The following is a 72,089-nucleotide window of genomic DNA, read 5'->3' as shown; positions in this document are numbered from 1 at the left end:
GAGTTATAGTATAGTTATAGTAGATTATTTTTATTGTAGATTTTCATTTTCCGTTTTTATAGTAGTTTTATTTATAGCAGATTTTTTTTTTTTTATACATGGATTTTTTTTATAGCAGTTCTTTTATAACATATATATTTTTTTTAACAGCAAATTGATAGTTGGTTAAAACCGAAAAACCGGACAAGAACTTGTAAAATCAAAAGTATCAATTTAGGAGGGTAATTGGCGCAATATCAATTCTTGAAAATATAAAACCAGTATATACTAATTTGGTCCCAAAACTTATCCAAAACTTAATCAAATTAGATCGGTTACATCCCTATAAGTAACTCATCTTTCATTCCTTTCATTCAAGATAGAAATATAAAAGAATTTTATAAAATTAAATTTACAAATAAATATATCTTGTTAAACTAAATCAATTTATAAATTTTTTTATAAAATTTCTTTTCAGGCCAAGTATTTCTTATATAAAAAATAAAAATAATAACAGACAATTATTTTATAATATTTATACAGCTCTTGTATAATATCTATTTCTTTTAGCTTATTTGAGTTTTATTCCAGCTTAAAGTTAAAAATTAATAATAATTTATTAAAAAAATAGTGCAAAAATTATTCAACTGGTTATTTCTTTTACAAGTGAACGGTTTAGTACACGTTTGAAAGATCATTTTATTAGAGATGAAATTATCCGTTCTTAAATATCCCGTTTGGGCGTAACTTTTCTAGTTCGAATGGTAAAGAACTTTCGTCAATGTTTAAAGACGAAATTTTAAAAATTATTTTTTGAGATAATTTTTATTTATTTATTTATTGTGTAGTCTTTAAAATGGTTTTGTCATATTATTTAGTAGTGCACGGGAAGATAGGACAAAAGAAAAATAAAGAAAATGATTTTAAAAAATTGAGAAAAGATATGTCCACTAACGTCAAAGTCAGAATTAAAAACCTTCCGGCTAGTAGACATATACTGTCCAAGAAGGCAAGAAACGACACATGCAAAGCGTCTTTTCAGGAAAAAGGACGTCTTTTTCTATAGGGCTAGTGCAGGTCAGGCTGTATTAAATTTGTGGAGTAATGATAGAGCCGTTGTACACATATTTTGTATCCATTTTTTTAAATTTTTTAATTTTTTTAATTAATGATTAAGGAATTATTTTTTATAAATTTATAATTATTTTTTTATTTTTAAAGATGTTTAAAAAAATTTAAAAAATAGTTGGAAAAAAATAATCTACAGTACTAAATTTCTGATCAGTGGCTGCTCTAAAGGTTTAACTTAATACAAATGGTATAAATTTAAGTATTTATAATATATATTTAGCAAATTTTAAATTTTTTTACGGACGCTGGACCAAGCTTTGGGCAAGCACTACAATGGAGGAAAAAAGAAAGCTGTGGCTTAGAGAGGGCGAAGACGTCATGATCCAGTTGCTGATCTACGACCAAAAGTAATTTACTTTTTAGTGTCCGTTTGAATTCAAAGACGAATTGTGATAATTTTAGATAAAAGATAAAAATTAAAAAAAATATTATTAAAATATTATTTTTTAATATTATTATTATTTTAAGATTTGAAATTTTGATTTAAGATTTAAAAAAATTAAATTAAGATTTAAAATATATGAAATATGTTTATATAAATTTATCTACCTCATGAGAATTTGAAAAAGTAATTTTATCAATAATTAATTTAAAATAAATGGAGAGTTTTGAATTTTTTTTTTTCAGAACTCAAGTGTCGTGTACTGTTGAAGTACCCCTCATGATGAACTCGGTTAAGGAGCAAATTCCTTACTCTCTAGAGATACAAAAGGCAAACACCTTGCAACCCTGGTACTTGACTCCATGGTCCTTAGCAACGACAGTGCGTGGAAAACTGCCTATTAAGGACTGTCCGACAAGGCCTTTTAACAACATTCAAGGTCTGAATTACCAGTGGGAGATACTATCTCAGGATATATATATATATATATATATCCTGCAACCCTGGTACTTGACTCCATGGTCCTTAGCAACGACAGTGCGTGGAAAACTGCCTATTAAGGGCTGTCCGACAAGGCCTTTTAACAACATTCAAGGTCTGAATTACCCTGGAAGTCATTTTCATCAGTGGGAGATACTATCTCAGGCTATATATATATATATATATATATATCCTTGCAACCCTGGTACTTGACTCCATGGTCCTTAGCAACGACAGTGCGTGGAAAACGGCCTATTAAGGGCTGTCCGACAAGGCCTTTTAACAACATTCAAGGTCTGAATTACCCTGGAAGTCATATTCATCAGTGGGAGATACTATCTCAGGCTATATATATATATATATATATATATATATATATATATATATATATATATATATATATTATATCCAAAGAAGAAAGGTAAGTAGAACTGAAATTTTGTGTTATATCCATGGAATTCCAGGGCGTTAATTATGCGATACACTTGTTCATGTATACACGGCTAATTTTCCCGGCCGCCTGCTCCTAGCTAGAGAAAAGAAAAAAAAAAACGAGGAAGAAGAAAAGGGATCGATCAAAGGTCATATATTCATCAAAGATCAAATTCAGAACCAGATGATCACAGGTTTTCATGCAAATGTACAAGTTAAACAACGAATGCAAATGAAAAGCATTGACATGAGTGTGAAAATTCAAAGACAAAAAAGGCCAGGATATATAGTAAGTAATTACCACCCGTGCATGCACCTTTGCTCATTTCACATTACCTCTTAAAATTACATATATAAGTACGTACGTGAGATCACTTCTTGAGCGTGAACGGTTTCCTATGCAGGATAAATGACGCCGGCCCCCTAACCCCAATTCCAAAAGGATATATATAGATTTGGGTGACGGCGCCATCTCTCCTGCGTAGCGAACCTTTCAACGCTAGCTAGCTAGCTGCTGTTTGTGATGGCCGGGCCGGATATTGGAACCTTGGAGGAGCAATGCTTGGACTCTTTTACAATAGGGGGGAGAGTGAGAGAGATCAGAGATATCAGCAAAGTTTTGTCTATCTTCTTGGTTTCCATCTTTTAGAACATACATCGGCCTTTAGTATATTTATGTATCTACGTACGCTGATGGGCCAAATGGGCACTAATTAACTCGCTATATGGTTGTGCTTAACTTTGCAGTACTCCTCAAGGGCTCCTTTGTTTGAGCTGCCAACGTGGGTGGGTGTGGTTTTATTGCTTTGTGTTTTTATTTATTTATTTATTTATGTGGTTGTGATTTAAAAGCTCTAGAGAGTATCTGAGGTCATCCGCTGTGCGTCATTGGCTGGTACGTACAACATGATTGACAATATGCAGCTAGCTAGCTATGCATTTTGGCATTGTAGGCGCATATCACTTTCACCAAAGGGTACGTGTACATATATACACGTGCTTGGCCTCACGCATGCAATCCTTATTGGTCACCGCACGGCCAGCTGATGAGGGGCCATGCAATGTGTGCCCCGAAAACTTCAGAAAACTTTCTCACGGTAATATTCCACCGACTCGATCGATCCCCTAAGAAAGAAAAATGATAGAAAAACCATCTTCGGCTCCCTCCAAAATCTCCCTCCCTTTGGTCCTTGTAAGAAGTTGTCAATGGCAGAAGTGGAGGTCGGCCGGGGTGCAAATGACAGCTCTAATTAATAATATATGTATTCGATTCTGAGTCCTGGTTTAATGGAATTTCCATAACATAACACTTCATATATGATCATTAGGATGTATCCCTTATACATATGACTTTTTTGGTGCATTTATTTGGATCCATATATACCCTATATCTTAAAAGTCGCTATAAGGAAATGAATAGTAATTAGTATTTGACAATTTTTTTATTATTTTTTTTAATTTTTTCTATTTATGCCCTTGTCTTATTTGATTTTATTACGTTTTTGTCTCTTTTGAAAAATCTGGTTTTTTCTTCATTTTTTTTGTTTTGCTGGTTTGTGTCAGTGCCTTGTTTGTTTTCATAACTATTCTCATTTCATTTCATCTCATCTCATTATTTAATTATTACAATTTTTTCAAATTCTCACACAAAATAAAATAAAAAATTTAACTTTTTCAAATTTCAAAACAAAAATAATATTAAAAAAATATATTTTAACAATATTTTATTCAATTTTCAAATTTTATCTCAACTCATGTGAAAATAAACGAGGCAATTGGTCATCTGTGTTTTTGTTCATCCGTGTGGGTAGTTCATGTTTTGTATGTTATCTTGTTTTTACCCTTGTGTTATGTTCTTTGTGTCCATTTACATGAGTTTATTTATCTTTTCGTGTAAATGGGTCAGATGTCGCAAAAACATTTTAAGTACATATATATTGCTTAAAATGATGGTAGTCCTGAAATTCCATATATATATATATATATATATATATATATATATATCTTTTCACCAACAATATTATATCACGACTCTAGATATAATATTGATATCCTTGCTTCAATATTATATATATATATATATATATAAGAGATATAATATTAGCTTTTACGGCTATTGTCGGGTTATTTTTCTACTTCGATGCATAAACTACTCATTAATCGGTTTTAAGTAAAAAAGAATATTATTTTTGTCTTTTGTAAACAATACAAATTTTTAAAAAGAATTTCTCTCAACTAGATCACAAACGTCGTTATTCCACTGATAATGTGTGTATATATATATACTAGCAGTTGGGCAATGTGCAAGGCACATTTGCCCGGTTGAATGAAAAAAAGTTGTTTTGTAAAATATAAACATGCTTAGCGTTAAAAAAAAAAAAAAAAAACCATAAGCAAAATAAGTGGTATATGGAGAATCTTTTATGAACTCAGTTTCTACACCTAACAAGTGAAAAGAGATGCGGAGAATCTATGTGATGATGACAGTACTTCACCGCATAAATCGAAGCAATCCAACCGAAGAAAATAAAAAAAAGAGAAGTGGTAAAATGAAATTTAAAATTAACAAAACCAAAGCATGGTCTTGGTCACAGAATAGAAAATTCTGAATCAATTTTATTGGAATGCAAAAGAATATGTATCAATAGAGAAAAAAACATTATAGTTAGGAAACGAAAAAAAACCCAATTGTAAAATTCTGAGTCAATTCCTCCAAAGTTGCAGTCAATATGTAAAGCCACAAAAACTCCTACGAAAAGTGTAAAAATAAATGTTACAGTAATATGAGTAATATAAAAATTAAAAGATTTTAGATATTCTAGTAATAGTTTTCTTAACAAAATATATGACTTGTAGAATTCAACCATACTACTCAATGACCTAGGAAGTACTAAAAAAATACAGAATCTTTTATTTCTATATTGTTCTCACATTTTTTCATCATTAAAGTAAGTCTCTTCTATTTTGGAAACTCTACAAATATTATAATGATAGAAAATCATTTATTTAAATGATTTTAGTTAATTAAGAATATTATGAGATTTAAATTATATTAAAAATTCTAATTATTTATATGATTTTACTCTTTTAAAAATATTTAATAGAACGCTATCATTTATTTAATAATAAAATATTAGTATTTTATAAATTAAAGTTGAATTTATATTTTAATTATCTATTTTAAGTTAGTTTATTTTTAATGTTTTAATTTCCACCTACTGTTGGATCAATTCTGAAGATTCAAAATGAAGAGTTGAGATTTAAATCTCAAACCCTAACTTTTTCTTTCATTTTTTCCTATTCCCTCTCTCTCCTCCCTCCGTCCAGTCGCACGCCCCTCTCCCTCTCGATCTCTTCTCCTCGGCTCCGCCCAGCGCAACCGGCCGTCGCTACCGTGCCACCACCAAGCCCAGTCACCGGCAACCTTTCCCACGCCGATCTCGTGCCCACAGACCTCTCTCTCTCCCCCTCAACAGGCCAAAGCCAGTAGCCCTCTCTCTTCCTCTACACACATGGGTTTCTCCTCGTAGCGCTGCAGTTAGCCACCCCTACGGCACCGCATCACCACCAGCAGCCCACTGAGCTCGTCCCCACAAACCTCTCTCTCTCTCTCTCTCTCTCTCTCTCTCTCTCTCTCTCCACAACAGGCCGAAGCCCGTAGCCCTCTCTCTTCCTCTACACGCAAGGGTTTCTCCCTGTAGCGCCGCTGTTAGCCACTCCTACGGCACCGCACCACCACCACCAGCCATCCGAGCTCGTCCCAACAGACCTCTCTCTCTCTCCTGCAGCAACAGGCTGAAGCCTGTAGTCCTCTATCTTCCTCTACACGCATGGGTTTCACCCCGTGTGTTGATTTGTGATTTGTATGGAAACTTGTGTGTTGATTTGATGATTTGTGTGGTATTTTTTGATTTTGTGGTGATTTTGTGATTCTGTGGTGATTTGGTTTCTCCCCGTGTACTAATTTGTGATTTTTGTGAAAATTTGTGTGTTGATTTGGTGATTTATATTGTGATTGTGTGGTGCTTTGTTGTAAGATTTTGTGATATTGTGTAGTGATTTTACCGTGGGTTTCCTATGAGGTTAGAGAGGGACGCGGATGCAGAGAGGGATGTAATGTGGAGGATAGTGTTCATTATTGTTTATTACTATTTATATCACTGTTCATTATTATTTACGTTATAGTGACTTTTAAATATAAGGGGATAAGGGGATATATAAACAAAGTTGGCCATTACCGGGCTTTGTAGGGAAAGGGGCACAATAATTGGACTTATATATATCAGCCCCACTTGAGATGTATGCAGGATCGATGAAGCCATTGGTGAAAGTGATACATATGCGCCTACAATGCATCTGCATGCCCTCACGCATGCAATCCATATTAAATGCTGTACTATAAAATTTATCTTTTTCTCAAACTCTTAAAAAATCCAGCTTATAATTAATTCGGCGGCTACTTTGATCAGTACTAATCTCATATCATAGCGATGATATATATATACAAATCGCGAAAAAAATGACATCTGTGATTTTTTTTAAGATAAAAGAAATTATTTACCATGAAAATAGATTTATTTTGATTAAAAATAATTAATTTATAAAAAATAACTGAATGTAAATAAATAATTTTATTATAATAGGCAGAAATCAACTTTTGGGACCATCCCTCCAAGTTTATCTTAAAAGCAGCAGCAGCAGTACTCTTACTATTCCACCATTGACCATCGACGTAAGAAATGAATGCTACCGCTCTGTCATTGGCCACCTAGTACTGCTCAGCCGGTGGATGATTGAGAGAGATGGGCCAGCCATCCGATCACAATAATTTAGTATATCCCGTCCCCAAGATTTGAATATGAACAATGATAGTTTTACAATTTAACTACATTTTATTTATAATTTATTAATAAAATAATATATTTTTTTAAATTTCAAACACATCAAATTAAAATCAAAATTAAAATAAATATATCAAAAAATATTATTTTATTAAAATATTGTATAAAAATGGTAAAGGAGTTGTTGTTTTATCATTTCTCTTTGGATAATAAATATATGGATAGGAACCGTACGTATATCATGCATGCATGCATCTGACAGATAATGCATGCACCGAATCTTCTGCATCCAAAATATATATGCATACATGCAGGGCATCATGATCTATATTTAAGCGTTCAATGCAAACAAATAGCCACCGTACGTTTAGGAGTTTATATACATATATATATATATATATATATATATATATATATATACATATAGTCTATCTCACCAATCAGCCTACCCATTATATTGAAGCTGGGAATTAATTAGTATGCCAATCAATATATATATATATGGTAGCCTTTCAAAACCAAAGTAACTCACCTTTCTATAATGCGACTTCATTTCTGCTTAAAGGATAAGTTTGGGCAGATTTGCATTAATATGTAAGCAGTAATGTGTGTATATATATATATATATATATATATATATATATATATATATAAAAGGTTATTTTGAGAAATAATTTTTTTTTGTTTATTTGAGAATCTTGTCCTTCTCAGGATCTCTGAAAATAGTTCCCGAGATTTTAAAAGGTGAAACAGATATTCCAACCCCTTTACGAGTGATGAGGACAGTCTCCAAAGGCGGATGGCTAGACTGAACTACCATTTTACCTTCTTTCTTGACAAAATCAGTTTTAACAACATTCAAAGTATTGTTAGAAAAATAAATATTTTCGATAAAATCAAAGAAAAGAATATGCTTTTGTTGCTAATTCATTTTTTCTTTCCATTTCTGTTTAGCACGTTGTTTTTCTTTTTCAGAATACTTTGCATGGTAGGCTTTTCGCCTAGCACTGTTTTTTAAAAGTTTGTATTATTCAAAAAGATGAACAAGATTAAACGCAAATGGTTTATTCAACACGGTTAAACTGTGATGAACTTGTGGTGCAACAAGAGCTACCATATCTAAAGCTGTAGGTGATAAAGATGAGTCATCTTCTTTATCGGCTTCATTATGAATAGGCTGGTCTTTAGAAGATCCAGCATCCTGTGCAGAATAAAAAGCAGAAGTAACTTGAGAGGACGTAGAGAGTCCTTTCAGTTTTAAAATAGGATTAACAGATTGGGCTGTTTTAATAGAATCTTCCAGAAATTGTTTGAGATTTTGGTCTCTTCTTACTGGAATTTCTGACCCTTCAAAAGAAGAACTAGATCCAGCAAAAGAATTTCTTCTTAGCCCTAGAGATCTAGTCTGAGCAAAACTAATTTTAATGGTTCCATCCAAATACTATTGAATGTTACTTGAGTAACTGTAATACCATATTTTTCAGTCAAAAAAAGATATAAAGCATAAATAAATGGAATGCCTAAAATCACTTTATCAGACATGTTTTTAACTAAAACAGAAGGGATTTTAAAACAAACATTATTTTGACAAACATGAGCATTGTTAAGCTCATATGTAATCTTCATTTGAGATCCATTTGCAGAAAATAATCTTTCAGATGATTTTTCAAAATATTTGCTAGGAATGAGTCCTTCCTGAATGCAATTAAGGTCTAATCCAGAATCAATTATAGCAACAATAGAAAATTGAAAATCATGGACAACCACAATAGTAACTCTTGAAAACCATTTTAGAAGAATGGTATGATGGATCAAACAAATCTGGTTATCAGCAGCTAACTCATATTGGCTTGAATCAGAATCATTTGTTTGCTCATTGTCAGAAGGAATATCCTGATCAAGTTGTTTATTGATTTTAAACACTAAAAATTCTTGTTTTAAAATCTCATTTTCAGACTTAAGGTTGTTTACCTCAGATCTGAGTTCAACGATTTCTTTTTTAACAAGATTTATTTCGTATTGTAAATCATTTGTAGAAATTTCCTTGAATTTTTTCTTTTGAAATATCTCTAAGGTTTCTTGAAAATTAATCCTTTGCTTAGAGGGTTCTGGTTCTTGGCGAGTCATAACCTTTCTTAATTTAAGAAGATATTCTTCCTTAAGCTTAGGATTTGTTATTTGAGAAATCAAGGTTAGCAATAGATTTTCTTGCTCTTCAGATTTAGACAAGACATGGATTGTCTTACCCTTTGTCTGGCAACAAGTATCATTACAATTGCAACCTAGCTTAGGACCAGTAGAATCTGGAGATTCAGTTTCTGAGTGATATTCTGAATCACTAGAACTGAACTCAAATATATCAAAAATAGTTCTTCTATTAGTTCTAGGAGTCGAAATAGTTCTTCTTTATCATTGTTATCAATATTCAACTGATTAACCTTCTTTTTCAATTTTTTTTATCTTTTTTGACTTTCTGGGGGCATTTATCAGCGAAATGTCCTGGATTGTCACAAATAAAACATTTTTCTTGAAAAAAATTCTTAGGTTTCTTTTTCTTAGAAAATAGCTTAGAAAATGGTTTTTTATAAGTTTTTTTATAAAATTCATCACGGGATTTTCTCCTGATGCCACCATGAGATTTAGAAAACTTGTGCTTCCTTTTAGAGGGAGTTATAGCAGAAAGTCCAAATTGTTCACAAAATGTTCTCATTTCATATTTGACTTTCTTGCTATTTCTCATCTGCTCTCGAAGCATTCTTTGGTCATTACACATACTAATACCAAGTTTCTTGATGATTACTGCACAAATATCACCATAGGTGTATGCGTCATAATTAAGAGACCCAACAATATTAAGTTCATCCTTCATTTTGTAAGCAAACAAGCGAGGTAAACCATCAATAAATTTTTCCTTCCAGTAAGGCTTCTGACTTTCATCACAAAGCATTACTTTGGAAATGAAAACATCTTGGACCCAAACCAATGAGTCTGACGAAAAACTGGTATTCCAGGCCTACTCCTCCTGATTTACAGTTTGAAGAAAAATTTTTTCAAAGCCAATCTTCTTACTCTGCTGACAAGGTTTACGAATGGAATATTGATGGTTTCTCTAAACAAGAGATCATGAATACTATGAGTAAAATATCCCTTGTAGCAAATGCTTATGTGAATAACAATATCAGACAACCTGATATTGTTAAGATTTTAACACAAGGATTTTTCGATATTTTAAGAAACTGGTGGGATAAATACCTAACCAGAGATGCCAAAAAAACCATTCAGAACGCTGTTAAGTGTAATGATGAAGGGTTACCTATTTTTGATAAATCCATTAGATCTGTCCAATCTGATGGAGTTAATACTATGATTTATACAATTGTAAAGCATTTTATTGGCACACCATCGGATATAACTAGCCGCATCAACGACCAGTTAAATAATCTTAGATGTCATCAGATGTCTGATTATAGATGGTACCAAAATGTTTTCATTTTCAAAGTAATGCTTCGTGATGATAGTCAGAAGCCTTACTGGAAGGAAAAATTTATTGATGGTTTACCTCGCTTGTTTGCTTACAAAGTGAAGGATAAACTTACTATTGCTGGGTCTCTTAATTATGACGCATACACCTATGGTGATATTTGTGTAGTAATCAAGAAACTTGGTATTAGTATGTGTAATGATCAAAGAATGCTTCGAGAGCAGATGAGAAATAGCAAGAAAGGCAAATACGAAATGGGAACATTTTGTGAACAATTTAGACTTCCTGCTATAGCTCCCTCTAAAAGTAAGCACAAGTTTTCTAAATCTCATGGTGGCATCAGGAGAAAACCCCGTGATGAATTTTATAAGAAAACTTATAAAAAACTATTTTCTAAGTCATTTTCTAAGAAAAAGAAACCTAATGATTTTTTTCAAGGAAAATGTTTTATTTGTGACAATCCAGGACATTCACTGATAAATGCCCCCAGAAAGTCAAAAAAGATAAAAAATTAAAAAAGAAGCTTAATTAGTTGAATATTGATAACAATGATAAAGAAGAACTATTTCGACTTCTAGAAATAGCTTCGTCTTCATCATCTGATATCCTTGAGTTCAGTTCTAGTGATTCAGAATATCACTCAGAAACTGAATCTCTAGATTCTACTGGTCCTAAGCTAGGTTGCAATTGAAATGATACTTGTTGCCAGACAAAGGGTAAGACAATCCATGTCTTGTCTAAATATGAAGAGCAAGAAAATCTATTTCTAACCTTGATTTCTCAAATAACAAATCCTGAACTTAAGGAAGAATATCTTCTTAAATTAAGAAAGGTTATGTCTCGTCAAGAACCAGAACCCTCTAAGCAAATGAATAGTTTTCAAGAAACCTTAGAAAGATTTCAAAAGAAAAAACCCAAGGAAATTTCTGCAAATGATTTACAACACGAAATAAATCTTGTTAAAAAAGAAATCGTTGATCTGAGGTAAACAACCTTAAGTCTGAAAATAAAATTTTAAAACAAGAATTTTTAGTTTTTAAAATCGATAAACTACTTGATCAGGATATTCCTTCTGACAATGAGCAAACAAATGATTCCGGTTCAACCCAACATGAGTTAGCTGCTGATAACCGGATTTGTTTGATCCATCATACCATTCCTCCAAAATGGTTTTCAAGGATTACCATTGTGGTTGCCCACGATTTTCAATTTTCTATTGTTGCTATGATTGATTCTGGATCAGACCTGAATTGCATTCAGGAAGGACTCATTCCTAGTAAATATTTTGAAAAATCAGCTGAAATATTATTTTCTGCAAATGGATCTCAGATGAAAATCACATATGAGCTTAACAACGCTCATGTTTGTCAAAATAATGTTTGCTTTAAAATCCCTTCTGTTTTAGTTAAAAACATGTCTGATAAAGTGATTTTAGGCATTCAATTTATTTCTGCTTTATATCATTTTTTAACTGAAAAAGATGGTATTACTACAGACCATTTTGGTCAAAAGGTCAAATTCAAATTTGCATCTCGACAAGAGATTGATCAAGATAAAGGTTTGAAATCTTTACTTTTTGCAAAACAAAAACATCTGAATTTCCTTCAGCAGGAAAGCAGGTACAAAAAGATTTCTGAACAATTATCTTCGCCAATTTTAATTTCAAAAATTGATAATTTTAACAAGCGTCTTGTTTTTTATGTTTGTTCTCATTTACCAAATGCTTTTTGGTATAGGAAGAAACATATCATTTCTCTTCCCTATATCAAAAATTTTGATTAAAACACGATCCCCACTAAAGCCAGACCAATTCAGATGAATAGTCAGACTTTAGAATTCTGCAAAAAGGAAATTTCAGATCTTTTGAAAAAATGCATAATTAGAGATAGTAAGTCCCCTTGGTCTTGTCCAGCCTTTTATGTCCGGAAAAATGCTGAACTAGAAAGAGGCACCCCCTCGTCTAGTCATTAATTACAAACCTTTGAACAAAGTCTTACAGTGGATTAGGTACCCTATTCCCAACAAAAATGACTTAATTCATAGGTTGAGTGATGCTGTAGTCTTTTCCAAATTTGACCTCAATTCTGGATTTTGGCAAATCCAGATAGCCGAGTCAGACCGGTACAAGACAACCTTTGTAACCCCCTTCGGTCATTTCGAATGGAATGTAATGTCATTCGGTCTCAAAAATGCCCCTAGTGAATTCCAACATATCATGAACGACGTCTTCAACTCGTTCTCTGCTTTTACCATCGTCTATATAGATTATGTCATTGTCTTTTCGAAATCTATTGATGAACACTGGAAACATTTGAATTCATTTCTAGACATCATTAGACTCAATGGTCTTGTAGTTTTTGCGAAAAAGGTCAAACTATTCCAAACCAAGATCAGATTCCTTGGTTATGATATTTCTGAAGGGAAAATCAGGCCTATCCAAAGAGCCATTGATTTTGCCGAAAAATTTCCTGATGTCATTTTTTACAAAAATCAATTACAGAGATTCTTAAAATCTCTTAATTATATTGCTGATTTCTACAAGGATATAAGGAAACAATGTCGTCCATTATTCAAACGACTTCTTTCTAATCCTCTCCCTTGGACAGAAATCCATACTAAAATCGTGAGGAAAATCAAAGCACATGTCAAGACTCTTCCGTGCCTTGGTATCCCCACTTCCGATTCATTTAAAATTGTAGAAACAGATGCCTCAAACATTGGTTATGGTGGCATTCTGAAACAATCTGTTTCACCAAGTTCTTCTGAACAAATTGTTCGTTTCCATTCTGGAACCTGGAATCCTGCACAAGAAAAATATAGTCATATTAAATAAGAAATTTTATCTATAGTACTATGTATTTCTAAATTTCAATCTGATTTGTTAAACAAGAAGTTTTTACTTCGTATTGATTGCATGAATGCTAAATTTGTTTTAGAAAAAGATGTTGAAAACATTGCATCAAAACATATTTTTGCACGGTGGCAAGGTATTTTAAATGTTTTTGATTTTGATATTGAATACATCAAAGGTACTGATAATTCTATCGCTGATTTTCTTACCAGAGAGTTCTTGCAGACACCCAACCATGAGCGTAAGTAAGAAGAAAGGAAAAGAGAAACAGAGAGTGAACCTCCCACCTCCAATACCCAGTATGAAACTCATCAAGAATGAATCTGGATCTTCCATTGTGCCTAGTGCCTCCTCAACAGCACTGGATATTGCCAATAGGTTCATACCTCTTGGTAAAATTGTGCAACCGGCGACCTTCGCGTCTACGGTTTCTACACCTTTTGATCCATATGCGAAAGCAATTGCATCAAAAGATCCTACTTTGATCACTCCTCAGTTTTTCCTCCTAGAAGGAAAATCCGATTATCTGAAGAAGCCATTTATTACTCATCTGTTTCATATAGAACCTAACCGTTCTTATTTAACAGATCCATTCAAAATAGCCTTTTCCTATTTCCCCCCTAATTTTCACTGGATACCTGAAGATTCTTTCAAAAATCTCCAGTACTATTCCAGTATCTTGATTCTCACCAACTCTCTTGTCATAAAACCCATTTATGATAAGAATGATTCCACTAAATTAATTTACCACAGTGCTTATATCCTCCGAGTCATGACAGAAGACCAATGGGGAACAAACCCATGGACTCTCAAAAGACTCTCAGACTCTGCACTGAGTTATAATTATTTTGATTACATAACTGCCTGGAGACGTTTCATGTTCTTTCAGGTACCTGATATGAACCATTCATGGTTCATCAATTTTGATACAAGATTCAAGGGAACTTTCCCCTTCTCCAATGATAGGACCAATTCATATTAATTCCACAGAATCTTTCTGAGCAGCTCGCCAGAGCTTTTACATTTTATCAACAAGTTGCTGGTACAAAACTGAACCGGCATTCACAGATGTTTTCTTATGAGCTCCATTTTTGCAAGAACTACAAACTACCGTGGATCTTTAAATGGACTTATGAGAAAAATGCTGATATAATTGACCGAGCTTATTTCACAAAATGGTGGGATAAGTTTGGATATACTGAAAAAGTGATCAACCAGATGATAAAAGATTTTCCTCAAGTCGCTCCTGATTTGCAAGACAAGAAGGAATTCCCAGCAATCAAATCTGGTTCACCAGTTCCCGAATATCCCCTAATAATTCTGGCTCCTAATTCACCAACTGCTTTATCAAGAGGAAAAGCCACCAGCTCATCCTCAAAGAAATCTTCTAAGTCTGCTAAAGATAATATCCTCAACAGACTTGGCAAAAAAGATTTAATAAAATTGTTGGAGCAACAACTGTCTAAGTCTACGAGTGATAATTCTAAAACCGAAAATTCAGAAGCATCCTTAGAGGCTTCATACAGTAATATATTTGGTCATGATTCAGAAGGCATTCCAAAGCTGGAAGATGATTGACTACTACTTGAGTTCAAAGAAGACCGACCATAATCTTTTTTGAGATAATTGTCACTTTGTGCCAAAAGAAGCCGCCCACAGAGATAGCTGGAAGACACAGAGAAGACCGAATGCTATTTTGTCATCTTGCGCCCAAAAGCAGCCGCCCACGAGGACAGTTGGAGAGACACAATGATGATACCCTGAGTCCCGTGCCCAAACAGTTCTCACTGTTCACTCACGGATTGATTTACTGTTTTACTTTAATAATTGTAAACAGAAACTCTTTATGCTATAAAATGAGAACCTTATTCTGAGCTGAGGGAACTCAAACCAAAACTCACTCGAGTGAAACATTTCTGATCCTCTCTACCCTGTTCTTGAGTCTCCTTATTTACCTTGATTTCTGTAAGTGCAAATCTGCACTACCTTGCACCTGTAATTACTCTAAGCTTGTTAATTTAAATAAAACTTATATGTTTTTGTAATTAATTATGCATATTCATACATGCATATGGCTGGCTTAACCGCCTATTTATTTTGTGCTTGCATAATTTAATTATTGTACAATTTATTCTTCTTCCATTCCCTTCCTTTGCTTCTTCTTCAGTCAGCTTCGGATTTTCCTTCTTTCCGCTATTTTGTATATATATATATATATATATACACACACACTAGCATGGGGGCTACGTGCAAGGTAAGTATCTTGCACTTATGCCCCTTGTACGTATATAGCGTCTGGTTAGAGGAAAAAAAGTCCTAAAATCTCTTGAAGCATATAATAGTAACAACTCATTAAATAAAAGCTCTTTAAAATCAGATTCTGAACAACACCTAATTAAAAACACCATTATTTACATAAATAGACCAACATGCAAAATCACCATTCAATTGACAAGCTCGTGAGAGTTGTATACAAAAATCACCAAGTTTATAGACACAAATTTTTATGTAAATTTGGTTTCACTTACGCTGTCTCAATGCGTCAGTGTAAGGATCTCTAAGATCTCAGTTGTTTCTGTTTATTAAATCGTCTCATCACCATTTTTTTTTATTTAAACAGATATTATATAATTCTTGTTTCATTCGATTTGGTGTTTGTTAATAGTTAAATCGTCTCATCGCCAATTTTTTTTAGATCTAAACATATATTATATAGTATTTATTTTGTATAATTTGATGACTAGTTTTATCCAAGTTGATGCATGTCTATTGATCACATTATTTCGAAGGAAGGTGCTGGATTATACATGTGAGTTTTCTACACAGCTTCTAAAAATCCAAAGAGCTTCAATTCAGAAGAGAGACGAAAAAAAACTCATACCCACGTAATGGCGAGATTCACAGGCAAGAATAGAAATTCCAACGTTGATAAAATTGGGAGTAAAAGACATTGGAAACGTGAGAAAGTAAAAGAAAAGAGATTTCGACCAACGTTTGGATAAGAAGAAAGTTGTAAAGAGACAAATGAAACACCGTAAAAATACACTTTACATAGTCGGTGAGGGAAAGAAAAACATAAAATGATGGGAATTTGAGAAAACAGAGGGCAAAATTGGACAAAAAAAAAACTATTCATCGTGTACAAAGCATTCAGGGGTATAACTGTAATAACAATCAGTTACACAAGGGCATAAGTAGATTATAAAGTGTTAAACAAAAATACTATTCATTCCTATTCATATGTCACGCTTTTAATATATAAGATATATATATATATATATATATATATTATATTTAGCACACGATCAGCTATTTTGTCATTTTTGTTATCTTTTGAGGACAAAGAATTAAACAAGCTGGCTTGGAAAATGCCACCATTAGAAATAATTAGGTGATATCATTTTGCTGTAAATTAAATTACGTACTTTACCGTTGGTTGGATTTTTTTATCTTGTAGACAAAAATATTTGGCATTATTATGTTTGTGATGATTTTGTTTTCTCATCATGTGTTTGCTTTTGTATGTATGGTTTGAGCTATATATATTTGCTTTTTGTTTAACCTTGCGATCGATTATAAGTTACTGCTTATGTATATAGAAATATTCTTACATGATTAATATTGATTTTAATTATTGAAAACAAGAGTTTTTTTTTTCTTAATTTGAAATTCGGCACCACCGCCAATTGATGATGACTGACTACTCCCTTGACAATCCTATCACTTGGCTAACTATGTATATAGCTATGTTATGTCCTTCTTTACTTTTTATGATAGAGTAATGCTAGAGAGAAGTTATTGTAGCAGTGCACACATTGCATTCACTGCATGGCTGCTTCTAGTTGATTGTTCACAACACTCACTTGGAGAGATGTGTGGTCTAGATAATGCCACGTCATGTGTACAAAATGAATGCTCCCAATAGTGACTTCTATCTATATTTATTCTTTATGATAATATCTCGTAGCAAAAAATCAATCATTTCAAAAGTGTTTTTCAACTATAAAAAATTCTTCTTACTTTTTATGAGAATATCTCGAAACAATAAATCAATCATTCTAAAAGTGTCTTCAACTACATAAAATTCCTCCCAAACAAGAAATAATATTATAATTTGTCTCACGAAGGGTTACAACGAAGGTAAGCTTCCTATCATTCACCTTGGTGCTCCCTAGCTATCTCGTAGTAAGCTTTCCATTTATCCTTTCATTCCATCTTGAACAAATTAAAAAAAAAAGGCTGGATGGAAAGGTTGTCTTTTATCCACGGGTGGTAAGCTTACTCTGATTAAATATGTCCTTATCTCCATCCCTGTCCATATACTCTCCGTGCTCAATCCTCCAAAAAACTCATTGATTCCATTCATAAATCTTTTGCCACTTTTTTCTCGAGTGAGGCCAATGGTCACAATAGGAAAAACCGGATATCCTAGCGTCTTTTTGCCATCCCACCCTTGAGGGAGGCTTGGGTATTAGAAATTTGCATGACGTCCCGCAGGCCCTTCACTGGAAGTTAGCTTGATGTTTTCTCACTTCTACTTCTCTCTGGGCTACATTTCTCAATAAAAAAAGGCATGAGGAACGCTCTCTCCCTTGATACTGTTGCAACAAAAAATTATCATTTTAGCTGTTGGAACATTAAGGAGGGCGTCCTTAATTTCTGATATAATAATTGGGCTGGAAATAGTTCTTAGCTCATATGGGCTTCCATATCACCAATCATCATCTTCATCTAAAAGAGGTTTGTACATCCATGGTTGGAACATGTCAATGGTCTCTTCTTTGTATGATACCGCTCTGGTTCAAGAGGTTACTCAACATCGTATCATGCTTAAACCAGGTTGCAATGTTACTGGAAATAGTCTCCTGATGGCAAGTTCTCTTATAAACCAAGTAGAAATTTTCTTAGGGTCATCTCCCTCAGACCAATGCCTTGAGTTTTGTTTGGAATCAAACCTTTCTCATCAAGACTTCTGCTTTTGTTTGGAAGTTTTTGCATTATGGTATCTCCCTTGATGACTAGATACAACAATGTGATATCCCTATGGCCTCAAAGTGCTCTTCTTGATTGGAAGGATCTTATGAAATTGCAAATCACGTCTTCTTGCAAAGAACATTTGGGACTACTTCTTTCCGGCTTTTGGTCATACCCTTTTAGACAATAGTTGTTGGAAGGATATAACTATCCATTGATGGTCCTCATTTAAGGGTATTGATCAATCCGGTCTTTTTGCTCAATCATCTTCTAAAACTCAAAACTCACACTCGTAAGAAAAACACAGAGGTTCTCAACTTTTTACACATCTTCGATTAATTGTCTGAGCCAAATGGCCTATTTTAGTCAAATGAATTCCACTTCCTTTAGGTACTTTAAAGTTGAACATTGACAGTGTTTCAAAAAGGTAACTCTGGGAATGCTGGTTATGGTGGTATTTTACGTTCTCATAAATGCTTTATCATTGTAGGTTTTTCTTATTTTTTGGGTACAAGCACAAACACTTTTGCTAAATTGTCAGTTTTGAGAATTGGTTTAAATTTATGGTATGAACTAAGTACTTTTGACTTGATTATTGAGACCGATTCTCTTATTGTTGTTAATTGGCTTAATTAAGAATTTTTCTCCCTTGGAATTGCACCAATATATGGGACGATATTGTATATTTCAAGAACTTTTTTCCTTTTAATGCATGTTTGGATAATGAGATCAGATGAGAATTCTATTATTAGTAGTGAAATGATTTGAGTTAAGATGTTTTAATGGATTTTGAAAAAAGAGAGAGAAGTTGAACAAAAATATTATAAAGTTAAAAAATTGTTTGAATATTATTTTGTTTTGAAATTTGAAAAAATTGTATTATTTTTTGTGTTTTGTTTAGACGTTTGAAAAAGTTATAATGATTAGGTAATGATCAAATGAAAAAGTTGAAAATTTAAAATTGAAAGATGTTTTGTGTTTGAGTGATGTTTGTTTAGAAAATTATGAGAAGTATTGAGATGAAACTCATCTCACTTCCCAAACATGGCATATCAATCATGTATACAGATAAGGTAATGCTCTTGCTGAAAACCTAATCAATTACGATGCAAAAGGATACATACACGGTAAGTATATTTTTGTCTTCTTCAACTCCCTAAACATATGATTATTTTTTTCTCTCTGGATCGTGCAAGTCTTTTGTCTATTCCACACTAATTGCCAAGATTATTACTTAATTTTGTTATACTTTTCCTTTATGTTTCTCTTTCCCAACTTTTAGAAACTTGGTTTTGAGCTTTATCTTTTCTATTCTTATAACCTCCAAGTTTTTCATTTTTGTAAAAATTATTCATCTGCCATAAGTAAGGATAATCAATACAATTGAGGTACCGTCCTCTTTCCTAAAAAAAGAATCTATGTCTTCATTTTCTTCCTTAATTATATTAAAAAAAGAACGCGACTGTGGAGATTATAACTAATCGTGAAACATCCCCTTGTAGTAATAAAAAAGAGAGAATATTATATTTAAAAAATAAGTTATTAATATGTACACAAATGCTTAAGATTTTGATGGATGATGATTTAAATTTTGAAAAAAAAAAAAGCTAAATCTACAGAGGGATATTGTAAAAGTAGATTCAAATATTGATGTAACATGATGTGATACGTCAAGTTTACTTTACAATAAAATGAGCTTCACAATCTGATATACGATATGAAGTCACGTCAGTTTGTAATTTTAACTTTGTAAAATCTCTTTATGGATGAAACATTTCTCTTAAAATCTCTTTATTACTGGTTGGATTTCATTATTTGTGTGGATCACCAAAATTCTTCCCGTGATAGGTAAAAATAATATCTGTAGACATTTTTTATAGGATTTACATCCAAAAAGTAGCTTACAAGGGGGCATTATTTCCATCTCTCTTAAATTAAGGTCGTTGTGTTTCACAAAGCATTGATATTTGGAGTTTATTTTGGAAATACTGATGATTGAAAGGTTTGTGTGAATGTTTGGATGTTTTTGTTGCATAATAGGGCTGAAATCATGGCCCAGGTCCAGGACTAAGGATCCGAAATGGATTTATCAAAAAGCCCACTGGTCAAGCCAGTGAGTAAAATCTCAATTGCTTATGTTAGCAAAGGGGTTTATATTTTCCTAAGTGGTACCCATCATCTTGAGAGCGTAAGGCAAGAGTTTCTTTTCTTCGTAGTCGATTACTGCAAATAAATTGGTTGCAAATGTCTGTAATTTGGTTTAGATTATTATCTAAAACATTTAAGAATAGGATAAAAGAGAAGAAAATCCATTTTTCTATCATCCAACCAACATGCACTGAAAATTTTGATCATTTCTTAAGATTGAAATTTAGAAAATGAGGAGGAATTTTTGAAAAGGCTGCGCTTAGTTTCCAAGCTCAGCTGAGTTCAGTCTAACTTTAAGTTGAATTTAAGTAAGTGTTATATTGGAATTTGTGAAACTGAATAGATAGAATTAAGAAAATTTTTCTAATATAGTTTTTAAAGAGTATTCTTATTTTTGAATTTGTAAAAGTTATATTATTTTTGTGTTGAAAAATTCTATTTTATGAGTATGTGTGGATAACATATCTAATAAAGTGCTTTCATGATATAATTTGATTTGAAAGATAAATATTAAAATTTGAATCTTACAAATTAAATATTACTATTTAAATGATGCGCATTGTGTTTAGATAATTATTGGGTAATAATTGAATAAAAAATCTTAAAAATATTTTTAAACCAAACATGACCTTAGATTTCAATAATGGTGAGGTAATCATTTCGGGAGCCTGTATTTAGAAGACTTGGTATTTTGTATACAACTCGAACTTATGTTCCTTTTTTCCCTCTAGAATCATTGGTAGGTAGGGTGTAAAAATTAATCAGAAAACCGGTCCGGACAAATCTGAACTGGTGGAACCGGTCTGGTTCGGGATTGGTTCCCTTAGTTCCAAAACTGGCCGGTACCGGTCCGGTTCCCATTCCATACTTCTTAGGACCATACCAATTCACTATACAATATATTTTAAATTAATTTGTTTAATATTATAAATCTTTTTATATTATATATAATTTTTATATATAATAATATAAATTATAATTATATATAAGATAATGTTATTATAATTTATAACATAAAATTTTAATTTTAAACATGAAAATTTATTTGATCATATGCTTTAAACATAAAATATATATATTAATAACATTTTATGGCCTAATAAATTCTCAACATATTCATTTTAATAAATACATAATACATTAGTAATACTAATATATATTGGTATATTAATTACATTTTATACCCTAATACTAATATTATTAGAATCGAAAAACTGAACCGAATTGGACCGGAACCGGTAAAACCAAAGGTATCAATTTAGGAGGGTAACGGGTGTTAAATCGATTTTCTAAAATGCAAAACCAGTATATATCAGTTTGGTCTTAAATTTTATTAGAATCGAAAAACTGAACCAAACTAGACTGGAACCGGTAAAATCGGAGGTATCAGTTTAGGAGGATAACGGGTGTTAAATCGATTTTCTAAAATGCAAAACCAGTATATCGGTTTGGTCTTAAATTTTGTTCAAAACCGGATCACCGGTTACACCTCTATTGGCAAAGGTGTAATTAATTTGGTTTGGTCCAATCCGGTTTTAGACATACTGATGAATTGAAATGGTCTAAGAGCATTGGCAATGGACTAGCCATTTGCCATTGCATGTCTAAATTGAAAGTAAATATGAAAAAAAACATCCACATTGGCCTAGCTAAACATCCAAAGTTTAACATTTATGCTACAGTAAATCTTCACCCCTCGCCAGACTTGGCAAGCTACTGCACACGCATCAAATTTTTATTTTATCATTTCTTGCTTCCCGCTAAATTCTTTCCCTAGGTTTTTCTGTGTCTTCTTCCCGAAACTTCCATTTTTTTTTTCTCTCGCGAAACTCATTCTCTTCCTTTCTTTTTCGACCTTCTGTCTTTTTCTCGAAACCCATTTCTTCTTTATTTTTTTTTTCTCCCAAAACCCATTCTCTTCCTTTCTTCTTCGACCTTCTGTCTTCTTCCCGAAACCCATTTCTTCTTTATTTTTTTCTTTCTCTCGAAACCCCTTCTCTTCCTTTCTTCGTTGCGCTTCTCTTTCTTTCTCCCGAACCTTCTCTCCCGAAACTCCCTTATCTTCTTCTCTTCCGTCCTTTTCTTTCTCTCCTCTTCTTCTCTTCTTCTCTTCTTCGCTCTTTTCTTTGTTTCTCCGAAACTCCCTTCTCCTCTTCTCTTTTTCGCCCTTTTCCGCCTTCTCCCGAAACTCCCAAAACATAGCAGGTCTTCTCCTCACTGGAAGTGTCAGCTGGTGGTAAGTTTTCTCACTCACTCTCTGTCTTACTCACGGGGTCTCACATCCCCTATTGTTTAAACGCACACACACTCAGATTTCTTTGCTTTCACATGATGAAATTTTTGGGTTTTACAATACCAGAGTTGGAGGCGATTTTCACTAGACCGTGTGGCACGCTCGTGAAAGCAGTCGATCCCACGTCCAGGTTTAGGTATGGATGATCTGTTTTGCAGAGTGTGTGCAATTTATACAATATATATTTGGGGGATGTATATATAGTCCTGATTTGTGGAGATTTTTGAGGGTTTTATTAATTGGATTCAAAGTTTGTGCAATGTTGTTGGTTATTGAAATGCGTTGATTGGTATTCTGTGAGTGGAATTCCTGTGATTGGTATTCTGTTATTGCAAATATGTGATTGTGATTAGTCTTATCCCACTTTGTGATCAACCTATTCCTGCTCTTCAAATATTTGGTATTTTGCCAAATGAAAAACAAGATTGTTCATATAACTTCAAAACACAAAAATTAACCACCATATAGTCCAAGACCTCACTTGTGGTGCTATCAAATGTAAGGGCTGAGTAACAGAGAAATGAATGAGAATGTGCTGAAGTTAATCAGAAGATATTATTGCCATGTATGGTCTATACATATGAACTCAAACGTGTATTCAACTTTGTAATAGGAACATCATACATGCCTACAATGGGTTTCGTGATTGCAACTTGTTTTCAAAGCCTATAAGGGTCTAATGAGCCTACCTAAAGCCCCTATATATGTATCATTTGAAATGTGTGAAAACTATTAAGTATTGAAATGTGGAGCCTCAAGGATATTCAACTCCTTTTAAGATTTGGACCACATCATATCCACTAATGTCCACTGCTTTTGTTTTATGAATCATACAGCATATATATATATATATATATATATATATTGACAAAAGACTTGGGAATATTAATTAGTCAGCCCAAGACTTGGGAATATTGATTTCTGAGTAGTGTTGAGACATGTTGAGTTTTTGTGCTTATTTTTTTCATTTCTTTTCAAACTACCTAGAAATTATTATTGGTATTTGTTAAGATAATCTTGTGATTGATTTCTGAGTAGTGTTCAACCATGTTGAGTTTTTGTGCTTATTTTTTCCATTTCTTTTCAAACTACCCAGAAATTATTGGTATTTGTATTTGTTCACATTCTTCTCTCCCTCTTCTATGTGCATTCTCTAAAAATAGATACCCCACTAAATGGATGTTTGTTGTTTATGGACAATATATAATATCATATATGTTATGGAATGGATGTTTGTTGTTATAAAATTTTCATATTACAAAATAACATTTGTACCTCTTATTCCTTTGGTTTTCATTATTCAATTTCCTTTGTTTATGCAATATGATGCTGAGATATTTCATGATGCTAAGATACTGCAATATTCTATGATGAAATAGTATATAATACAACAATATGATGCTGAGAATTTAATATTCGACTTGAATATTGGCCAACTTCTCTGACTCCTTGAAAATTTAATATTTTTCAAGTATGGACACACATTTTGATGATGACCCATTCTTCACTACTCTATTGCAAAGTGGAGGAGGGTGTTGTAATAGCGCCCCAACGCAACATGGTAATGTTGTTGTCCAAGCAACCCCTAACGACGGTGAACAGAGGCATCCTTCAAAAAAAGTTCATAGAGGTGCATCTTTCACTGTTGAAGAGGATAACCTCCTCGTCTTCGCTTGGCTCAACATTAGCATCGATGCGATAAAGAGTACTGATCAAAAGTCCAGTCAAATATGGGAAAGAATTACCACATTTTATCATGAATATAAAAAATCAAACATTGCCAACCGTTCTGAGGGTTCTTTGATGAATTTGTGGTCTACGATTAAAAAATGGACAAATAAATTTTATGCATTTCTAGCACAAGTAGAGTCATTGCACCCGACTGGTGCAACGAATCAAGACAAGGTATGTATCATCACGGAGCAAGACAAGGTATGTATCATCTTCCACCATTCATGCAATTTGTGATAGACTTGCTTATGAACTAACAAATATTTTTTCACCTTTGTAGATTGAGAAGGCAAAGATGTTGTACAAAGAGATGGTAGGCTCTAATTTCACAATAGAACACTGTTGGTGTCTTCTAAGACACCAACCAAAATGGCAGCAACACATCTCTACTGTTGGTAAGAAGAGAAGGCCAGTAGAAAAAGTGTTTGGTGAAGTAGCTGTTGACATAGCTGAGGAGGACGTGGAGGTTCTTGCTGAGAGACCTCCAGGCAAAAAAGCTAAAAAAGAAAGAGAGAAGAAACGAAAGTCGATGGAAGGCAACAATAGTGAGATCAAGATTGCCTTAGCTAAAATGACCGAGGATAGAACGACATCCATGCAAGAGCGTATAAATTCTGTGTTGAAGGCAGACCTAGAAAAATCAATAACATTTGAACAAAAGAAGATGAAGTTCGAGGCAAAGATGATTCTGCTAGATCTAAGTGGTATGAATGCCATGTAGCAACAATATTTTGGCCATATTCAACTCAAAATTTTTGAGGAATGGAGATCCCGTTCCGGAGGTACATCTACTACTTCTCCTTCGACACCTTATGGAAGTGTCTAACAAATAATATTGTTAGTGAAGACTTTTTTAGAAATTTTAGTGGCTGCCCAGCCACATGTGAGCTGCATAAACATGTGGCTGGGTAGCAACTAAATTAATGGACTGTGGTATGGACTGCTTTGCTAATTAGTATATTGTTTTTGTAATTAGTGGACTGTTTTGATGGGTTAGTGGACTATTTTGTTGGATTAGTGGACTATTTTGATGGATTAGTGAACTGTTTTTGTAACTATTGCAATATGCTTTGCTAATTAGTAGACTATTTTTGTAATTAGTAGATTGTTTTGTAATTAGTGGACTGTTTTGATGGATTAGTGGACTATTTTGTATATATGATTGTTGGGTGAATGGTTGGCAAAATATATTTATTGAATAATTAGGTTGAGTGAAAAAATAATTGAAAAATAATAATTTTATTTTTTAATAAAGTTATTAATTAAATTTGTAAAATATTAAAAAATATATATTATTAAAATATATAATATTTTATTATTATTTAAACTTTAAGATAGCTAATCCAATGTGGACTAATCTAGTTACAAATTCATGTTATAGCCAAAATACAACATTCTAACTAAATTTTAACCATTGCCAATGCTCTAAGTCAGTTTTAAGATTTTGAGAACAGGAACGAATCAGATCACGTAGGGAACCAGAATTTTTTATTTTTTATTGTTCGGTTTGGTTTTATAGGAGCAACTTGGTTTTAGGATTTTTTTTGTTAGACTAGTTTTTTGAAACCAAATGAATAATTTTTTTTAGCCGAAATATGAGTTTTAGAGCCAACATTATTTTAGATCAAAATATCATGCATATAATCTAATTATTAAGTGCTGTATAATATACTAATATGTCTTATACACTACATATGATAGGTTTGATAATTAACACACACACACACACACATATATATATATATATATATATATATATATATATATATATGTAAGTTAAATAATAACATGTAGATAACTTAATAGTAATTTGGTTCCAAAATCATGAGAACCGAGAACTATCTGATTTTAAAAAAAAATTTAGATGAGAGAGCCAAAATCGACCGAACCATTAAACCGAATTGACCAGACCAATTCAGTCCAATTGGATCGATTTCTCAATCTTTTCTTGCACCCCTAATCATTGGGTCAAAACTTAAGAAAAGAGTTGTTTAGGAGACCAATAAGTAATCATGAAGATACTTCATACAAAATAATAACTTTTGGGTACATGAAAACTTAAGAAAAATGATAAATATAAATTACTATTCACAACATATTATACAAATATATTTTAAAATAAAAGGTAATTTAGTAAAACACTTTATAAAAGTAACATCACTTTATAAAAATACCCTCATTTTAAAATATGTATTATAAAATATGTTGTCAAATGTATTGTCTGAGTATCATTACTCAAAACTTAATTCCTGTAAGAGTTTTAAACTATATAAAATACTAACTCCCATGGAAAATTTTTGGATCCATTGTTTTGTCTCTTGTATTTGCTCCATTTGGATTTAGAGTTGATCTCAACTCATCTTATTTTATCTTATCTAATCATTACAATTTTCTCACGTTCTCATACAAATTAATAATACAACTTTTTCAAATCACAGAACAATAATAATATTAAAAAATAATATTCTAACAATATTTTATTTAATTTTTAACTTTATCTCAACTCATCTCATCTCATCTCAATTTACTATCTAAATATATTTAAAAAAATTACACTCACCATCCTCTTAATTATCATTTCCTCACCATCATCTTGTTTAGCATTTAATAATTACATGATAAGTAATAAATAATAAATAATTTTATAATTATTTAATATCATGTTAGAGGATGATGCCAAATAGTATTGTGTTTAACATTTCTCAATACATAATATTCTAGTTGAATTCTGCAAAGCATGGTACATCAAGGATCAAAGTCGACTCAATATAGGGGCCCCAATATTATATAAATAATAAATATTGTTATCTTACGTGTCTATCTATTTTTCTCATCTATAATTTGTAAGGTCTATAACGCTTGAATTAATTTTTTTTTTTTTTTTTTTTTTGTAATATGAGGTAGCACATTAATTAATTTTAGAATATGAAGTGGCACATTAAAAATTTGGGGTGATACCCGCATGGTGCGGTGCGGGGGAGGGTACCCCCCGCCCCGCACCCTGCCCCGCACCATGCGGGGGTTTGGGGTTTTTCCCCCGCCTTGGTGCCAGGGGGCAGGGGAAAAAATCCCATCCGCCCTGCCCCCGCTTAGGCCACCCCATTGCGTTTAAAAAAAAAAATTTGGTCTAAAAATATTTTTTAGACTCAAATTATAATATAATTTAAATAATAAATTAAAATTTATAAATATAAAAAAACCTTAAACTCATTAGACTTAGATTTTAAATTGATTTGGCCTCCTAGGCCAACCTTTATAATAGTAAGTCCCACATTATTTAAGAATGATTATTGTATTACCTTGGTCTCCTATATAAAGATTGGCCTAGAAGACCAAATCAATCCAATAACTTGAATATAATTTTAAGTCTTTAATAAATTGTATATATCTATATACAATATATTTATTTTTATATATTAATATATATAAATAAAAAATATATATATGTGGAGAGGAGCGGGGCTGGGGGGGGGTCGGACCCCAACCCCCAGCATGGGCGGAGCGGGATAGCCCACCCGCCCATGTGGGGGAGCTGCCCACCCGTATTAAAAATATGTCAATTTTTGAATTTATTTACTGAGAATCTTCTATATAAATGAATATTTTTCTTTTGCAGCACCATTAAATTCAAAATAATTATATTTAAAAAATTTTATATCATTAAAATATAATTTAATTTAAAAAATAAATTTTAATATACCATAATAAAAACTAAAAATAAATAGAGTTTCTTTTTTTTTGTTAAAAGTAATATTTTGTGCAAAAATTTAAATAGTGAGATGAAATTTTTTTATTTTAGATAAAAATTTAAAATATTATTTTTTAATATTAATATTTTTTTAAAATTTAAAAAAATTAAATTAAATTTTTAAAAAAATTAAATTAAATTTTTAAAAAAATTAAATTATTTATTATATTTTATATAAAAATTTAAAAAATTTATAATAACGAGATATATGACTTCTCTGATGGTCAAATTACACCTTCCAAGGATGTAACTGCTCTTTAATGTCAGGAGGGAGACACTGCAGCACAGATGGATAGAGATCATACCAACACATCCCCCACATAACATAAATCCCCGAAACTTTACACAGTTAAAACCAAAACCCTATAACATTTCTTCTTCTTCATATAGCCCCAGTTCCTCAAATTCGCTACCCGATTCAAGATGCAGTCCATGTCGAATCTCCATGGCTCCTATGGCCTTCCTCTTTGTGTTTCAGGGATTGCTCATCCCCTCTCTTTCTCTATGGAGTATGTTTTTTTTTTTTCCTGTCCGCCTCTCTCTCTCTCTCTCTCAGAATACAATGATTTACATCTTTCTTTTTTCTTTACTTTCGGTGTAGAATGGCAGATCATGATCGCAGAAGGGAGGCCATAAAGAGGCAGAGGTCACAGTCCTTGGCGGAGCCTCATGCAAATCAAGAAATGGGTACTCAAAGATTCCTTGAGAGAGTGCTTGCAGAGATCAAAGAAGGTGAGGTTGAGGTTGATGGAGATCTGGCTGGTCTTCTGCATGATCTGACCCACATTTATTTGGCTTGTACAGCTAAAGCTGCTTAAACTTTACTCTTGTTACTACCATGTTTGGACAAGCTGTCGCTAGTTGATATTTATGTTGCTTTGCTTTTCTGAATCCCTCTCTTCGGCTCTTCTCCTTGTTTTCTCTGGGATTTTGATTTGATCTGCTTGTTCTTTGTTTCTCTCTTTTGGTATCAAAGTTTTGAGGTAAGAAACCTTTAATTTAGCCTCAAAGTCTTTAGGAAAGGAATAAAGATTTACAGTATTTTTTATTTTTTTAGTTTCAAAAAAATTAAATAAAAAATTATTAAAAAATAATTTTTTAATTTTTAATTTTAATTTTATTTTAAAATTTTAAAAAATTATAATAATTATATGAGAGGAAAGCGGTGGCAGATCCTCTAAAATCACTACGAAAAAAGTTTGATCCTGAAACCCTACATTTATTATTTTTTTAATATAAAATTTATTTTGAGATCTCTGATACAATTGTGGGAAGTATTAATATTGTAGTAAATAAATAAATAAATTCATGTACCTGCCTATTAACGTCCGGAATTAACTTTTTTTTTTTTCTATGGTTATTTGTGCTGTACGGAGGAATTAATTTTCTAGTTTCTTTAGGGAAATTATGATAAATGCACCTTGTGTTATTTGGTTTTGGAATTTAAAATCTGGATTTTTATTTTGTCAAATTTAAGATGCGAGTTCTGCAACATTTGAAATTCAAAGAACTTGTAATATTTCTCATCAATTTCACGACAAAAATTATTGAGCTATAACCATTTTAGCTTTTTTTTTTTTTAATGTTTAAAGGGAAAATTACACTTTAATTCCTCAAATGAGCACTCTTTTACAATTTTACTTTACCCGTCGTCTCAAATTATCATTTTTTTTTTCTAAGTAAGCAAATATTTCATTAAAAAAGGGAAAATGAGATACATGAGAAGGGGGTGAGGTGAGGCTTTCCAACAAACATCTTATTACAACAATCACAACGTAAAAGTGAAAAAGAAATCAGGTTTTAAGTCTAAAAATTTGGTCTTCATCCATATCCTACAAAGAGGGCGTCTTTATAGTTCGCACAAATGTGCAAACTATGATACCACTGCTGAAGATGGTGGATGCTGAAGGTGCATCGTAGTTTATTATTGTGAAATGTTTTTTTGAAAAGATTTGTATTTTTTTTTTCAAAATCATCAGTTGGGTGAAGCAGAAACTAAGTAGGAACACCGACATTGAATGGGGTGGATTGCGGCAGACCAATTTTCTTCACGCTCGCCTATGGTGGTGCTTTGTTTCCATGCACCAGTGATTGTGAGATGGGGTGGGTCAGATCTGGAAGAGCTTGAAGTGGTGAATCTATTGGTACGATGTGTGTAGCCGTAAGATGCATTTTGGCGCGTCGAGATTTTTTCTACGGTTCCAGTTCGTCCAGATAGATTGGTAATTGGGGGTTAGGAGGTGGGGCGCGTGTAGACAGTCAGTCACCGGAGTGTGAAAGATCTAACCAAAGTTGAGCCCAGTAGAGAGGAGGGAATAAAAATACTAGTAAAAAAATTTATACACAGGCATGTACTAAAAAAGGAACAGAGAGAAGGATGGAAGCACTGATCGAAAAAAATTAGTAACTTTTCAAGAGAGAAGCAGGAGTTTCTCTTTCTAAGTGGGAAGATGTTTATAAATAAAGAGATGGTTTTCGTTCGTTGCCTCAAATTTATTCCCTCCCATTAGTACTCATCCGTTGAAGACCGTACCGTAACGCATATTTTCTAATTATCTTAATCATCAAATATCAATGAAGAATAAATACATTTTGATAGTTTGGTAAATACATTTATTATAAAGAAGTAGCGGTAGTTTAGGCAGATAAATTGTGATTTTTCTAAGTTTAAAAAGTACAAAGTGGGGCGCCTTGGTGCATATGCTCCATCGTATGATGTAGTGTCTATGTTCTCACCTATGAACGAATGACTAACAACTTCGTAACTGGTTTGGTAATCACGTGACAGCTAATGAAAACTTTGACATATGTTAAAAACTTGACACGTCATGTTAAGATTTTGAATGTTAAGGACATCGCTCCTCGATAATGGGTGGAAGGAAACTTCCTCCACCCGACTTAATTGGAGAATAGAGTGAGAATTGAGAAGGCTTCTGCCACTCGATCATTGAGACTCTTTAAGGGAGGAATACCCTATCTACAACGAGAGGTCTACACAAATGCCCTCCCCCTCTCCACTCTTCAAATAGAGGCTTTAGGTGAAGTGCTCCCAACTTCAGCCGCGTGGTTGAATTTTAGTTGATGAAGAAGACAAGTGGTAGGTGATAAAGTTATAGCATCGATGACAGATTATAAGATAAATCATTGCAGAAGGAAGTAGGATCATGCCACGAGTCTTAGGATATATTTGAGGGAGGTAATGCTCAACGTACATGCCTTCCATGAATTGATTGATCAATCAAAATCTCAAACATAGTGAAAACATCTTCCCTTTTTTTCATCTCTCTCTCTCTGTCTCTCTCTCTCTCTAGAAATCCAAAATCTTTCAACCTTTCTTTCTTTCTTTTTTTTTTTTAAAGAAATGTTAAAGAAAGAAAATAGTTCTAATTATTTGAATAATTTTCTAACATTAATATAAGTTACCTCAGAAAGATCAAAGAACTTCTTTAGGACAAAAGAAAGTAGGTTTAGTTCTCGTGGTCTTGCTGCAAAAGAAGAAGGGAAATTAAATTTTACCCCATACTTACACTTCTTTTGCCGGTTGACCATTATCTTATCAAAATTACCATTTTACCCCTAATTCCAAACACAAATTACATTTTTTTTTCTCCCTTTAAATTAATCCCAATTGTTCATGTCATATCACCTATTAATTTTCAATAATCTAATTACCTAATCTATGACTGAGTAAATTGCAAGGTAACTAATAGTTTAGAGAATAAAATTTGATGGTTTTGTGGTCTCATTGCAGAAGATGTAGTTGGAGATGGTAAAATGTACTTTTTCAGAAAGCAAATCACTTAACTATCCTCCATTGGCAATACCTTCATAATTTCATTGGTCCTAAACAAGCGAGGATCACTCTGCACCATCACATCTATCTGTTATTCTCTACTTCATTTAACAAAGAACTTTACTTAGGAAGGAAATAAATTAAAATGATTAAGTCTCGTTTGTTTTCACAGATAAGATGAGATGAATTTAAACAAAAGTAAAAAGTTAAATAAAATATTGTTAGAATATATTTTTTTAATATTATTTTTATTTTAGGATTTGAAAAAATTGATTTGTTTATTTTATTTTATATAGTAATTTGAAAAAGTTATAATAATTAGATGAAATGAGTTGAGATGAGTTATGAAAACAATCGAGACCACTAATGTCAATTATACAACTTGCCAATAAGAAACAGCAGCTATTATATAAAGGATAAACAAACTTTACACTATTTTTCACATTTTTGTTATATGTTACCTAATAATTTGGCACGTTGCACTCTCCAATTACAAAAATAAAATAAAATAAAATAAAATTGCAATGTATACTTTTCATCATGCCTTGATCTCTAAAATTGTGTTATATCACTTAGCTATTTTATCATCTTAATAGCTCATTGAACCTAAACCCTTCGACCTAGAAGACGTGTGGTGCAAGAAGTGTGATTAAGTAAGCTATCAACAAGTTTTAATTTAGTCCCTCCATTAAAATATTATACCAATGACCCATACCTCAACAGAAAGGAACCATCTCATCTCAAGTACTCTGAACTCTAGCAAACCAAGTGTGTCTATATTGCCTAGCTTTTTTGGGATAGAGTCGATACCTAGTAATAGTATAGTTGATGAAAAGGAATAATTGTGGGGACTACACACATGCATAATGGTTGCAATGTGGGGGCAAGGATACTGAAAAAAGTGAGGATAATGTACATGTTTGGTAGTACTCTAATCAATGCAGGAGTCAGCCCTTTGCTGATGATAACTCTCCAATCCAATTATGCGATAATTAAAGACAAATATCTACATAACAAATAGCACAAACCTTCTCCGACGCAAAGAATTACGAATTGGATAGTTTTTATCGAGAGAAATATTTTAACTATAAAGAGATCACATAATAATAAATTTATAAATTGACGTGATTTAATGTAGTACATTAAATTGTAAAACTATTTTTATTATAAAATAAATCTAATGTCTCATATCAAATCATATCTAATTGTGAGTTTACTTTCGTAAGAGTGTAGCACTTCTCTTTTATTTATTTATTTGAGAAAAAAGGGTTGCAGTTTTAAGATGATGAAATGGTACCTATAAAGAAATTGTTGCTATTTTTTAGATGTGAAAATTAATGATGCTGGAAAGGAGATTTATCGTACTCAGCTAGGATGGGCCTTGACCCATCGCACCAAGGCCCACGACCCTTAACGAAGGTAGGCCCAAGTGAACCCAAGGGCCCAACCAAGGGTAAAAGGAGCCGATGGTTCCTCCAATCACCATGCATTAATGGGGAATAGACAGGCTGAGATCTTGCACGCTTTAGGATTGGCTGAATTGAATGTAACTCAGGGCGATCAGCCCTGAGGTCGGTCCCTTGTAGCTGACAAGAATGGCCACATTAAATGCAACGTCATGCCTTCCAAGACAAAGGCGATCATTATGGCGACTGAAGAACCACACACGAAATTGGCTATAAATGGAAGAAGATTGACAATGAGAGGGGGGGTTACACACTTGGTATATCTTTCTAACTTTTTGTATCTACTTGCTTAGCTTTCCTGGACCATGAAGAAGAGATCTAACATTGGCATCGAAGGTGACACGGCAACCCCCCTCCCTCCCAGCCACCCTTTCTTCCACCCTCGCAAGTGCGGGAGTATCGTTGTTGCTTGAAGGCTACAAAACACATTAATAGTTTGCGACGTCTGTAGGATCTGATATTATTTCGACCTAACAGTGTTAACGTGCCTTTTGCATGCCGGCCACAATGCGCTCCTGTGCGACCCTCGAGTAAGAGTTTACTTCGGCAAGCATGGAAGGAAGGTTCACGAAAATGGAGAAGCTTGCGAAATGTTTGACCTCAGATGCGGAAGCCCTTTGGCGAGAGAACGAGGTGCTAAAGTGAAGGAATGATGAGCTAGATGGAGTCACTGGACCGAGTAAGACCCAATGGAAGGAAGGGGACTCACAGAACACTAGTAGGCCGCCACCTAAAGGTGAAGAGCACTAGCATATGGACGACGGATTGCACAGTCTCATGGGCAAGTATGAGGAGATGGCGAAGAAGATAGGGGTCATCCATCATGGACCAGCTACTTAGTGGCAGAGAACTACCCTACAACGCCAAAATGATGGCAATCCCGCTTCCTAGAAAATTCAGGGCCCTAAAGATGGAGATGTAGGATTGGTCGAAGGACCCAGTTGAGCACCTAGAGATGTTCAAAACTCACATGATGTTGCACGACTTCCTGAGGGAGATAGTGTGCTGAGCTTTTCCCTTGACGGTGAAAGGTTCCACCTAAGCATCGTTTGACATCCTTCGACCTGGCACCATCCACAACTTCGAGGAGCTAGATCACCAGTTTTTTCTTGACTTAGTTCATGGCTAGTAAAAAAAGAAGACGATCGGTCGCTTACCTCTTCAGAATCAAGGAGAGGGAGGAAGAGAGCTTAAAGGCATACATGTACCGCTTCAATAAGGAGCGGATGACTACGAATTACCAGGATGAGAAGATCACCCTAGCGACGTTGCTGGGTGGCATTTGGCACCTGAGCCCCTTGATGGAAAAAATCGCATGGAAGACCACGGCGACCTTGCGGGACTTCATGGATTGGCTTGACGACTTCATCAATGTTGAGGACACCTTTTGGGCTTTGACCACCCCAAGGTACATGGGCGCAAGTGTCCCAAATGGAGTGCCTGTACTAAAACCCACGAGAAGAAGACTGGTGCAAGAAAAGGGCCAGGCGAGAAGAGGAGTGATAGCCAAGGAGTGCTACGTGCAAGAACTGCGGGGTAAGGAACCTGGCAAACCCAAGTCCGCATAACTGGGTAGAGAAACCGACCATGCTGAGTCCCGCCAACCAGTGGTCCAAAGTGTCCTAGCACATGCGATAGCCCTTTCTTTCCTTTCCTTTTCTTCTTTTGCACCCAATGACTTTCAATGTAAAGAATTGTTGATGACAGTAAGAAAAAAAATGATGTTTTTGTATGTAAACGTGCACATGTGGATTGAATGGCTCGATAACCGTCCTCGACGTGCAAACACCACTACCAAGTGTCCCAGTCCCCCCTCACCACCCAGTGCGTGGTTACTTGGGCTGATACAACGCACTCGCACCTCGACGTCTAGGCTTTACCCAGTATAGTCGATTTCAGATCCCGCCTGGGCTAGGGTTGCCTTGACTTCCGTTCAGCGTGGTCGACTCTTGACCCAGCCCCATGACCCGGCTCGGCACACCATGACAGGGCAGACCTCGATAAATCGAAGTCAATAACAAACCAAGAAGGCATAAACTCACAATCGCAAGGGAAAAAGAGCGTTGAAAGTCTGATTCATTAACTAAACTTATGTTTACAAGGACTCGAGCTAAAAAAAAAAATGAAACAAAGCACAAGGCAAAGCAAGAAAAAGTTTGCCCGAGCAACCATGGTTGGGAAGCAGGATCACGAAAGACATCGAGCATCAGGTCCTACCCTAGGGAGTTAAGGGGTTTGCAGTCCTCTCGAGAAGGAACGGAGCGAGCCAAGTCCAGAGTCCCAGGGAAGTCGTGAGGGTTCATTACCAGGTGTCCTCAAACCCTTCCAAGGAGTATCCATAGCTCTAGGCCTGTTGCAGAAACGTTTAGCCGCCTTGAGCTTGGAAGTGATCCGGGCGGGCTTCTCGTTTGGGCAGGATGCTCGCCCTCCAACCTCTTAGTCCTCTCCTCGTGGGACCTTGACTCCTCCTTGAGCTGCAAATGGGACTCCAACAGCTTCACGCATAGGTCTTCGACCTTCTTTTTATCCCTTTGAATCGCTGTGTTCTATATCACGAATGCATCCCTTCCAGACTAGTGTTCATTAAGGTGAGCATTCAAGTTGTGGTGGACGTCCACGGTTTCAAAAAGCGTGGCGATATAACCCTAACAATGCCGCTCGGCTTCCCTCGTCTCCTTATCCATGCAGAGAATCCGCGCCTCCTCTAAACTTCGCTCTTCTACAGTGGCCTTCGCAGCAACCTTGAGACAGGACACCTCCTGCCTCAACGCTTGCTCAGAGATTGGACCCCTCTTTGTAAAGGTCCATGATGATCCGCCGTAGGCACCCATTCTTTACTTTACCCTCCTAAAGGGCCATCTCGGTGCGCTCCAAGGCGACTCAGAGCTTAAACATTTGGCAGTAGGCCCGACCACCAAACTTACGCAAGATCTTGACCTTTCTTTCTAGCTCGACCCATCCATCCACGACCTAGGCCGCCAAAACTTGAACCCCTGTTAGTCAAAGAGGAAATAGTTAGACCACCATAATCCGAAAATAGACCGAATAAACAAGAGAAGAGTCTTATCGGGGAAAGAAGGTTGATGAGTTGGTCAGTCATTCCTCGTATCGCCTTCGCCCTAGCCCCGTTAGCCCCCTTTTAGAAGGGCGAGATGACGAGGCACCATCCTTGCTCCGCGGTCTTGACCCACCGAGAAGCTCGAGGGGCTCTTCTGTCTTGGGGCTGCGAGTTGCCCCCTTCCCGACTGCATGGAAGGATTGCCACCCACAAAGCCAGTTGACTAAGCCGAGACATTCTCGGAGTCGGTAGTTGAGGAAGAGTTTCGTTTGACCGTAATTCACTTCCAAATCTATCAATTCTCCTATGTATCCTTTCTCCTACAGCTAGTGCGTGAAGGTGTGGTTCAGTTTGTTAGTCTATAATATATAAATAGATCGTTATACTTCGATGAGCATCAGTTGATGATGACAAAGGCGGCGAAGATGAGGACCCATCTTGACTCAACAAGACCGAGTTCTCATGGGAGAGATCCTAAGGAACGGTGACGTGTATGTGGGAACCACGCTCGAGCTAGCGTTGGAAGGATGCAAGACATCGTCGCCACCATCCTGGGAAGTCCCCTCCCACTGATAAGAAGTATCTTTCAGGCCTGACATAGCTTTTCAGTCACCAGCCCCCCCAAAGTGTATATGTATGCTTCCGAACGCTCGATGACAATGGCTACCCGAGAGACACCCAAACCTGATTGATGCAAGGCCTCAAGGAAGGCAGCCTCCAATTCTGTCATCGTGATCGCAACCTGGCTCCCCACCTTGGTCGCCTGGTGGGTAGTCCGAACATCATGGGAGAATGGCGGGGTAGAAGATGCATCAAGAAGGGTGGATCCAAACCACCTTGAGCCACTCGTTGGTTTCTTCAATTCTTAGGGGACCATCCTGCCCTCTGAGCGGAACCTCTTTGGTGCGCTGCCCGATGAGCTTTCTAATGGCTGTTTGGCCCCTCGTGGCATCAAGCCCTACTTGGAAATCATGACCCACCATTTGGGATTAGTCGAGGGCGACGAAGAACCAAAAGACTTTCTCTTCAGTTAGGAGGATGTCAGTACTGACCTCCTCCTCATGTTCTCGGACCCATGAGTACACTAGCTGTTTTTCGTTAGGATTGACCTCCCCCAGTCCGGTCGGGCTGGGAACTCCCAAGCAGTGGCTTCCCCAGGCGGGAACTCCCATCCTTCGCATGCCACGAAAAAGAACTTGTTTTTCCACCGCTTGACATTAGAGTGGTGGGCCTCGTGCCGGGCAAGCTGGAATATAGGACGAGACTGGAAACTATAAATGTTGCCCTTTAAAGCCTGGACCGCGTGGGTGAACAGGAACACTCAAGCTATCAGGTCTGGATACTCCTCTCCGATGGATTCCAAGACCATACGTCATTCCACGCAACATGACGTCAGGATCCTTTAAGCATTAGGGTGTACCTGGGCTGGGGCCACGCTAAGAAGTCTAGGATGTTTCGAATCGGGTGGCAAAAGAGGCCCAACACACCTTGTGCGAACATCCTGGAGTACAGAACCACCCTTTCGGGGTTGCCCTCGAAATCGACAGCCCCACTGCCCGAGGTTGCCCTCAGAATCGACAGCCCCAAGGGGAAGAGGTAGCGTGCTAGGTCTAAATTTCTGCATAGTCCCACTTCGTTTAGCTTCTTGTTAAAGTGTTGGACCATGTAGCTTGGGATTCCTATCTCTACCAGAATTATGGCATCGCTTTCATAGGTTAGCACAAAAGGGGTCTTCGAGGTTTGGGTATTCATGGTAGTTCTGTAGGCCTATAGAACTCCTGGCAACTTTTCTGCCCATGTTCATTTCTTACTCATGAGTTTCTTTTTTAATATTCCTAGAAGAGTTTTATTAGTTGCCTCGACCTGCCTATTTCGGCTTACCAATTGCCAAAGTGGTCGGAGTTGAATTGACGCCTGTTGTCCACAATGATGGTTTAGGGGATACCAAATCTGCACACAACAATCTTCCATTTGAACATGGTGATGTTGGTGGCCATTATTGCCACGAGGGCCTTTACCTCCACCCATTTCGTAAAGTAGTCCACAGTCATCATGATGAATTTCAAGCCTCATTTGCTTGGGGTTATAGGGCTCACTATGTCTACCCCCCACTGCGCAAAGGGCCACGGGGATGTGAATGATGTCAACTCTTGTGGTGGGTTATGAGGAGTTGGTGCATATTCCTGACACTTTGAGCATTTCTTGGCGATTTTTTCTGCATCTTTGAGGGGAGGCCAGTAGTAGCCTATTCTCAAGACCTTTCTCGCTAGGGTTCTTCCGCCTAAGTGGTGTCCACACACTCCTTTATGTATTTCTGTCATTACATACTGAGTTTCGTCTGGTAATATGCACCTTAATAAGGACGAGGAAAGACCTTCTTTGTACAAGGTCCCATTCAGCAGGGTGAACCTAGCCGCCTTATTCCTCACTTTGCTCGCCTCTTCTTTCTCAGCTGGTACTTCTCCAATGGTTAGGAACTTGGTTATTGACCTGCCCACTCCGGTAGTCCTGTTTCCACTTCTGAGACTCTGAGCCCAATGGCGGGAGTTCCTACCACTTTGCTAGTCACCACCCATGGTAGTGTTGCATCATCCTTTGTAATGTTGTTCGCACTAACTTATCTATCTTCCAGCTGTCCTTCCAGGGAATTTGTCTGATGGCAAAATTTAGAAAAATAGTCGCGCTGCTCCCATACTTGCCGTAGATAAAGTTGGAGCCTTTCACTATTTGCCACGTATTCTCCTTTGACTTGGTTTACCACCACTTGGGAGTTCGTCTTCACTCTACTTCCGCCACTGCTAACACCTTTGTTATGGTGAGGTCTGTTAGTAGGGCTTCATATTCAGCTTCATTGTTTGTAGTTTTGAATTCAAGGTTTATCGAGTAATAGCTTTCGTCACCAGAGTTTGACACTATGAACACTCCTACTCCCCTACTTCAATGATAGGACGAGACATCGACATAGACTTCCTAAGGACTTTCAGTTGGTTGGTCGAGTACCTCCTTGAGGGGGCTAGCCATCTTTGCCACGAATTTCGCCAGTGCTTGCCCCTTGATGGTGGTTTGCGGAATGTAGTCGATGCCGAATTTACTAAGCTCGATCGACCAATTGACTAGCCTTTAAGACATGTATGGTCGATGTAGTGCTTTCTTGAGAGGAGCTTCGGTCAGTACTCTTATCGAGTCTGCTTGAAAGTAGGGTTTTAGGCGGCAGGTAGCTACAACTAATGCAAATCCTAGGAGCTCCATAAGCGGCTATCTAGTTTCTACCCCTCTAAGTGCGTGACTGGTGTAGTAGTCTAGTCTTTGAGTTCCATTCTCCTATTGTACTAATGCTATCAAGATGGCCTCTGGTGTGACAGAAAAATAAAGGTAGAGAGTTTCTCCCTGCACGGTTTGGCTCAAAAAAGGGAATTAGAGAGGTATTCTTTGAGTTGAGCGAATCCTTCATCGCACTCTTCATTCCAATCGTGCACCTTGCGCAGCACTCAGAAAAACGGTATGCACTTGTCTGTCGACCGGGAAATGAACCTGTTAAGCGCAGCGATTCTTCCCACCAACGTCTAAACCTCATTGAGGTTTTTGGGGGGCTTTATGTTGATGATGGCCTGGATCTTCTCTGGGTTAGAGTTGATTCCCCTTTTTGAGACCATGAAGCCAAGAAACTTGCCTGATCCACTCCAAAGGCACATTTTATAGGGTTAAGTTTCATCTTGTACTCTCGCGATACCACGTATGTCTCTCGCAAGACCACAAACGTTTCTTGCAAATCGGCAGTATGCTAATTCGACTCCTTACTTTTTAGGAGCAAGTCCTCCATGTAGACTTTCATGTTCCATCCGACGTATTCTTTAAACATACAATTTACCAGCCTTTGATAGGTTGCTCCGACGTTTTCAATCCAAAGGGCATTACTTGGTACTAGGGGTTTAAAAAAAAAAGGATGAATAGGTAAACCAGACCGAACCGGGCCGAACCGGACCGAACTAGTGGGTTTGGTCTAGTATCAAGTTTGGTTCGGTTCGGTACCAGTTTTATTTTTCTTAAAACCGGTCAAAATCGGTCCGGTGCCAATTTTTCTTTTTCTAAAATCGGATCGGACAAAATTGGACTGATTCATATATATATTATAATTTTTTATATTGTGTATAATTTTTATATATAATATATAATTATATATAAAATAGTTTTGCATTATATGATAAATTACTAATTAATATAATTTTAAATTTTAAAATCTTATATAATTGTAATCTATTGTATTAATAGTTATACTAATAATATATCACTATATATTATAATATACTATAATATATTACTATATTATATATTATAATATATCAATAGTCTAGTAATATTATATATTATAATATATCAATAGTCTATAATACAATTATAATAAATATTATAATATACTACAATATATTATTACTATAGTATTATAAACTATTATAGTATATTAAAACTGAAAAACCGGACTGAACCAAACGAGAACCGGTGAAACCGAAAATACCGGTTTATGGGGGTAACCGGTGCGAAATTGTTTCTTGAAAATGCAAAACCGGTGCATACCGGTTCGGTACCTAATTTTGTTCAAAACTGGACCAAACCGAACTGGTTATACCCCTACCTGGTACCTGTCTAGTACTCGGTCTGTTATGAATATGGTTTTTTCTTCATCGCTCGAGCTCATTTGGTTATACTCGGACTAGGCATCCATGAAGCTCAAAATTTTGTGTATGGTAGTCAAGTCCACGATCAAATCGATTCGCGGTAAGGAGAAGCTATCTTGAGGGCATGCTTTTTTCAGGTTGGTGAAGTTGACACACATCCTTCACTTATTGTTCGCCTTATCAACCAAAACCACATTAGAGAGCCACTTTGGGTAGTGGGCCTCCCTAATAAACCTTGCGGCTGGTAGGAGGTCGACTTCCTCTCCTATGGCCGCATACTTTTCGGTGTTGAAACTTCTCCGCTTCTATTGGACTTTCTTGGTGTCTAGGTTCACGCTCGAACGATGCTCAATCTGAGCAATGCCAGGCGAAAACATCTTTGTGCTCGATCTGCAACCATGATCTCACCTTGGGCTTCATCCTAGTTCTTATTCTCGCCTTCCTTTTAGGGTGAGCTTCATCTAATGTAATCAATTCCAAGGGCTTGTCGGCCTCTCCTTGTTTCTAGTTTCACTCGTCCCTAATCTCCACTGCTCGCTAAATGAGCTCAAGATATGGGGGAGGAGCTTGCTCCATTTCTGCAAAGCCCCATTCTTTATTAGAGATAGCTTCTTAATCGTTGTCGCCTAGGACTAGGTCGCGACCAAGGTATGAAAGGCACGTTAGTTTTACTAAAAGAAGATCTCATAGACGGTGCTAACTGTTAAGAACGTGTTTTGCACCTCGCCTGCCTCCACGTTCGACCTGGAACAAGGAAATTTGATGGCCCAAAGTGCCAAAAAAAACCTCATATGCCTAAGTTAGTTCGAACTGTACTTGTATCAAGGTTTTTATACTTCTCTTTCCAGTGGGGTCATTGTTATTTCTGTGCTTGGGGTGTTCACTCCTGTTCTAGGTGGCATGTTGTCACATTTAATGCGGCAGCTTTTGTCAAGGACAAGATCTCCTGCCAATGGCCCTTGTCGGGCATTTAATGCAGTGTAGTTCCCCCCAAATTATTCAGTTGGACTCGTGCCCATGTGAACACTGTCTCCTCTTCCTACATTGGTTCGAGGCCTCTGCTTCTTTACCAGTTGGTGAGCTTGCAACATATGGACTGTGAGCCTTAATCAAGATGGGCCGGAGCCAGTCTGTCGAGGGATGAATATATCCCTCTAGGGACTGATCTCATTGATTCCATTTCAAACTTTTTTTTTTCCTTTTTTGAGACTCAACAACTATATTAAAAAACAAAAATGTGCTTGTTAGGTCTCCGGTTTATCTTTCTGTATACTTGATATTTTACTACTCTGCCAGTTGCCCCTAAAAAAGAACTCGACCAAAGAACCAAAAAAGGCAAGAGAGAGCATTCGTATGATAGTTAACCACCAACACAAAATCACTAAATGCCAATTTTGCAGAAAAACAAAAGAAAGAAAGAAAGAAAAATAATAGTTAGGTAGTTAATATCTTCTTAATTGCCTCGCCTTGAGGAAATGAACAGATCAATTACTTTTTTTTTTTAACAAGCTCGACATATTGTAATTAAGAGATACAAAAATACATGAATAAAGGGTAGGGGATCCCAACAAACACCCTTTCTTACCTAATGCAATATTATATATATATATATATATATATATATATATAAAATAGACATTGGAAACAAATAAATGTTTCCTACCATTCCTTGCTAAGAAGGAGTTACACAAAGTGACAGTTATTATACAATCCGAGAGTGGGATTATAGTTCTATGATCGTAGGTCATGGTGATTGTAATGATTGCATTGTCTTGAAATGGCTGTTTGGGAAGTAAATTGCCTTGTCTTCATGATCCTGTAGCCAAATTGGACAACTCTTATAATAAAAAACTAAATAAAAAATTCGAACTCCATCGGGTTATATATCATCGCAAAACTCCATACTCCCAAATGAATAGAAAAGTGGGGCTCAAGAGTTGTGGTGGAGAGAGAACGCCAAGGGACCAAAGAGGAGGTGATGATCGTCGAGCGCCAACGGTTCGAATATTTTACTAAACTCTTTAGATATAAATGTATCTTAACAAAATCTGAAAAAAAAAAAAGTAAGGAAAATAATAAGGAAAGTAGTAAGATAAAGACGAAAATGCGAATTATAGTTTGGACCAACTTCAATAGATTTCAAAATCTGTGACAACGCATGAAGCCCACATATCTGACTCCTTGCAGCCACAACAATCAAATTTGAAGCATCTGATGATGGCAAATCTGTTGGTCCGGCACGTGTGGTGAGAAAAGCTCTCAAAAGGGGTGGCACGTAAGGCCCACGAGCGGCGATTATCACAAAACCGCCCCTTCTCTCTGAACGACTGGCAGGGCCCTTCTCATACCACGCATCTCTCGGATGTTATCGAAAAACTATAGATTTGTCTTTTTCGACCTTAGAGAAACAAAACAACTAATAAAATATATCTAATTTTATAACAAAGTGGGTATATGGGAAGAGAGGAAACCGAGGAGGAAACCGAGGCTTCCCCCCCTCCTTTCTAGCAAAAAAATAACATCTAGGATTGGAGACTTTTAATGAGAGAGAGAGAGAGAGAGGTATCGACAAAAAAGTGCAATATATTCTAATTGTTCTATTAGTTGGCATCAACTAGGTCGTCCACAAATCAGGACTCAATTACATGCCCACCATAAGCGGCTATTGGCAATTGGATCATAGTCCTACCAAAGCCAACTCATTTTCAATCAATAATAGTAATTTTATTCTATTCATCATTCCTATATATACCTCCTAAAGAAAAAAGAATAAAAACAATTAACAAATATGTGGTCCAAGAATGATATTAGAATTTTTCAATTCAAGAAGGGAGCTCTACCTCGAAGCACATCACCGATTATGATGAAACCAAGGGTAAGTACACTAAAATCATAACATTTTTGTGATCGATTTCGTTTTTGAAAAGTCAACTGCTCAGTAAAATATAAATCAGACATTAAATTTGAATGAACATACTCAACAATATTGAGAAAGCATGGACTCCAGTTATATAAAATAAGTATTTAAACAGAACCGAGTTTAAAATAAGCAACACCATAACAAAACATTTGAGCTGGTGCCTCCGAACAACTGAAGCACCTCGACAGACCATGACCAGGAAACAAACACAAACTTAACGACTACAAGTCTATACCATACTCCTGCCACCGCCGATCAAGCACCCAATTCTGAGACGGGGTACCTAACAACGAAAGCATATAACTTCGACTTGTAAAATAAAGCAGGCAACGTCCTAAAGCAGCGCAAACACTGCCCAAGTTTCTTTCACAAGCATTATCAATATGATAGCAGGCACGATATGCCAAAATTTGAGGAACCTGCACGATTCACTTCTTCTTAGCAGCAGACTTGGTGACCTTGGCACCACTTGGATCCTTCTTCTCAACACTCTTGATGACACCAACAGCCACAGTCTGGCGCATGTCCCTCACAGCGAAACGACCGAGAGGTGGATACTCTGAGAAAGTCTCCACAACCATTGGCTTGGTGGGTATCATCTTCACCATGCCTGCATCACCGTTCTTCAAAAACTTGGGCTCCTTCTCCAGCTCCTTACCAGATCGCCTGTCAATCTTGGTCAACAGCTCAGCAAACTTAACTGCAATGTGGGAAGTGTGGCAGTCAAGCACTGGAGCATAACCATTGCCGATCTGACCAGGGTGATTCATGATGATGACCTGGGAGGTGAAGTTAGCTGCCTCCTTGGCAGGATCATCCTTGGAGTTGGAAGCAACAAAACCACGTTTCAGATCCTTCACGGCAACATTCTTCACATTGAAGCCAACATTGTCACCAGGAAGGGCCTCCGGGAGAGCTTCATGGTGCATCTCCACAGACTTAACTTCAGTCGTCAGTCCAGTGGGGCCAAAGGTCACAACCATACCAGGCTTGATGACACCAGTCTCCACACGTCCAACTGGGACAGTTCCAATGCCACCAATCTTGTAGACGTCCTGGAGTGGCAGACGGAGGGGCTTGTCTGAGGGCCTCTTGGGCTCCTGGATCAAGTCAAGAGCCTCAAGGAGGGTGGGGCCCTTGTACCAGTCAAGGTTGGTTGACCTCTCAATCATGTTGTCGCCCTCAAAACCAGAGATTGGGACAAAGGGGATCTTGTCAGGGTTGTACCCAACCTTCTTTAAATAGGATGAAACTTCCTTAACGATTTCATCGTACCTTGCCTTGGAGTATTTTGGGGTTGTGGCATCCATCTGGCATATAATTGTCAGCAAAAGTAACTCAAGTCATATTTAACCTCAAATCATAACCACCGAAAATGGACAGAAAACTAATCTCATCCGCATAGTGTTAACAAAAGCTCACCTTGTTACAGCAGCAAATCATCTGCTTGACACCAAGTGTAAAGGCAAGCAAGGCATGCTCGCGGGTCTGACCATCCTTGGAAATACCGGCTTCAAAACCACCAGTGGTGGAGTCGATGATGAGGACAGCACAGTCAGCCTGTGAGGTACCGGTGATCATGTTCTTGATAAAGTCACGATGACCGGGGGCATCAATGACAGTGCAGTAGTACTTGGTAGTCTCGAATTTCCACAAGGCAATGTCAATGGTAATACCACGTTCACGTTCAGCCTTAAGCTTGTCCAACACCCAGGCATACTTGAATGACCTCTTGTTCATCTCAGCAGCCTCTTTCTCGAACCTCTCAATAACACGCTTGTCAATACCTCCAAGCTTATAGATCAAATGCCCGGTGGTGGTTGACTTTCCAGAGTCGACATGGCCTATGACCACAATGTTGATGTGAAACTTCTCCTTACCCATCTTGGAATGTTAAAACGATGCTGCAACAGAAGTGAGAAAATTAAGAGAGGAAACTAGACATTAACCAATGTGCAAAAGCATATACCAACAAGTGTCCTAAACAAATTGTAAACAGGGTAAAAATAAAATTGGGAAAAAATGCAAAATCTCGTATGACAACTTAACAGTTGCACACAACGACCCAATATAAATTTCATGGAGGCTATATAAAACAGGCGTACAACACCCATGACAACCAACGGACAATCACCAATCCTCTTCAATGTCATAGTATTCAGTACCAGGCGTAGCAAAAGTTTCAAGGATAATTTCACTTACTCATCAGAACATATCGAGGTAGAATTGGAAAATTCATATGTTTAGATAACGGATTAAAAGATCGATTGGGCCACTATTGTGATCGAAATCAAAGAACAAACAAGCCAGCATTTCCAAAGTTCAATGTTCACAAAAAACAAATCCCTGATCAACAACAAATAACTAAGAATATGAATAAGAACAGAAAGAAAAAAAATGGAACCAATTTAGGTTCCAGACGCAAAACAAATAAAAAACTCTCAGCTACAAATTTTTTAATAGAATTTGTACAGTCTCTTTGAATACAACACTGATATAGATCCCAAAGCCAGCACAGATTAAAAAAAAAAAAAAAAAACCTTAACAATAATCTTCTCGGGAATTTAGGATTTTTGATGACGAGGAACCAAAGGCCGTGCAAATATTTTACCCGGTCTAAAACATTTAGGATTAACAAACCAAAAACAGAAATTCATCTGCTAACAAATAAAAATAAAGATAATTAGCAAACTTACTAAATAAACATAGATTTAAACACACGAGAATCCGAGATTTAGATGCATATATCTTCAACAACGACAACAAGCTGGAAACAACCCATAATCGAAAAAACAAAAGAACCAAACCCAAACAAGCAAATCGATTTTAAAAAAACCATAGGAAATCAAAGCTTGCGAGTAGAACACTCACCTTGATTGAGAGGGCTTAGCGGCAATGCGATAATGTATACAGCAGTATGAGGGCTACGAAATTATTTTGCTTCGTACTTATAGACGAGAGGGCATGTGGAGCTAGGGCTTCGTTTGTGAGGTTTTTACATACTATGAGATTACGTATATACCCTTTAGCGTTAATTTAAAGGAAAAAGTTACTTTGCCGCACAAAACTTATCACTTTATTTGACTGTTACGTGAAAAAATAATAATAATAATAATAATTTTTTTATTTAATAATTAAAAAAATAATTTTTAGTGTATTGATGTATTTTTTATATTTTTTTAAAAATATTTAAAAATGATAAAAAAATATAAATAAAAAAATTAGATAAAAAAAAATATTAACTTTGTACTAGCTGTCACTTGTACTAACTTTACTCTAATTTAAATAGCTATGTTTAGCAAGTGAGATATGAGAATATTTTATTATTATTTATTATCTTTTAATATTATTTATTATTATTTGTAAATTATTTGAGATCACTCCAACATCTTGCTTAGGAGAAAGTCCTCCAAGCTAAATAAGATTTACACCTCTCAATGAGAATGAGACACTTATATAGCTTAGCATAATTACATTAAGTGATTACATCAAAACAAATTTAGATCAACTCTCTTTTCCTTAGTTGCAGGTCGAAACCCATGTTCTATGTCTCTCTCTCTCTCTCTCTCTCTCTCTCTCCTCAAGTCGAAACTAAGACCCTTTTTCTTAACAACCTGTATGTTTAGTTTTATCAAGTTCACTTCCGTCAATAGCTCAAGAATCTTTGAGAATTTATTTGCAAAACATGTTCAATTTGTTGTAATAATGACCAACAAAGATATATAAGTTGCGAAATACCTATGCTTCCTAAGAAGAAGATCCTCCCATACGAGCACAAAGCTCAGCTCGCAAATACTCTAGTTGTCACATGTTTAGTATCTCATTCAACATGGGATCTCTATTGACCTTTTTAATGATAAAACAAAGAAGTTATATAAATGGCACAATCACTATCGAAACAATTTTTGTCTACATTTCTCAAAGATGAGAAGAAACTAGAAAAAATAAAAAAAATAAATAAAGAAGACAGAAAGAATGAAAGATAGATAGAAAGAAAGAAGAGTCAATCCAAAAGACTTACAAAGAGTTATTTTGGATGTTGCGGACACGATTTGAGATGAGAGAGGCAACGGAACAGACTTTCAACAGACTTATGAGAGGCTTCACGACCATGAAATGGTTCCAGTCTTGAGGGGAGAGAGAGACTACAGGTTTGAAATGAGATAGAGAGAGAGACTGAAGGAAAGGGAGAGAAGTGCTGAGGAGGGAGAGAGAGAGAGAGAGAGAGAGAGAGAGAGAGAGAGAGAGAGAGAGAGAGAGAGAGAGACTCTGGGAGAGAGAACGAAAAATGGAGATTATTTCCTCCAATCGATTCCACCGTGAATAATGGAGATCGCTTACATGTCTATTTTTTATTAGAGGATGTAAAATAAAACTTTGCACCACATCCACTTTGAAGTATTTCTCATCTATTAATCAATAAACTTGAATAGATTCGAATGGTTGAATGCATCATGGGTAAGTATGGGTGATAATTCGTGTTTGTGGTCATGTTCTTTTTGTGTTAAATTATGGATATTCGACTGTATAGGTAAACTCAAAATTACAATCCTAACAATAAAAATATAAGCATATTGAGAAATATTAATATTACAATTCAACAATAATAAAATTATAATTTTGAAATAAAATTTAAACGGATTATTACAGGTTAAATGGGTTAACATGTTTATTAATCGTGTTTTAACAGGTCAATCTGCTTTGACCCAAATCCACTATATCAAATTCAAACCTACTAATTTCCTGTCGTGTTCAGGTTGGATTAACGAGTCGTGTCACATATTGTCACTTCTATACGGAAGGCAATCTCATTTGAACTCGATTAATATATTATATAAATTGACTGAGTATGAACATTTTTAACCTGATTTGTTTTTAAATTGAGAAAGAAAATATTAACCCTAAATTTTATTAATAACCATCCTTTATAGTGGAGAAAAACTCGTGATTACAATCATCACCTTAGTGGCTACATCATAAATTCCAAAATCAAGGCATAAAAGTCATTATCAATGAATTTATTACAATTTAATAAAATAAATTCATTTATAGTGGAGATATGGAATATTAGCTTTGTCCATTGCTATATTTATGGGGGAGAAACATATATTACAACCATTGCATTGTGGGTTACATCATAAATCCTAAAATCAAGGCATAAGTGACCTTATTACAGTACAGTAAAATAGACTCATTTATAGCGGATATATGGAAGAGTTCTACTACATACAGTCACTTTTGAGTATTATTTACGCACTCCACTAATGTAATTAACCAAAATAATTATTTTATATTAAAAAAATGTAAAGCAGTTAATCACATTAGTGAAGTGCGCAAAAAATATATAAAATTGATTGCACATAAAATTTTTGTATATTGAAATACTAGCTTTATCCATTGCTATAGCATCTCGCATGGAGCGAGGTAGCTCATTCCAAGAGTAGAAGGTTTGAGATTCTCCTTGCGCTCTTGATTTGTCCAACCTATCCACAACTTGATTTATTTCTCGGAATACATGTCGGAGAAAGAGGCTACATCTACTCTTCAAATTGTTCTCTCACCTCTCTAAAATAGCAGATCCAACAGTCCTTTCCATGCATCCATCTGACCACCACCTTTAAATCAGAATTCACCTAAATCATTAAGAGCATTGGCATTGGTTTCATCAAAAGTATAGCCAAATGCAAAATATGATGAATTTCACCAAGACGCAACTGCATTAGATTAGCTAAAAGGATGAGTGAGAAGTTATGAGCTACATTAAATGGATGGGTTCCTTCAAATATGAAGAGTTACTGTTCACCAAGCAAATGTATTTTTTATTCACCGTTTAATCTCTAATGGACTTTTTTCATTACCCTCTCACTTTATTTCCTCCCTGTTTAATCAAAGATATAACTCGCTTGGTCGATAGGCTTTCCACAAGCGATGTGTATCATAAATTGTGTTTGATCTATGCCAACTTCAGTCTTGTGCTGTCGAGAATTAATGTTGTTGGCGATGATTAAGTTCATTATTTTGAAAAATTCAGATAAATCAAATTGTTTGACGCTTTTCGTCCTATCATATGGAAGAGCATCTAGACTCACAACTACTTGTCAAACCTCAAGATCAAGGAAGCCATCTGGCCCATATACATCAGTGCCCTCGTCCTTAGCCGTCTCTCCATCAACCGCAACTGTAGACATCCCGGGACCACGTTCGGATATGCGGTGGGCAGTCGAGGGATACCAAGGAACTCGCCGATTGCATCCACTAAAAATGTAATGGATACACCTTGAACGGAAATCGTGTATGCCTAATCATCCCAGCTAGCACCACCAAACTCTCTATAGGACTCATATACAATGTCATTGTAGGTTTCCGTTCATCATTCTGGTCAATGATTGGTTGTTAATCACGCTCTATAAAGACAAATGCAAGAGACCGCCCCTCCCAGTAAAGATTCTGAAAGTCCGAGATTTTCACTTGACACTCAAGTAATATTGTTCTCTCTTAGACATCCTTGTTTGAGGGTTGACATGCCCTTTCACGCTTCTTACCCTTATAAGCCATGGTGATCATGAAATTTTAAAAATAATACAAACAATAGTTGTTATAAAATAATTATTATTAAAACATGCAAGAAAATAATTATATGAAATTTTAAAAAAAATATTATGCACAATCTTGCCTTCTTAATATAATTATTAAGAGTTGTGTGTACACCGTTCGATCGAATTATAATCCGTTCGATCGGAATGGAAAATAATCACTTACTGTTCAAACAAAACTATTACTGTTTGAACGAGATACAAGCAGTCAAACATATGTTCGAACGTAATGGATGCGGTTGAATGCCCAGTTTGACTGCTGGCTCGAACGATTACTTAAGCATTCATCGAGTAAATAAATTCCGTTCGAACAAATACTAAAAGCATTTGAATTGTTTTCTGGATCGAACTCAACAATAGCTAAGTCAACATAGTTGCCATTAAAACCAAATGAATCAATGATTCATTTGTTTATTCCACAAATTACAAGCACACATGGCGGGGATGAGCATGGAGGCATCTCGGCCTTTTGTTTTCTTGCCACCTATGGTGTCCCATTGCCAGAAACATAAACCTAGGGCATTTATCTATTTTGGAGCTTGTCAGTAATGGCGACAACGACGCTGTTGGGCCGTGGTTTGAAGCGTTTGACGGAGAGAACTATACAAGGGAGATTTTTCTTTCAAATAGTGCAATACCTTCAAGCCCCGTAAGCTATTATATATTTGAAGTCGTTCGAACGGTGAATTAGTACGTTTGAATGGAATTCTAAGGAATGCAATAACGGTCAATAGTTTTATTTAATCACTCGAATGTAAAGTCATTTGATTCATTATGATCTCACGTGTTATATAAATATATTGTATTAGTTATACTAATATATCACTAATACTATATATAACTATAGTATATAATATACTATACATACTATAATCCTATATATCACTAATACTATTATATATATTTATACTATTATACTATAGTATGTTATATAGTTATACAGTATACTACTAGATATATATGTATTAGTATGTTATCATAATACATCAGTATTAGTATACTTAGTAATACTATATATATATATATTGTGATATAGTGATATATTACTATATCTTATTATTCTATCTGGGATATACGCCTTTGGTATCAGAGCCATTGGTGATAGTATTGTTATTACTATTTTATTGCTATTTCTATCTTATTTCAGCTATTTTATTTCACTTATTGTTCTTACTATCTTATTTTTCCTGATATTTACGATGGATTTTTATTAAGCTCATAGTACTGATTTTCGCGATTTGTATGAGTTAAAATGCATAGAATATAATTTAAGAATGGAACTACAAATCTTGATGGATAATATAAAAGATCTTAAAAGACAACAACAATTAATGTGGTAAAAGTATACATTAATGATGTCTAAATATCATGTATATCAAAGTAGACAATCTGCGATAGAATACTATGAAGCCGACTGCACTTTCCTAAGAAACGAAATTAATAGCATAAGAAACCATCTGAAGATACTTGCTATATTAAAAAAAAAAAAAAAAAAAAAAAAAAGAATCACTGATACAAATTTTACAAAGATAACCTATAACTAGAGAGAAAAATGTATACTGGGAAGCTTGTGTTGGTAAGCCAAGAAAAACCGATGGTTAGCCCATTCAAGCCAGAAGGCTCTAAGGGTGGTCCCGGTGGTATTCACTCAAGTTCTTAATCTACTTATTTCTCCTTGCAAATAGGAAATTTTTGTTTAAATCTGTATCAATGAATTCTTTATTCAAACCTAATGAATCTACCACTAGCATCCCTATAGAATCTGATAATATTAATCAAGAAGATTATAATATATTAGATATAGAAAGAAATCTACAAGACTGGATAATTCCTGATGTTCCAAAAAATCAAATATACAAAATCTCTACTTTTTCTTCTAAATTATCATTCCTTACAAATTATACAATTAAAACAGTAGAGAAAACTATTAGTTTAAATAATGACTATGAATCATTACAACTCTTAACAAAAAAGGCTATTGATCATCACAAAAAATAAAATTATTCTTTTATTCATATTGAACTAGTACAAGTAGCTATAAAGCCACTCACTCGAAATGGCTTAAATACCTCAGTATTGCTTTGTTTAAGAGACGGAAGACATTATAACTTTCATGATTCATTACTTGGAATGGTAGAATCCAGCTTGTTCCAAGGACCGGTCTATTTTAATTGTTATCCCAACTATTCTTTATCATTATTTGATGGTAATATTTTACACGCCTTAACACTAAATATTAAGACAAATGGCTATCAAATGATGAAAGGGTTACATGCTTTAACAGTAGTTTATAGGATTCATTATAAATTAATGAAAACAACATTAGAACCACAAGCTCTAATTACTAGCCCTAAAGGATATACATTATTATTACAATCTAGTACACAAAATTCTAGTATACAAATTCCTAAACAAATCAATTGGAATCAAGTCACACTTCCTAATGAATGACAATTAGAGAATATTACCCCAACACCCAAGATAGAAAATAATTCTAAAGATAATCTCAAATATATGGATCAAAAAACGGATGGGACGGTTCAAATAACTTTTGAGCCTTTTAGAAGATCTTTCTCACATTATTCCTCTCCAGCACCCTCCAGTTATCATACACTCAGATCTATTCTTACATCAATTTCTAGAAATAAATCCCAAAATTTTGACACTAGATCTTTTGATACTAGATCCCAAAATCTTGACACCCAGATTCGAGGGATCATTCCTAGAAACATTACGGATACACCAGTATATGCTATTAGTCATCCTGATAGAGCATCTACCTCCCATAATCCTGAAAAAAAACCCTCTTCTCCGACGTATTCTCAAGTAGTTGGAGATGATGCCCAAATATATACCCTGAATAAAGAAGAATTTAAAATTAACAAAGAATATCTCAAACAAGATTATATGAAAAAAGAAAATAGTCACAAAAGAATAACATTTTTCTCAACCTTTACAAAAATAGAAAGAGATTATATTCAAGAAAAATATTACGAAGATTTAGAAAAAATACAGATCAACATACCTTTCTTTACATGGTTTGAGATATATAAATCAAACCAATTATCTACCATAAACATGACTACTAATCAATAGATTAAAGGAGAAAATAACCAAATTATTTATGAAGAATATCCCCCTTTTGAAGCCATCAAGTACAATAAAAGGAATACTCAAATTTTGACTACACCAATAAAAAAACATAATATTGCAAATACTGAAAAAAAACCTTGATAATATAATACAACAAAACAATTATACTAATTTATATTTAAAAATCATGGGTAAGCAATTAGAAAGGATTGAAACCCAAATATCTCCTATAAAACCCACTATTAAAGAAATAGAAGAAACTCCCTTATTTGTTCCCCACGAAATTCCATCCCATTTAAAATCGATTTTTTCCAAAAACAAAAATGATTTATTGGAACAGATCTCTAGTAAAATAGAAAAATTAACTATTAGTAACACTGCTACCACCTCAAAACAACCACATATTAATGTATTAAGCAAAATAGACTCACCCGTAATATCTGACTCTGAAATTAGTAATATTGAAAACCAATTTAAAAATCTAGATTTACAGATAAACAAGATTAGAGGAGATCATGTTAATAATTTTTCGGCTAGAGATTCAAAACAGCATGTCTCTATTACTCGTAATTGGTATCTCAGACCTATTCCACCGGATATGCAATTCAAGGAAATAGAACATATAGTAAGATCAGCCTTCGCACCAGATGTATTATACGAATGGAATATAGACGAATTATCTGAATATGAAATATTAAATCATTTTCAAGAAATGATTATGGTAGCCAACGTCTATAAAAGTAACAGAAAAATTGATCATCAGGTAGCACACATTATTATTACAGGATTTACTGGCCAACTAAAGGGTTGGTGGGATCATTATCTTTCATATGATGAAAGGTCACGTATATTAACAACTTATAAATATGATGAAAATATGCAAATAATTAAAACGGAAAATGATTTAAGCCTAGAAGATGCTGTCAATACATTAATATATGCATTAACTAAACACTTTGTTGGTGATCCCGTTCAATTTAAAGAAAGAACTAGTGATTTATTGATTAATCTTAAATGCCCTCAATTATCTGATTTCCGTTGGTATAAAGATGTATTTCTAACTAAAGTTATGATCATAAATGATTGCCAACAGCCATACTGGAAGGAAAAGTTCATAGCCGGACTTCCATATTACTTCGCCCAAAAGGTACGAGAATCATTATTAAGATCAGACGGTACTATTGATTTTCATAATCTCACATATGGTGATATAATAAGTAAGATTAACAGAACTAGATTAACTATGTGCAATGATTTAAGATTAAAAAAGTAAATGGAGAAAGAAAAGAAGTTTGCTAAAAAAGAATTAGGTACTTTTTGTGAACAATTTTGTTATACTCCTTTATTAGCCCCCTCAAGAAAACACAAAAAGGGAAAAAGAGTTTATAAGTATTATTCCAATAAAAAATGAAAATACAGAAAACCTTATAAAAAGACAAAAGACAAACCAATATATAATAAGCCACTAAAAATTCCTAAAAAGACTAATAAAAAGAAAAAGCAGATTGTTTGTTATAAATGCGGAAAAGTAGGACATTATAAATCAAACTGTAAAGTCAAACAACAAATTAATGAATTAGATATATCTGAAACATTAAAAGAAAAATTAATGGACATTTTTATAATACATTCAAGTGAAGATGAGGTTAGTTCTTCAGAAGAAGAAGAAATTTATCAATTAAAAGAATCAAGTTTTTTAGAACAATCTTCCGATAGTGAATTAGAAGAAGATGAAGTACATATTTGTAATTGTCTAAGTAAGGATAATTGCATTTGTAACAAAACCATTAATGTACTTTCAAAACAAGAAGACATTATATTAGAATTAATAGACCAAATCAACAACCCTTAAGAAAGAAAAGATTATTTAGAAAAATTAAAAGATACATTTAATAATCAAAATACTACAATAACTTCATCCTCAACACCTTACAATTTTTCAGAAATAATAGGTAGATTTAAAACTGACAAACAGAAAATTACGATTCAAGATATACAACAAGAAATCAATGAGATAAAACAAGAAATTAGGAATTTAAAAACATCCAATCTCAAATTAGAAGTTTCAAACGAACAACTATTACAAGAAATTATATTATTAAAAATAGAGAAAAATGAAAAAAATCTTCATGAAGAAAAACATAATATTGAACAGGGAGAATGTTCAACATTAGATGAAACGGACAATTTCATTAATATTCTTAATAAGATAAATTTTCAAAAATGGTATGTTGAAGTAACAGTTTCAATTAATCAAGAATTCTCTTTTACTACAATTGTCCTATTAGATACAGGAGCGGACCTAAATTGTATACAAGAGGGATTAATACCTTCTAAATATTTTGAAAAAATAAGAGAAACATTATCCCAAGCCAATGGAACAAAATTAAATATAAATTATAAATTATCCAATGCACATATATGTAATAATGGACTTTGCTTTAAAACAACATTTATTTTAGTAAAAAATATTAATACCAAAGTAATCTTAGGAAATCCCTTTCTTGCGCTAATTTACCCTTTCTCTGTAACAGAAGAAGGAATTTCTACTAAAATACTTGGACAAGAGATACAATTTAAATTCATATTTCCCCCGGTACCAAAAGAAATTAACTCTTTAAAGAAAATTTCATTAACCAGAGAAATTAATTTTTTAACAAAAAATAGAATTAGAAGAAAAGAAAACCAAATAAACTTCTTAAAACAAGAATTAAAATATAAAAGAATTCGAGAACAGTTAAAAGACCCATTATTAACCCAAAAAATTGATAATTTCAAAATTACAATTGAAAATGAAATATGCTCTAACCTACCTAATGCCTTCTGGAACAAAAAATAACACATAGTAGAATTACCCTATGAAAAAGAATTTTCTGAGAAAAACATTCCAACCAAGGCTAAACCTATCCAAATGAATAACAAATTACTAGAATATTGTAAAAAAGAAATTAATGATTTAAAAACAAAAGGATTAATAAGGAAGAGTAAATCACCATGGAGTTGTGCTGTCTTTTATGTCCAAAAACAGGCAGAATTAGAAAGAGGAGTTCCTCGTTTAGTAATAAATTATAAACCTTTAAATAAGGTACTACAATGGATTAGATATCCAATTCCTAATAAAAAAGATTTATTATCCCGATTACATAATGTAACAGTATTCTCAAAATTCGACATGAAAGGTGGGTTTTGGCAAATCCAAATCGCTGAAAAAGATCGATATAAAACAGTTTTCACAGTCCCCTTTGGACATTTTGAATGGAATGTTATGTCATTTGGATTAAAAAATGCTCCTAGTGAATTTCAAAATATTATGAACGAAATATTTACTCCATTCACTTATTTTTCAATAGTGTATATAGATGATGTATTAATATTTTCTTCATCTATTAAACAACATTGGAAACATTTAAATATTTTTGTTCAAGTTATCAAACAAAATGGATAAGTTGTCTCCTCATAAAAAATAAAACTATTTCAAGAAAAAATTAGATTCCTTGGACATGAAATTTATCAAGGAACTATTACACCAATTAGTAGAGCAATAGAATTTGCTGATAAATTTCCAGATGAAATAAAAGACAAAAATCAATTACAGAGATTTCTAGGAAGTCTCAACTATGTTGCAGATTTTTACCAATCTCTCAGACCATTATGCAAACCATTATTTAAAAGATTAAAAAAGAATCCACCTTTTTGGACAGAAAAACATACTAATATCATAAAACAAATTAAAGCCCATATTAAGAAATTACCATGCTTAGGGCTTCCATCTCCTCATACTTTTAAAATTGTTGAAACAGATGCCTCTGATATTGGATACGGACGAATTATGAAATAAAAATTATCATCCAACTCGGAACAGATAGTTCGATTCCATTCAGGATGTTGGAATCCTACTCAAAAGAATTATAGTACTATTAAAAAAGAAATTTTAGCTATTGTATTATGTATTTCTAAATTTCAAGATGATTTGTTGAATCAAAAGTTTTTACTTAGAATAGATTACAAATCAGCCAATGAAGTTTTAATTAAAGATGTGAAAAATCTGGCTGCCAAGCAAATATTTGCCAGATGGCAAGCTATATTAAGTATTTTGATTTTAATATTGAGCATATTAAAGGAGAATCTAATTCTCTTCCTGATTTTCTATCCCGAGAATTCTTACAGGGAAAATTATGTCATCTTCTAAGTCCAAAATAAAGTCCAAATCCTCATACGCACGGCCACCATCTCCTCCCTATCCTTCACCTTGTCCTTCTGCAACTCCAAGACCTTATACGGTATTGGGGTCATTACCACAAAATATTAGACCATCTTACAATCCATTTTTACCATTAGCCTCTCCAAAATTACCAACATATTCCAAAACTGTTTCTCATTCTTCTCTTTCTCCTTCCCAAATTATTAATCATCCATTCTTATCTCAACCTTCTTCATCTCCTATTATTATCAAATCTCATTGGCATCCAGTCTTTCCTATTGAATCTGAAATTCAACATCTGTCTGACCATCAGAAATTACTTGATGCCTTTCTCCTACCAGACTGGCATTATGTTCCACAAAATATTAAGAAAACCCAGCATTTTTATGAATTTATATTAGTAGATACTGACTCAGTTATTCTCTCAGAAATTCCTTGTTCCCTTTAAACTCAACCTTCTCCACCAGCGTCTCCAATTATTGCTTTTCATAAAGTCACTATCAAACAAGTTCTCACCCTGGAACAATGGGGAAAAAATCCCTACTTAACAAGAACATTCTCTCATCCCTATGATCCTCCTTATTATGATTATTACGATTACCAGCAAGTATGGACAAAAATATTTTTAAAACAAAACAAAAATTTGCGTCATTCATGGTTCTTTCATTTTGATAAACTACAGGAAATTAAAACACTCCCGAAATGGTTCTCACTATGGTGGGAATATTATGGACTCGAGCCTCTTCTCCTTCCTCTTCCCCTTCAGGAAAGTCTCCAAAATTTCATTTCACAAAATGACAGTCCACCAGCATTAAACCATTGCTCAACCTTCTTGCTCTTCTTTCTGAAAACAAAATTAAATTGGATTATGAAATGGGAATACGTTATCAAACCTCATCCCTCTCTCAAAACCATTATGTTCCTAGCTCGTCAAGTTTCTATCAAATGGTGAGAAAAATACAATTATGATCATGTATTGAAGATGTTTTCAAAAGTTACCAAAGCTCCGGAAGTCTTAGTCCAACGGAGCAGATTTCAAGCACAATTAGCATCCATTACAAACAAGAAAGATTTGAAAAAATTAGCTGAAGTGATGTCACAAATATCAGACAGTGACGATGAAGAAGAAGTACAACCCAGATTATCTCCACTACAGCAACCCGCATTATCACAGCCCATCAGGCCTCTCCTTCTCAACTGGCCTCTCAATTTCAGGGCAACCAAGCTGTATCTCCTTCTCAAGATTATTCACCTTACCATCCGGTACAACTGATGGATTCTCAAGATCTGTTTGAACTGGAATTAGCAAATTATGATCCTCAGAATATGTGACTCTAAAAAATTATTATCTGACTAACCAGCATGGCATGCAGAAATTGTCAAAATATTATCCCTCTAGAAAGTTATTTGTGACATATTATTGCCCAGCAAAGTGACAAATAATTCTGTACAAGATTACGTGTTCTGTACTATGTTTGTTTTTAGCGTCGGCTGACACTGTTCTTGTCTTTAATGTCGGCCAGTACTGTGTTTGTCTTTAGCGTCGGCTGATACTGTTCTTATAATGGCCGGAACTGTTCATGTATTATTAAAGTTACTGTTTTAGTGTCTATATAAAGGGGTTCACGAGGTAAGAAGGGCATTCAGAATTCTAATCTGATATCCCTTCCTCTCTCGCCCAAACCTCTCCAGTCCAGTCCTATCCTCCTCTCTTTGTAAATCTTTCAATCGTCCTTCCCTCATGTCTTCAGCTTCCAACTCCTTTGAGAATTAATCTCCTTGTAAGTATTATATTCTTAATGAAGAAGTTTATTTCATATCTCTTTTCTTCAATTTTTATTTCCTCATGCATATGGTCGGTTATACCGCCTGCCTACTTTGCTATCATGTATATGGCCGGTCTTACCGCCTTTAATTTTTATTAATATATTTTCTTTTATTAATATCTTATTATTCTACTTGGGATATACGCCTTTGGTATCAAATCCATTGGTGATAGTATTGTTATTGCTATTTCTATCTTATTTCAGCTATTTTATTTCACTTATTGTTCTTACTATCTTATTTTTCCTGATATTTACGATGGATTTTTATTATGTTCATAGTATTGGTTTTCGCGATTTGTATGAGTTAAAATGCACAGAATATAATTTAAGAATGGAATTACAAATTTTGATGGATAATATAAAAGATCTTAAAAGACAACAACAATTAATGAGGTAAAATTATACATTAATGATGTCTAAATATCATGTATATCAAAGTAGACAATCTGCGATAGAATACTATGAAGCCGACTGCACTTTCCTAAGAAACAAAATTAATAGCATAAGAAATCATCTGAAGATACTTGCTTTATAAAAAAAAAAAAAAAAAAGAGTAAGGAAATCACTGATACATTGGTAATACTATATATATATATATATATATTGTGATATAGTTATATAGTAATATACATATCATATAGTGATGCTACATAAAATAAACGTGATATATCATATGCTATATATAAACCAGTTAATTAAAAATAAATGGATGTTTGAACGTATATATAATGAGAAATTATAAGTTTGAACGCCCCATACGGTCTTCACGCCAATTGTACTAGTCGCGGGATTTTTTCCTACTAAGCCTTCAAAGAATGTGTAATCGTTCGAATGATTATTTTGAGGCGTTCGAACGTATTGATGCTAAAATTTCTCAACGGGAAAAGGTTCACGCACACAAAAATTTTCGTATTCAAACTAATTATGTTAGTAATGTTCGAACGAGAGAAAATTAACAGGATGCGCAAGTGACGAGATTTTCTACCGTAATAAGCTTTATTTTAAATAGAACGATGTTGTTTTGTGCTTCTCATTGTCTTACAGTGACTTCTTTGGTTGTAATAACTCTGAAAATGCAGAAAAAAGAGATGCCTAGACTTGAATAAACCAAGCCTCCTTCATCCTCTCACACATAATCACAAATGCGGTCAAGTTTAGAGAGAGAGAGAGAGAGAGTTGGTTGCTCCCAATTTTCATTGAGAGAGAGAGAGAGAGATTTAGAGAGCATATGAGTGAAAGAGAGACCAGACCGTGAGAGAGAGATAATTTTCGAGAGAGTTAGAGAGAGATCCAGAAAAAAAGATAGGGTGTGAAAAAGGGGGAAAAATTCACAGAAGATTACCATAGTTGTTCGGTTTTCTTTCCTTAGTGAGTTTCTTGAAAACATTCTATGCATTTATTCATGTATATTGTGTTTTTCACTAAATAATTTCATGATACTTGCTAAATGTGATGTGGGTGATTTGCAGTTTCTTGGGTTGCTTTGGATTTGCATTTATGGTAAATATTCCAATTTCTCTCCACCTTTTTTTTTCAATTTTCTCTGGATTATTTGGGTTGCTTTGGATTTGATTTAGTTTATAGTGAAAAAATTGAAAATTATTATTTTATTTATTTGTTAATCAATAAATAATATTTGTTTGTGTTGTGCTTGAAGAAAGAGTTGTTTGTTGTGGAATAATTAGTTAATTTGGTGAAATTATAGTATGTTATTAATCTATGCTGATGATTGGAAACTGCCTAGAAATGGTTCAAATGAGAACTACACCATTCAAACGTAAAATCAGGTGTGAGACAAACCGTTTGAACAAATGGTATATTTGTCGAACATGTACCCAATATTATTACATACAGAGACGTTAAGTACACAATAAAACTTGAATGAGATATTTAAAAAGAATAGACATAATTAATTAAATCTTAGAACAAAATTATAACATGAATAAAACCATAATCAATTAGTAAACATTATAACTTTAAAACAAAAATTACATTTATACTAAAAGGCAAAAAAATACTAGTTTACATTAAAAGGGAAAAAAATAAAGTTAAAAACTTAGTAACACCCAATTAGATCATGCTAAAAAATTATAACATGAATAAAACCATAATTAATTAGTAAAAATTACATTTATACTAAAAGACAAAAAAAAACTAGTGTACATTAAAAGGGAAAAAAAATAAAGTTTAGAATTTAGTAGCAACCAATTAGATTTTGAGACAAAAATATAACATTGTCAAAACCATAATTAATTAGGTAAAATTATCTCTTCAGTTGTTACCCCTCTTTAATTGTTTGTATGTGTTGTTTGTATGTTGCATTCAAGAAAACCCTAGACTCGACATTGGTTGATAACTCTTGAATTGTCAAAAGTTGAAAATTTGGAATTGGTCATTTTCGTAAACTTATCAACAGTAACTGTTCCCATTCGACATTGTGATTTTGGTATAATCATCTCATGTTGCTCTCTGGATATGCAGTTGAGTTGTTGGTGCAGACGTGTTACTCATCGATACACCCGACTAAACGAGCATATTTGGAAAAACTATGAGGAGATGCTATCGAAATTTCGTTGGACGTGATAGTTAATAGTTGATAGGTTAGTGACTATGATCTTACAATCCCAAATGGGATAAGACCAACTATCTGATGAACCGTAGAGATTACATAGCGGATAACTACATGCGCAGAAGGTGTTACATGCAACTGTTTGTAATGGGGTTTTGGACATGAATAAAAGTTAGATTTGAGTTAGAGATCGATTGGGTACGAATTACAATGTATACGCAGAATGTGTTTAGAAATTCTTGAAGTTTGCACGCATTACAATTGATAGTCAAGGGCAAATCAGATGCCTATGTTGAAAATGTAAAAACTTGCATTCTCATAAGATAGACTTGGTGGGAGAGCATCTCTTTGTCAATAGTATTGATAAGGGTGACACAGATTGGGTTTTACATGATAAACCATATCCAACATTGGAGCCTTGGCATAAGGCAACTGACATCGATGAAGATGCAGAGATAGAGGTTGGTGGTGATGACTACGAAGAGAATATGAAGGAAATGCTGAGTGACATTGGTGCATGAATGTCTATTATGAAGGTGCTACAAACATATTAACTGCAAATGATGTAGGTCATAACACTTTCACACGCTTGTAGGAGGATTCACAATGTAAACTATATTCAGGATGCAGAAAGCATATTAAGTTATCTTTTACTTGACTGATAGTACGTATGCCATATAATTTACCATCATGGAAGTGCAAAATGATTTATATTTGATGATGAGTTTGTTCATTCTTGGTCTAATATAACCAAAAAATGAGACAAACGTACATTTACAACTGTTGATTGTTGAGTTGAAATATGTATGGGAAAATGGGGCATAGACATTTAATGCATCAACATGCGGGTTTTTCAAGATGTATGTTGCAATATTATGAACAATAAATGCTTTTTCTACATATACAAACTTATCAAGTTGGAGTACTAAGGGGAAAATGGCATGTCCAACTAGTAAAAAGCACACCCAATTCAAGTGGCTTACATATGGTAAGAAACTATGTTTCATGGGTCATCATCGATATTTACCTGTTGACCATAGATGGCGTGAAAATACTAGAATGTTTAATGGCATTGTTGAATGAGAGGACCATCCACCATATTTTTCTGGGCAAGATGTATTTGCACAATTGCTGGATGTTTTTAATAATGACTTTGGAAAAAACGACGGAAGCATAAGCGAATTGCACGAGTTGAATTGGAAAAAGAAGAGCATATTTTTTGAACTGTTGCACTAGTCAACGTTGAAATTGCGACATAGTCTCGATGTTATGGATATTAAAAAAATATATGTGATTTGGTATTGGACACATTGATGTCGGTTGGAGGCAAAACAACAAAAGATACAACAAACTTATGTAAGGATTTAAAACGGTTGGGATTAAGATCCAAACTGCACTTGCAACAAAGTGGCTCGTCTTTATATATGCTAGATGCTTGTTATACAATGTCAAGGAATGAAAGGGTTAGATTTTGCGAGCGGCTAATGAAAATTAAATTACCAGGCAGGTATGCTTCGAATTTAGTAAGGTGTGTGCGTACACATGATTGGAAGATTACTGGATTAAAAAGTCATGATTATTATTTTTTTACAATGTATCTTGCCAGTTGGTATCCGTGGTTACTAGATGAAAGGGATGTGCAAGTGGCTTTAACTCAATTAAGTGCATTTTCTAAATATTTATGTGCTAGAACATTGAATGTATAAGATTTGGAACGAATGAAACGAAAAATTGTTATAATATTGTGTAAGCTGGAAAATAATTGCCTACTTGTCGTTCTTCAATGTGATTGTCCACTTATCTGTTCATTTGCCACGTCGTGAGACTTGACTTGCAGGATCAGTCCAGTATAGATGGATGTATTCTATTAAAAGATTCATTGGAAAGCTGAAACGCGTGGTGGGTAACAAAGCCTGCCCAGAATGCTCAATTGTAGAAGCATATATTGATGATGAGTATCATACATTTTGTTCCAAGTACTTTCGTAGAGTTGACATGAGATTGATCAGCAAAAAAGAAACTTTGGTGTTGATACAACTAGACAAATAATTGGGTTTTCTCAACACGTACATCCACTTGGTGTAGAGCGTGGTTATGATTTATGTGAAAGAGAGTTTGAAAAAGTTTAGTGGTACGTGCAAAACAATTATCTTGAGATAGAGAGTCACTTGAAATACATTATCATTACTTGTTAATTAATATTATAAGCTTCATAAAAAACTATATGTTTCTAAATTATTTAGTAATTTTTATTTTCAGTGACCGAATCAATGTGCTCAATGAACAATGAGTAACTAATATAAACCAAAAACATTAAGAAGAAGAGTTTGAATAACGGGTAATTACATTACATATGTCATTTTAGAGATATAACCTTACACTTATGATTGTTTATATGTTTTATGTCTATGTTATATTCATGATATAGGTTGTATAAATGCATGCGAGTAATCCGAACAATATCTTGGAATAACTGTATGCATTGGCGTGTGCCCATTAACATGCACAGTTCGATATTCTGCATGTATTTTTTAAGGGAAGTAAGTATCACACGATAGATCGAGAACATTATCAAAAAACACAAAACAGTGGGGCCCTAGTTGAAGGAAGTCACGAGAGAGAAAATATTTATGGGGTTATTGTCGATATAATTGAATTGAAATATTTGGAAGAGCTTGTAGTATACCTGTTTAAGTGCGATTAGTGGGATTTAAGAAATCCTCGAATGGTCATGTGCGATGATGAATATTTTTTAGTATTCATACATCGCAAAAATAGTACGATGATGATCCTTTTGTTTTAGCTTCTCAAGTATCTCAAGTCTTTTATTAAGATGATCATAATTTAGAGAATCTATGGATGGTGAATAAAAGTTTTCTCCAAGAAATATAAATGATTTTATCCCCGAGACCAAAGGAGAAGACGAAGATCAAGAAGAGGGTCCCTCTACACAAGAAGTATTCTAAGAGAGTCAACCCGTTTATAACTTGTTTGTAGATTTGAGCCAGTATAACGTCATTCCTTTACATAGGGAAAATATTGAGAACGAAATGATTGATACAATAGTAGAAGAAAATGTTGAATCATCTGAAGTATCTACAGATGAGGAGGGCGAATGGTCAATTGAAATTGATACGCATGTGTTTTGTGTTCACATGACACTTTATGCCAAATTTTATGTGATGTATGTCTTAGTGCTTTTAAATCATGCCACCCAAGAGGAAATAGGTTCGCATCCCATCTCCAACCTTTCCTAACTCTCCGATCAACTCACCAGTAGAGATTAACTCCCAGGACAAGGTAAAATATTGATAAAAATTGTCTCAATTAAGGTTAATCATACATATTAAACTTTTTCTAATTTATCATTTCATTCATTTCTATCATAAATATGTTTTTTTCAGAGCTAACAGTACAATCTGGTCGAGGTCAAGACAATACTAGAGTGTCACATTGGAAAAATATCGTAAAGTGGACAAAATTAAAGTTAACATGCTTGGTGATCACACTGAAGATGAAGGAGAACCAGTGGCTTGGCTTGGTTTGTCTTGCATTTGGGTGTTCTTACACGAATTTATATATTTTTGGTTACACGTTGATGGCATAAAGTCCCCAAAGATGTCAAAAATCTTATATTAAGAAGTGTTGTTTGGTAATATTTAATTTATTTTTCAAATTATCTAATGTGTAGTAGGCAAAATATAGAATATGCAAATGATTTGTTCGTATAATAATAATTTTTGGCCGGAGAGTGGAGCGTAAGACTACTAATGAGTTTATGTGTAATGCATTCTGTAAATATAAAGCAAAATGTCATAAGCATTATAATAAGTTCAAGAACAAGGACGTTGCATACCAACATCTTTTTCAGAATGTTCGACCTTGAAAGTGGGAAAAACTTTGTTACATATTTGAAGATCATACATATAAGATAAATTACTTATTTTACGTGTGCTATATTTTTATTATTTGCTCTTGCTAATATTTACAAATTATTTGCAGGAATGAAGTTCTATAAATATGGCAAATAGATCGAATTTGAAGATTTGCCACCATGCAAACTCAAGATCTATTCAGTGTCTCTCTAAGAAACTGGTAATGTTATTTTATATAGTGGATAGCTCAAATTTGTTGTTTGTCATATTCTAATAAGTTTATATCTAAAAAAATGATCTTAATGGAGAGTGGACTCATCCTAACGCACGTGAGAATTATGTAAGCATACAAATATCTGCTTTTGTTTTGTCTAAATACAAATATATGTTTTAATTAAATATATTTGTATATTTGTAGCAATATTATTTTTTCTCTTATGTGTAGGCAAAAATGATTGCCATGTGTGTTGAATCTGCATCTGATCTAAATTTCTCAACAAGTGATGTTGACATTTTTACAAAAGTTATGGGTCCACGTTCAGGATATTTGAGGGATTTGGATCGTTGTGTCAAACCATCCAGCTCATCCTCATCATCCAATAATGCCTCCAATACTTCTAGAGCTTTAGAGGAAGCAAGATTTGAGATTGAGCAATTGAGGACAAAACAACATGAGTTAGAGGCTCAACTAATACAACAAGCAGCATGGAAATGTGATTAAAACTAGGGGTGTAACCGGTCCGGTTCAGTCCAGTTTTGGACAAAATCTAGGACCGAACTAGTATGTATCAGTTTTGCATTTTCAAAAACAGGTTACGCACCGGTTACCCTCCTAAATCGGTATTTTCAATTTTACCATTTTCTAGTCCGATCCGGTCCCTTTTTTTAAAATGAAATTTAGACAGTCTATCATTTAAAATCTGTTTATAAGAAAAAAAAACTGATTTAACTGTCAAGCCTCCACAGTTTATTCAAATCCTCAACCCAAATTGATAAACTTTAAACATGATAGATGTTGTTCAAGTAGAAGAATTACAAAACTCTATCAATGTAATTTCACAAACCCAATCACAAAACCCAATCAAAGTAAATTTCGGATTCAAAAAACCCTAATATCACAAAAAAAATAATAAACATAATGACAAAAAATCATAAATTTCGAATTCAAAAACCCTAATATCACAAAACCCAATCACAAAAAGCCTAGTATGTAATTTCAAAAAAAAAAAAAATTACCTTTGAGGGGGCACTAGGCAAACTCGGCAGAGAGACAGAGTAAGGCCGAGAGAGTTGAGACTTGAGAGAAGAAAGAGTGAGGGACGAGAGAGTTGAGAGAAGAGAGAGTGAGAGACGAGAGAGTTGAGAGACGAGAGACTCAAGAGTGAGAAGGGGCGAGGCTGCGAGGCAGAGATGCAAACGAGAGAGTGAGCGGACGAGAGAGTTGAGAGAAGAGAGAGTTGAAAGTTGAGAGTTGAGAGATGAGAGACGAGAGAGTGTGAAGGGGAGACAGACGAGAGAGTGAGCCGTGAGTGGACAAGAGAGAGAATGACTCAGAACGAGATGAGAGGGAGAATAAGACTTTAGGAATTGAGGTTTATTTATAGAGGAAACAACGTCGTTTCCTATTGAGTTAATATTTTCAATGTATTTTTTTTAAATGGTAATTAAAACTTTTTTTGATGGTTTGGAAAATTGATTTAATATATATTAGACTATATAATAGTATTAATATTAGACTATTAGTATAGTTATATATTAGTATTAGTTATAAACTATATATTAATATTAGTTATAAACTTTAGTGATTTAGTATAACTATATTAATTATAAGTATAACTATAGTCTATATTATATTTGTAATATATATATATATATAGACTATAATATATATATATATATATTGAATCATTGATATATATATTTGTAATACATTTAATATAATATAGTCTAATATATTAGACTATATAATAGTATTAGTGATAGTGATTTAGTATAACTATATTATTATAAGTATAACTACAGTCTATATTAAAATATTGGTATTAGTTAAATAGTTGTAGACTTATATATTAGTATGGCCATATAATATATTAGAGTATAAAATAGTATTAATATTAGACTATTAGTATAGTTATATATTAGTATTAGTGATAGTGATTTAGTATAACTATAGTCTATATTGAACTATTAGTATTAGTTAAATAGTTGTAGACTTATATATTAGTATAGCTAAACAATATATTAGACTATATAATAGTATTAATATTAGACTATTAGTGTAGTTATATATTAGTATTAGTTATAAACTTTTAGTGATTTAGTATAACTATATTAGTATAAGTATAACCATAGTCTATATTAAACTATTAGTATTAGTTAAATAGTTATAGACTTATATATTAGTATAGCTATATAAATTATTAGACTATATAATAGTATTAATATTAGACTATTAGTATAGTTATATATTAGTATTAGTTAAGTTATAAACTATATATTAGTATAGCTATATAATATATGATCAATTAAATTTTCATTTTTAAGATTAAACTTTTATTTTATAATAACATTATCTTATATATAATTATATTAATAGCATATGATCAAACAAATTACAAATGTTCACATTTAAGATTAACATTTTATATTAAAATTTATAAATTATAATATGAAATTATTTCATATATGATATATAATTATATATATTATATATAAAAATCCCACATATAATTATACATTCTATAAACTTATATATATATATATAATATTTTGTATAATATTAATTTTGTATAAAACTTATATATAAAATATTATTTTTTATATTTTTTTTTTATCAACCGGTCCAGTCCGGTCCGGTCTGAGAAATCGTAAAACCGGAACCAGACCTATTTCGGCTGATTTTTACATTACAAGAACCGATCCCGAACCGGACCAGTTCAAAACCGGTCCAACCAGTTCGGTCCAGTCCGGACCGATTTTTTGGTTTAAACTTACACCCTTAATTAAAACAATAAGAGGAGTTCAGAAGAGAGATGCAACTCCGAATATAGATGATGATGCAACACTTCAGACCTCCTACTAACTGATTTAATAATTTTACTATTTTTTGTGTATGATGAACAATGTTTTCTTTAATTAATTTGCACTTATGACACTACTTTTTCTGTTTATTGAAAAAATTCTAATTTAAATTTTAAGATATTATTTATGTGTATTTAAGGTTTTACATTATTAGATAAAAAAATTCATACTGTTTGAATCTCCAAAATCAGTTCGAACATATAGTCAGTCTAACCATTAGAACGAGTACAAAGAACATTCGAACATAATATGTAATTGGCGTTCAAATATAGATACAACAATTGAACATAAATAATGTCGCATTCGAACGTAATAAGCATTCAGATGATTTCTTACATCATTGAACATTACATATACGTTCGAAAACTATATTGAAGGTTCGAATGCTTTTCCCTGATTATATGTTCGAATGTATTAGAATTCAATCGACCACTCAACGCAATGCATTCGAACATAGTTGTAAGGTCGAACACAAAATTTAAAGGTTGAACGTTTCTACGTAATAATACGTTCAAACGTATTCGAATTTGATCGACCACTCAAACCAAAGCATTCGAACATAAGAGTTACGGTTGGACGTAATGAATTAATTGTTTGAACGTATATCTGGGATGAAATTTAATCGTCCCAAAAAAATCTTTACGTTTGAATGCCATCGAATGGTTTCATTTCATTTCGTCCAAAAAAATATTTTTGGAAAGAAATTCAAATTTTCATCCCATAAAATCTTTTCAAACAATGATACTGGGATGATCTTGAGACGATTTTTTTCTTCTCAAAAAAAATTTTAGGACGAAATTGCTATTTTTTGTTGTATTGATATTAGATCAAAGTTTCTAAAATAACCTAGTTCCAATCTTTTTCCAAAAAAGCCACCCTTTTTTTAAACAAGAAATAGAGCTAGTAGGCCACGATCAAACGATACTGGACGGTAAGTGGGGTAGTCCAGGCACCGATGTGGCCACAACTGGGTTGCTTGCCACCACTATAGCCCTAGGTGTGGTCCAACCAACCCTCGTGATTCTTGGGGTGGCCAATCACTGATCATTCATTTTTAATATTTTAAGTTTTGATTTTTTCTAATTTTAGTTTTAAAGAATATCCACATGAGTTTTTAAATATTTTTAAATACAACTTACAAAAAGAATTTAAAACTAGAAAAAAGAGAATATATATATTATATTGCATAAAATAACTTATTATACCCTCCAAATACAAATAAATCTTATACTTTTGTATACTTCAAAAAAGGAAAAAAAACAGGAATGAAGATGCATGAAAATTTGGTGATGTGATAACGCTGGGAGGATAAGAAATAACTTTTTAAATTATAATTGTTGGCAATAGAGGAATTTATAAATAAATTCGACATGATATAGCACTGTTCATCCGAGCCGGATTTTTTCCTAGTCCAGATCAAAATGGATCTGAAATCCGGATTGCAAAACCCAGACCAACACGGTCTAGGTACGGGTTAGGGACCTGGTACCCGGGTCTTTTAAAAAACAAATCCCTTGATAAACCCCCTCGACTCACTTCTCTCTCTGTTTCTCCCCCCTTGTAACTATGTTTCTGTGCATGAGTATAAGGTCATTGGGTGAGTGAACTATTTACCGTTGAGATGGATTGTGCGGTGATAGATGGATGCTTTGACTATCACTTTACTGGTGGCCATGTGGTTTTTGAAATGTTTGGAAACTTTTTTTGTTTTTTAATATGTATTGGATATCAACTTGTTTATAGATTCGTTGATTCTCTATTTTAATGAATCTATTTAGTTGTTGGGAAAGTTGAAGGAAAAAAGTTCAAATTTGTTTATTTCGTCCTTTTCACTCTTTGTATGTACTCATCCATGCTCAAAGTTTAATAAATATGTTTGGTTGTGAGGAAAGTTGAAGCAAAAAAGCCTAAAGTTGAAGGAAAAAAAATTCCGAGTACAACCCGAAACCCGAATTTCCGGATTTCAAAAACTCGGATCCACACAGGTTCCAACCCAGATTTGACCCAGACCAACCCAATCCTGGTTTGAAACCTAAGTTCCGGTCCGAATATATCAGGATTCCTGGGTCAGAACCTACACCCCTAATATGATCTTCTGGCATGGCATCTTAGCCTCGCCCATTCTGATCCAACCAATTAAAGGTGAGAATTTAAGTATTCAAATAAATCAAAGATTAAGTTTTGAATGAAAATGTTCAATAGTAATGAGAACCTAATGGGACTCTGGAAATCAGAAGTATTAAATTATGCAAGAACCAGTTCATATTAAGCAACACCAAAACAAAACTTTTGAGCCGCCTTAGAATAATATCTGACGCACCTCGAAAAATCAAGACAGGGAAACACAACTTTGCAACTATACCCCTTTTAATACCACCGCCTATCAAGTACCCAACTCTGAGACAGGGTACCCAACATCGAAAGCATCAAACTTCGCCTCATAAAATAAAGCAAGCAACGTCCAAAAGCA

At 34.3% G+C, this 72,089-nt stretch overlaps 3 protein-coding genes and 1 long non-coding RNA gene across 5 annotated transcripts in view; 1 reads left to right on the top strand and 3 right to left on the bottom strand.

Moving 5' to 3' along the window:
* Positions 1 to 17,359: 17,359 nt before the first annotated feature.
* On the bottom strand, positions 17,360 to 32,312 carry LOC121239171. Its single transcript, XR_005935251.1, has 3 exons — positions 32,296 to 32,312; positions 19,944 to 19,954; positions 17,360 to 17,523 (listed from the first exon to the last, which is right to left on the bottom strand). It is a non-coding gene; the product is annotated as an uncharacterized LOC121239171 (long non-coding RNA).
* LOC121239170 lies at positions 28,722 to 29,362 on the top strand. Its single transcript, XM_041136326.1, has 2 exons — positions 28,722 to 28,980; positions 29,073 to 29,362. Exons 1-2 carry the CDS (start codon positions 28,895 to 28,897, stop codon positions 29,287 to 29,289), a joined length of 303 nt encoding a protein of 100 aa, XP_040992260.1. The 5' UTR covers positions 28,722 to 28,894; the 3' UTR covers positions 29,290 to 29,362.
* A 12,135-nt stretch (positions 32,313 to 44,447) lies between the features above and the next one.
* LOC121239167 (elongation factor 1-alpha-like) lies at positions 44,448 to 47,422 on the bottom strand. 2 transcript variants are annotated; one of them, XM_041136324.1, is made up of 3 exons: positions 47,253 to 47,422; positions 45,804 to 46,285; positions 44,448 to 45,691 (listed from the first exon to the last, which is right to left on the bottom strand). In XM_041136324.1, the coding sequence occupies exons 2-3, from the start codon at positions 46,263 to 46,265 to the stop codon at positions 44,810 to 44,812; spliced, it is 1,344 nt and encodes a 447-aa protein (XP_040992258.1). In that variant the 5' UTR covers positions 46,266 to 46,285; positions 47,253 to 47,422; the 3' UTR covers positions 44,448 to 44,809. The 2 variants fall into 2 exon arrangements, with proteins under 2 accessions (XP_040992258.1, XP_040992257.1); XM_041136323.1 differs by lacking the exon at positions 47,253 to 47,422 and adding an exon at positions 47,078 to 47,145.
* A 24,415-nt stretch (positions 47,423 to 71,837) lies between these two features.
* Positions 71,838 to 72,089, bottom strand: part of LOC121239168 (elongation factor 1-alpha-like) — a 2,816-nt gene continuing 2,564 nt past the window's right edge. Inside the window, exon 3 of the mRNA XM_041136325.1 lies at positions 71,838 to 72,089. This exon is cut by the window's right edge and continues 962 nt beyond it. The gene's annotated coding sequence lies outside the window, so the exon portion shown is untranslated.

The sequence above is a fragment of the Juglans microcarpa x Juglans regia genome, chromosome 7D (genome assembly GCF_004785595.1).
Source record: "Juglans microcarpa x Juglans regia isolate MS1-56 chromosome 7D, Jm3101_v1.0, whole genome shotgun sequence".
NCBI classification, from domain to species: Eukaryota; Viridiplantae; Streptophyta; class Magnoliopsida; order Fagales; family Juglandaceae; genus Juglans; species Juglans microcarpa x Juglans regia.
Note: the sequence above shows the minus strand (reverse complement) of the source record. Positions and strands in the feature narration are given on the sequence as shown.

What these genes read in the sequence shown, in the direction of transcription:
- LOC121239170 (XM_041136326.1), top strand. Translation starts at nt 28,895, where the DNA reads ATGCAGTCCATGTCGAATCTCCATGGCTCCTATGGCCTTCCTCTTTGT. An exon ending in CCCCTCTCTTTCTCTATGGA is followed by an intron (nt 28,981 to 29,072) that starts GTATGTTTTTTT and finishes CTTTCGGTGTAG; the next exon opens with AATGGCAGATCATGATCGCA.
- LOC121239167 (XM_041136324.1), bottom strand. Translation starts at nt 46,265, where the DNA reads ATGGGTAAGGAGAAGTTTCACATCAACATTGTGGTCATAGGCCATGTC. An exon ending in TGATTTGCTGCTGTAACAAG is followed by an intron (nt 45,692 to 45,803) that starts GTGAGCTTTTGT and finishes ATTATATGCCAG; the next exon opens with ATGGATGCCACAACCCCAAA.